Here is a 72,089-nt window from a genome sequence, read left to right as displayed (position 1 = left end):
AGACACTATTTTTTTAATAAGACTGTTTACTTTGCAACATAGGAATATTTATTAAGTTTCTGTTGCAATCATACAATCAAGCATATTCCTTGATTGAGCCAATCCAATGCTCACTACAGAATACTCACAATTCGAAAAACTCACAATTAGTTTTTTGACAGAAACTAAAGGTTTGGTTTTAGGACCAGGCTTTTGGACAATAGATGCAAGCAGCACTTTATGGGAATGTGACTGGAATGATGATATGACTGATGAGACTGTTTTACTGTTTTAATGATGGCTTATGTATTGTTAATTATGATTTTATGTCTAATTGTGGTTTTAATTTTGTAATTTGTTATGTAATGGCTTCGGAATGGGGCCCATTGCAAGCCGTTCTGAGTCCCCCCTTCGGGGGTTGAGAAGGACGGGATAGAAATGCGAGAAATAAATAAATAAATAAATTCACTTCAAGATTTCATTGTGATAATGTGGTATATCATATACTACAGTGATAGAAAACATTGGGGGATAAATCCAAAAGTTTCTTTGTTCTGGTGAAGAAATCTTTGTCTCACGGAAAACTCTGATTTACCTTGTTCTGAATGCAAAAATCACCAAGGACCCTTCCATTTCTAGCCTACAGCAACTGATATTCATTGACAGTCTACCACCTAAGTACTAGCCATGATTGATCCTGCTTTGCTTCCAAGATAAATCATGATCTGGTGCCTGTAGAAAATTTAGGTCTGCCACACCATTCTAATAACAAAATGCCCTCTCCCAACCTAAATTTAAAAATGTTTCCCTACAAAAAAAAAATATCTGGGAGAGAGCCAACTAGACCTTACGAGAAAGGGAGTTGAACATCTTGGGTGCGGTCATTGGAAACACTCAACAAGCTGTCTTGTCATGTTATTATGGCCAGTCTCAACTAGCATATCATCAGTTATAAGAGCTTTTTCTTTATATTCCTGGCTTTCAATAATACTAGGATCATCCCTCAAATCTGTGAAAGTTGTGTATCTCCGAAGCAGTCGGAATTTGAATTTCCTGTTCTAGAAGTTTTCTGATTTTGTGTTTACAAGTGTAAAGGATTACAGTCATAGGACATATTTACAACTTTTTCTCTCTCTGATTGCCTGTTATGCTAGGACAGTGTAGAGTTCATCTACACTGTTTAATAGCATTTTCACTGCCATGACGCAATGCTATGGAATCCTAGGAGTTGTAGTTTGGTGAGGCACCAGAAAAGGCTAAATATCTTCTTACAGTTTCCATGATTCCATAACACTGAGCCAGGGCAGTTGAAGTGATGTGAACTGCATTAACTCTATACATCCTGGGATGTGGTAACAGGCTTGGTGTTTGCTTGGATCAGTGCAGTTGTGTGCTTTCAAGCTATTACAACAATCCTTAGGCAAAACTAACTCAAGATTTTCTTGTTAATATTTGTTTGGGTAAGGGGTTACTTGTGTATTCCTCTGACACAGTTGTTTTCTATGACTGAGTGTGGATTTGAACCTGGTCTTCAGAGGTGTAATCCAGCGCTCAAACCTGTACACCTGTTCCTTGTCCGTCTGTTTGGGTACTGATTGGCTTCTTTGGAAATGGTCCAGAATTTTCTTGAAGCCTCAAATTGTCCTGTTTTGCTCTTTTAAAAAACAGCCTCAATACAAAATTGAAAGTAAAAGAAAAATGCTTTACTCCAGCAAACAAAATAAGCAAATGCAATTGAAAAAGAAAACAAGGAAGTCTTACTACAGACACCAATGAAAGTCTTTTGCAAAGTCCCAGCAAAATCAGGAAATAATAAAGGCACAGATCACGGAGTCACAAAGCAGGTTCTGACAGTAACAGAGTTGTTGTTAGCAGTGAAAAGCTAAGTTCTCCTGCTTCTGATTTATACCCCACGCAGGAGGGCTTAGGGCATCACCCAATTAGCTCATCAATCTTTTAGCAGCTAATCAAGCTGACCGCCTCCTGCTCTCTGACTCCCTCCATCTTTCCACAAAAGTAGGCACCTGCAAAACCTCATTGTCGGATTCTTCTTTCTCTCCCTCCAAGACCTGAGCACCTCGCTGCTCCTCTTCCTCTTCTGACAATGAGGAATCCTCAACACAAATACTGTTTCTTTTTATATATTTTCATGGATCCTTTATCTATCCTAAAACATTTCAGCTTATATCTCTGAAAGCCTCCATGGCTGTATCTATGAAACCATTCATACCCTTCTAAACTGAATACAACTCTCCAAGGTAATTGAAAATAAAGCTATAGGCATTTGTTGATTTCCTGATTGTAGTCATACTAGTCAACAAAGACATACTGAAAGTTTCAGAAAATGAAGCAAAACAATCTTTTGCCACAAATTCAAGGTGAAGCATGAAGTCAATTACCAAGCAGAGGAAGAACTTAATCCTAATAAATGGATTGGGTTCCAAGGCAAACATGTTTTAAGAACATGTGTACTTCTATTTGGATTGCAATCATTATCTATACTATATTTAACAACTGATGTCTGCTTGGAAATGCATCACATAACTAATGTTAAATCTTTACATTTCACATTTTCCCCTAATTATTAGATCATTACACTTAGTGTAAACCAATTTAGGTTTGTATTAGCAGTGACTGGTGATAGTCCCTGACCTTTGACCTTCAGGTTAATGAAAAGCTCCTGTGTGTAATTGCTGTGTCTTAAGATGGCACTTTGCTATGCAATCTTTATTGCTGTAAAAATGCTATTTAAAGTTTTGTTTTACATGAACAAGTTGAAGAACATTATTTCTGCAGTGAGTAATAATTATCTGCCTCCTGGCTGAAAATATATGCAGCGGATAAATTGTGTTCATCTAGTAGCCTTTGTTTGTGAGACAAGTTAATTAAAAGAGGAATGTCGAAAAATATGTCTGCCCACTGGGTGTTGATAGAGTAATATTATTTTTCAAGAAAATATTCTGCACAAACATCCTTTTGTTTTTATAGATAGGGATGAACATGAGGTAGATATTGTGCTTCTACCTAGTGAATTATAAAGAAAAGGGGAACGGAGATAAAAGAAATATCTCTCATATTCCACCTCTCTTCCCAAAACAAATGTTATGTTTCATCTTGGGAAACAAATAACTTTTTCAAATGAGTGGAAGGACAAAAGAACAAGGGGGTGGTAGTCACAAAGATGAATTACAACTTATTTGGCAAATCTTTTTCATCATTTATAATGTAGAGTGGGATAGGTGAAGTTGCCTACATTGGGACAAAATTGGTGGGATCATGAAAATGAAAGAGCTATGAGGTCAAGAAATGCTGAACCTGTCAGATAGGATGTTTGATTGATGAAGGAGATTCTGACAGTGAGAAACATAAGTAAGTAGATACGTTGGCTAAAAGGTTGAGCACAGTTTAAAAGTCTCAAACAGACTGTTGTATTGACCATTCCACCATTAGTGGTTTCATTTTATATTCTTGTCAGGAAGCCAAAAATGAAAAGGGAAAAGAGCTTCAATATCTCTTCTTGTATTCATAAGTAGAGATGTCTGACGGAATACTTTCTAGCAAGTAACTTTTATTTAATTCTGTTTCATTTGTTGTAAACAAGTACAAGGGGAAGCACAAATAAAATGTATAAAGGAAAAACAAAGACTCAGTTAAAACATTAATTGCACAGGAAGAGTACCAGTGACTAATACTGCAGGTGATGTTTTGATTGGGATACGACTCTGATTTTATTATTTATTTAAATTTAGATTTTGTCTTTTTCTTAACATGGGATACAAGGTGTCATACAACCTATTAAATGGAATACAGTTTAAAAACTTTAAGTACAAGAGTTAAAACAAATGAAATTAAATTTCCATTTAAAAACACATGTTAAAATGTACATTAAAAGCAGTATTTAAAACATGCAATAAAATAGAAGCAATATCCTTCATTAATAGCTCTATCTGCCACAATGTATTAAAAACCAAAAGCCTTCTTAAATAAAAATTAAATGTCAGCTGAAATATGGCAAGGAGGGGTCCAATTGGACCTCCTCAGAAAGAGAGCCCCTACAGCTTCAGAGCAGCCATGGAGAAGGCTCTCTGTGGAGTTGTAACCAGGAATTGCTATAATGTGGTGGAACCAAGCAAAGGTCTTACCCTGCAAATCTTAAAACTCTAGAAGGTTCATAAATGGAGACAGGGCATGTCTTGGAGTACTGTATAGCCTATTATAGCCAGCAAAGAGATAGGTAGTATTTACTAAAGGTATGCATTTTTTGTTTGCCTCATAATCGGATAAAATTTATTAAATTTTGTATTTACAAGGCAATATCTGATACGCGGGCATGGCCTAAGCCAAAAATTTCAAAATCAAAACTTATCCCATTCTTTTTTTGTTTGTTTTAGTTTTGTAAATCTCAGAAGGCTCCCAAAGTCAATTTCCTTTTCGGTGCAAGGAAGTAAAGCCAAGCCAAAAAGGCTGCCTTACTGCTTTACCTTGTATTTTCTCTAAATTACTGGAGTCTCGGTAAGCAGAAAAAAGAGGGAGCAGTGTTTTCTGGGAATAGCACAGAAGTTTGGAAAATGTAGTTTGAGAAGGGTTTCTGTTGGTTAATATGAGAGACGTTCAATGAGATAACTGTTGTGGCTTTTTTAAAACAATGTTTTCTACATTTTTAATCCCTAAAATCAGTAGATGTATGAATATTTCTGTAAGTTGTAAGTTCTGTTATTGTACAGAAAATTCAAGGATATAGCTCTCTTAGTTTTTTAAATGTTATTTATATAAAAAAATGAACATTCCCCAAAACTCTGTGGATAAGTGAAAAGTTCTGACATTTGGTGGCCTAGTAGTGGTAAGTGTGTTCTACTACTGTAGCAAGTTTCACCTTGCGTATACCTCCATGTCTGTGTTTTCCTGAGCTATTTATGCCATGGATTGGGGGCAAATGTCTATTTCGCCCCCATCCCCCACCAAGCCCCTTAAGACCTCCTTAATCCCCAACTGCCAATCAGCCAAAAATTGAGAGTTACCCAAATCAGATAAGTGTACCCCATCGTAACGGTAAAATTGTGTTTTGTCAAGCGTAATGTCCTTGTGATGTATATGAAATCCTCTACCCCTTGCCAGCGCAGTGTGCATGGCCCAGTTCACACACTTTCTGGCTTTTTCGAGTTTCCTGACATCACCGCCTCCTAGCCACCGAAGGCGTGGAATGATAGCTGACCAAGCGATGTGAACCCAAGACCATGCCTGCCATATCTTAAGAATGTCAGCGTGAGCTAAAACCCAGGTGCTGGCCAAAGGAAGAGTTCCAGGCGTATCTCTCTGCCCAGTGGGCGTAATTGTGCCCACAAAAGGGGATCCTCCATCTATGCACCGGCCTGGCAGGCTCTGAATGATAATAACAAATTCAAAACAGCACCGAGTGAATATAGTGCCTATAAGCTTCAGATTTTCACCTGCCAATTAATATTTATTTATTATTTATTTATTTACCTTACTTATATAAGGTAAAGCCAAAAAGATGGATCCATCTGTTTCAAAAATTGCGTCTTGTAATGGATCAAGAAACACTGAGTAGCCAGCGAGCCCCCCTTTCTCTTGGGTCCGCACACAAAACACCTGGCTCTCATCTTGATTTAGCCAGCTTCAGGACATCAACACCTGCATGCCACCCACGGCAAGGAAACATGTTGGTACAAACAGAAAGATGGATCCATCTATTTCAAAAATTGAGTCTTGTAACGGGACAAAAACACTGCCAGCGAGCCCCCTTTCTCTTGGGTCCGCACAAAAACACCTGGCTCTCCTCTTGATTTCGCCAGCTTCCGGACATCAAGTCCGCACAAAAAACACCTGGCTCTCCTCTTGATTTAGTCAGCTTCCGGACATCAAGTCTGCACAAAAAACACCTGGCTCTCCTCTTGATTTAGCCAGCTTCTGGACATCAGGTCCGCTTCCGGACATCAGGTCTGCACAAGAACACCTGGCTCTCCTCTTGATTTAGCCAGCTTCCGGACATCAGGTCCGCTTCCGGACATCAGGTCCGCACAAGAACACCTGGCTCTCCTCTAGATTTAGCCAGCTACCGGACATCAACATCAGCATACCGTCCCCGGCAAGGACTCATTGATGACCGGTACATCTGATAGGGATTCACCCCTTACTGTAAGAACAAAGGGATAAAACCATCCCACCCTCAGCCTCTCTTCATTCAAATTAGACAATGAACGAGGCCTGCAATGGTCATCATGGATATTACATTGGCTCAACCCTGTGGGCATAGCAACGGAACTATACCAAAAGTGATAGGACTTCCCTCAATGACCAATGCAACTGATCCTGAAACCAGTTAGTGGTAAGAAAAATGACATGAATATCGATCTTTGAATGAATTGAAGTTGTGACTCTCTCAGAGTTGCCTCACATTCTGCCCAGTCAAATAACTTTTTGGGTGCCCCGATGGATAAAAATATATCTCACGTTATGCGCATCAAGCCCATAGAGAAGGGCCTTAATGACCATTATCCAAACATTATTTGTTAGCTGACCTACATCGTGGTTAGCAAGCTGTCACCAAGAAAGAATTTCCGAATATAGATTAGGTGATGGCCCCAACTGTGCAGGTGGTCGTGTCACATCCCAGGTAGCAGCCCGCACTCGTAAGCTGAACATGAGATCTTTATCAACTGTCCTGCCCCTGGCTTGAAATGTCCAACCCAGGTGTTTTATTTTCAGGCGATGCGGTACACCATGTCCCATGTCCTTCTTATCATATGAAATCATGGGAATAGAATTATTGGTGACTCTATCAGTAGCCGAATTATCGACTGAATTGTAGATACGATTAGCCACAGTCTTTGGCACATAACGCCACAGCCTCCCGGGTGGACGAACTTAAGAGTTGAATATACATAATTAGTGGCTTAAATCTCTAGAACAGCCAGCTTTAAGTCCCCATTAGCCATTGAAATAGACTCTAATCGTAATGGCCCGGGAGCATCAGGGACCGACTAACATCTTTGGCAACTAGTCCTGTCTCAAATTAGGAGACCGTTGATTTAGGTAAGTCTAGGCATTGAGCAGGTCAGCTCTAATAGAGGTGTCAACCTGCCATACTGATGAGGTGACCCTGTGTGTAGAATGGGATTGCCAAAGGATGCATAGCAAACCGATCTGGCACAACAATTTTAAAAACCAACTTAATAGCTGATTAATCTGCGAAACTCACTTGGGGTGGCATCTTAGCTAAATCGAGCCTTCAATTACACTGACTGTAGGGAGGCAACCCAAGCAATGAATAGAGAGGCAAACGGGCATAAACCTGAACTCTGAGGACCATAAAGAAACCATTAACAAATAACAGGCTGCAGCAGCACAGTGTAGCCTTGAATCAGTCTCTCATTATATATTATATTATATTATATTATATTATATTATATTATATTATATTATTATAATATGCTATAATATTTCCCATTATTGGATGCATTATAGCATCCAAGCTGGCTATGACAGTTGTGACTTATGGTTGGCGATTTGATATGAAACCTGAAAACTTGTCCTCAAACAAGCGTGTATTATAAGTTAAGATATGTATAATATATTGTCTTTGAACCGCAAAAGCCATCCATCCCCGAAGAGGGGATATATATTATCAATTATTTGGTTCGTCGAAATGAAGTAGTGTTTATATCTACATATATATATTATAGCCTATCCCTATCACGCCGACCAGTACAAATCGATGGTGCGTGTAAGCACACCAAAGCAGGGTGGCTAACTGTTGTAAGTGTCACGGCCGTGTAAGGTTGGCCGGCCATGTCTCCCAGGACCAAGCTGCGGTCCCAGGAACCTGTGTCTGCGGGTTTGGTACCTGTAGCGTGGTTGGCTCATTGGCACACCCTGTGCTCATGGCGCTTGGCATCAGAGCAGCTGGGTGGGGTGCAGCAAGTGATTGATTATGGGGTGGCTCTGTGACCGCCGCGTGTCTGAGTTCGCCATCTCTGGACGGTGTGAAGGTATGCCCAGCCTCTAAAGCAGAAACACAGAAAGAAAATTCTAAACAATGGCGTCTTATATGCCTGCCAACGGGCCAGGAGACCGCTGGGAGTAGTATCACCATTTTTGTTGACGAGCCTCCACACCGGCCAAAAGAGGGCCAAGATCATGTGAGGTAATGTCCTCGTCGTGTGATGATGCAACAGCGAGAGACGGAAGGTGCTTTATTGCTGTTTTGTTCACCGGGCCCATATCCTTTGAACCCCCCTAACATTTTCCCTGGCCGACATCCTGTACAATCACCATTGCAGTCACATTTACCATCAAGCTTCGTTTTTGTCGGAGTGAGAAAACTTTTGATGGCAAAACAAGGTTTAGTTATAATGATGGATAATCCATCACTGTCTGGGTGAACCCCTAGATTTAATGATGAGCACCAATTATTATCTGAGGCCCATCATGGTTAGGATGAGGCCTGGCTCTTTTGTAGGGATTGGGCACCATCCTATTCTATCCAATTATATGCGCATAGAATCATAGAGTTGGAAGAGACCCCATGGGCCACCCAGTCCAACCTCCCTGTCAGGAAAATTGGCCATTATATTGAAACGTTTTTCTTAATATTATATATATATAAATATATACGCACACACACCTAAATATATCTATATAGTTTCCTCATTGAGGAGGCCATATGGCTCCCCAGCCTGGTCTTAGCATGCTCTTCCAATTGTCATGAGTATATATATATATATATATATATATATATATATATATACACACACACACACATGTGCACAAAACAGATATACATATAGATATATACATACAAAATCTCTCCCCCTGCCTGCTAAAGCTGCCATGCCCAGCCCTGTTAGGCTCTTTTTAAAAAAAATAAAAATAAAAAAATGGTGGCCGCACGGACCGGGGCCATTAGCTCACCCTCAGGCACTCCAAAATGGCGGAGACCGCCAAAATGGCAGCCGCCACGGCGCCGCAAACACGCTGCCGTCCTAGGGCAGCACCGCGCTGCCGCCACCGGCCTACTAATCAGGCAATGGAGGGGGAGGAATGGCACCCCCCTCCCAAAGCAGCTCAAGAAGGCGGCGAGCCCGCGAAAAATTGGCGCCCACCACCCAGCGCGGTTTTTTTATATATATATAACTAAAAAATGCCTTGCCGAGCTGCCGCGCTGCAGACCCGGCCATACATTGAGTAAGGGAGGGTGGGGGGAAGAGAGGCACCCCCCTCCCGAAGCCCCTGCCAAAAAAGGCCATAGGCCACCGTAATGGCGCCCGCCGCTCGACGGTGCGGCGAAACGCGTGCCAGGAGGCAGTGCGGCGGCGCATCGACCCGCGCCCGGCCGATGGGGGAGGTGAGTGAGCACCCCACCTCCCCTGCTAGCCCCCAAGACCGACCTGCGGAGGTCGGCCCAAACACGTCTTCTCCCCTCACAAGTCTTAAAGACTGAGGGAGGAGGCTGGCTCGAGAGCTCAGCCAGCCCCCGCCCTCCTTCCAGGAGGTTCCATAGGAACCTCCCATTTCTCTCCCTTCAGGGGGAGGGGCAAATCGCTCTCCCCACCAACTTCGTTGGTGTGGAGAGTCCCTTTTTGTGTAATTATTGTAATGAAATAGTAACAAAATTTCATTATTCTCATTATAGTGATGAATTTTTCACAAACTATACTTTAGAAACACTTGAGAAATGAAATCCCAGTAGCTCCCTCCCCCCCTCTAGCTTTGTAATGACTTTTGAACCATTTTTAATGGCTTGCACATCCCTAGTATATTTACCATTCCAACTTGCAATACTTTTCTGTTTTAAAAAAATGTAATGATAGCATAGTCATCTTATATACATGAGATGCACTTAGATTTTCAAACTTGGGTCTGAAGTTGAACAAATAAAATTTGATTTGCGCTTCCTTGCTTTTATGGGCTGGAAAATAATTGTCTAGCTATCTTTTTAAGTGAACCTGCTTAGAGAAAAATATATGGATATATATGATTAATATGATTCTAAATTCCATTTCAATGATCATAGAATCATAGTGTTGGAAGAGACCTCATGGGCCATCCAGTCCAACCCCCTGCCAAGAAGCAGGAATATTGCATTCAAAGCACCCCTGACAGGTGGCCATCCAGCCTCTGTTTAAAAGCCTCCAAAGAAGGAGCCTCCACCACACTCCAGGGCAGAGAGTTCCACTGCTGAACAGTTCTCACAGTCAGGAAGTTCTTCCTAATGTTCAGATGGAATCTCCTTTCTTGTAGTTTGAAGCCATTGTTCCGTGTCTTAGTCTCCAGGGAAGCAGAAAACAAGCTTGCTCCCTCATCCCTGTGACTTCCTCTCACATATTTATACATTGCTATCATGTCTCCTCTCAGCCTTCTCTTCTTCAGGCTAAACATGCCCAGCTCTTTAAGCTGCTCTTCATAGGGCTTGTTCTTCAGACCCTTGATCATTTTAGTCACCCTCCTCTGGACACATTCCAGTTTGTCAATATCTCTCTTGAATTGTGGTGCCCAGAATTGGACACAATATTCCAGGTGTGGTCTAACCAAAGTGGAATAGAGAGGTAGCATTACTTCCCTAGATCTAGACACTATGCTCCTATTGATGCAGGCCAAAATCCCATTGGCTCTTTTTGCCGCCACATCACATTGTTGGCTCATGTTTAACTTGCTGTCCACAAGGACTCCAAGATATTTTTCATATGTACTGCTCTCAAGCCAGGCATACCCCATTCTGTTTCTTTGCATTTCATTTTTCCTGCCAAAGTGGAGTATCTTGCATTTGTCACTGTTGAACTTCATTTTGTTAGTTTTGGCCCATCTCTCTAATCTGTCAAGATCATTTTGTATCCTGCTCCTGTCTTCTGGAGTATTGGCTATCCCTCCCAATTTGGTGTCATCTGCAAACTTGATGATCATGCCTTCTAACCCTTCATCTAAGTCATTAATAAAGATGTTGAACAGGATTGGGCCCAGGACGGAACCCTGCGGCACTCTGCTTGTCACTTCTTTCCAGGATGAAGAAGCAGCATTAGTGAGCACCCTCTGGGTTCGTCCATTTAACCAATTACAGATCCACCTCACTGTAGTTTTGCCTAGCCCACATTAAATACTGATTTGAAAATGTTTCCATTAATATAGCAATCTGGCTATAATATCCTTTCAATGTTCCTGGCTAAATTGCACAGGATAAAATATATAATCTTATAGAAAGCATGTATGTATGCATGCACGCACATATGGATACATATACAATTTATTTATTGATCAATGCAGTCTGAATCTGTGAATGCATTTTCCTTTAGTAATACAAAAGTACAAATAAATGTTGATGGTTAAAAATAACTGCTTAGTGAACAGAAGGCAACAACCATAGACAGATATTTAGGATGTCAAGTGAAATATAATGGAATGCCATAAAAAGATACATAAAATAGGTATGAATATAGTGTGCATAAGAGCCAAAGTAAAAATTACAAAGAACTTACAAATAGAAGTAAATCTATAGTTATTGTAGAAGTAATTTACAGTAGCATTTTGGTGGATAAATATAGCATTAGTTTTGTTCAGTGCATAAAAGAAAGAGAAAATGAGGATTTTTTTGTTTCTTCTCAAAAATTCCCAAGATGCATATATCAAACATGGAAGTTTCCCCTAAAGATGTTTTTGAAATCAACAATTTATTTATTTATGTATTCAGGATCTTTTGCTGGAGACCTTCAAGGCTCTGTGTAATTAAAATAATCATTCCCATTCACCTCTTTTAGCCTAAAGGAAGAAATAAAAAGGACTGGCCATTTATTAGACTAGGCAGCTATTTCTGCTTTTACGGAATAGCTGATGCACTGCTGCATCACCAAATATTATTAAAGTCAGATGTAGAACTGACAGTTGGAGGCACATTCCCATTGTTTAGGGTCCTCGGGTCTGCATTAAATCCTGGATTCACCTATATGGTGCTGCATTTTGTTTTCTATCAAGGCATAGGAGTGGTAAATTATAAATCATAGTATTCCAATGATTCCTTACTTGTCTTATTCAGGACACAAATCTCTGATTAATGCAGGACTGTATTTTCCCCTGAGTATTAAGCCTAATAGGACTACCAGAGTATTACATGCAATTATATGTTGTCATTTTTTCCCCTTTTAGTGTGTACTTGGTAATTTCAAAAGGCTTACTTGAAGTAAGAATTACCTTTTATGTAATTGTTCTAATGTCACTTTCAACAATGACAATCAAGAGGTAAAGCTTTCCTTTTTTCTAAGAGCCTGTGTGTTAGAAGGCTCATCTACAAGAAAAAAATTCAGGCTATAAAAAGTAAAAAGCAAGCAAACATAGAGGCCATACTAATGTTTTAAGGGAAAGTGACATCAAAACGTTTTTCATGTGGCATGTAAGAACTGGGAAGTCAGGGAATGGGATCCACCTATTTGTTTTGCTCCCATCTTCCATGAATTCACTGCAGTGTGGGAAAAGGTACAGATATTTTTCCTGCATGTAGATGGTTTGACCTGCCCCTCTTTGTTGTTTTTTCACTGGCAGACAAAGACTTTCTTGTCTTGGAAGGCCAAAATGGTGTGAACTGCAACCAAGGTTGCTTCCACGTAGGCCTAAAACATGAGCAAAACCAACATTTTAAATGCTAGTTTCTCATGGGTTGAAGGCCAAGCAACAGCCTCAGTATGCATTATTTATTTATTTACAGTATTTGTATATGGCCTGTAAAGAGGCCATCTCTTTGTAAGGACTTAATAAATTGATAACACAAGTAAAAGCTTGTAATGTTGATTTGGTCTTTCTTCAATGTCTGGCATGGTTTAACTTGAAAGTATTTGTATAGAGACTTGGCTTTGGAAAAAACTGTAACAAGTTTATTGAAGTATAGAAGAAGCTTGATGGTCTCAATGTATCTTAACTCTTAGAGGCACATATCTTCAGAGGTTACATTTTTAACACTCCATAAACCAACTCCATAAACCAAGAGGTCTGTTCCTTCCACTAAACAGGTTTCAAACTTATTTTCCTTCAAAATGTGTTTCTTTTTCTAACAGATTACTTCAGGTACAAGCTTATATTTTCCTTATGTTATTTCTGCTGCAGTAAAGATTCTTATTAGGGTTCTCTCCCCCTTTTACTCTTGCACTGACTAATAATATAAATAAGTCAACTTGACCTGTCTAAACTACACAGGCTAAAAGCCAAAACCTTCCTGATTCTCAATGCTAGTTTAAATACTTACCCTTTTAATCACCTATCTATTATTATATGTAACTGTAGATTAAAACTCACACTTCACCACACCTCCCCTCTCAGCCTTCCGGTGACTCAAGGCGGTTCACAAGGCAAAATTCAATGCCACCAAAAACACAGTTACAATATAAAAACTTTAACTGCTATTAATGGTTGTGCACACAACTATAGTGGAATAGTGGGGTCACGAGATAAAGTCTTATGTCCCAAACCTAAAACACAGAAAGGTTTGCCAGAAAGCTTTGCAAGCAACTTTCTCCTTCTGTGGAAGTACAACTATGAAGCAGATTTAACAAATATCTTGTTGCCTTTTCATGACAGTAAAAAACTGATACACATTCTATAAGTGCCTCCTCAGTTCCTTTTCATATTAGGGCATTCTTATATAAATAATATCTCTTATATACCCCTATGCATCCCATTTCAGGAGAAAGGTCAGAGTATAAATCTAGTAATAAAAATACATATGTTCTTTAAAGGGCCTTAATCTGCAGCCTGAAGTAGCTGCATCACTCTACCTAATGACAGGGCCATCCAATGACAGGAAGCTGCTGCTAGAACAACTGAAGCAAGAACAAATGTATTAGACAATTTGTCACATTACGACTTCTTTAGCCTCTTCTTTGTTTCCTCGCCAGAACTCCCCACCCCTGACAAATAATTCTGTTGCTATCGATGTGTCATTTAGTCTCTTTTCAACTGCTTTCTGTTGTTAACACACACAGTAAATGAAGGTATGTCTTCCCCATGGTGGATATCTTTGTATCACTTCTTTATGTGAACAAGCCTGCAAGAAAGAAAAGTAAGAGGCAAAGAAATTAGGTAAATGAAATAAAGTTCAAGGCTTCTTGAAGTCAGACTCCTTGGATTTGAAAAAAAACCCACTTTAGATTATCACAGTGCTAAAACAGTGTAACACTAGAAGAGATGGAAATAAAGATGTGGGCATGGCAGGAAAGAAGGGAAAGAGAAATTTTGAACAGTTTCTAAGGATAATGGAAACACATAGCTCATTCCTTACTTGCTTGCTTCTTTTTACTGCTGCTACTGCTATGTTATCAGTGTAGACCACCTTTCCTCCATCATAAGAATCACATGGTATCATTTTAGGGCTTTAGTTGAAAATGTGCATGTGCAAAGTATATATAGTAAATTCTACAATATGGCATTTTATATGAGGTCAGGAGATGAAGAAAAAAATCAAAACCTCTGAACAATGTTTTTTTTTTTTAAATTACATCACAGCACTATATGAATGTAGTGCAGTGCAGAAAGTAATATCACTAAAATGACATGAAATCACTATATTGAAAAAATATGTAACACTCATTTCTAATGTACAGGAACTAGCATTTCGTTGTAACACAACATTATTCAAATTAAGTCAACAAACACTTATCCAGGGACATGAAGAACAGCTATGAGTCTCCTTGTGCCTAAAAGGTGCCCCTAACTGCTCAGCACTCTTATGCTCAGCCTTTGTTTCTCCACATTATCACTAACTGTGACTCCTAAATCAAAGAGACTTACCCAAGCTGAATTCCCCATGCACCCTATCACATATCAATAAAGTGGGTTGAGAGGAAGTCTCTTCTTCCAACAGCCTTACCACACTAGAGCATGGACCCACTTTAAAACCTCCTGCAGCATTCTGGGGTTTGCTGTCTAGTGAGGTCCAGGACCTCTGGCTGAGCAGTTTAAATGCCCTTCCCTAAACTACAAGCCCCAGAATTCTACAGGAGGGAGAATCTGGATTTAAAGTGAATCCATGTTATAGTGTGATGAGGTTCCAACATTGCCAGAGATGCACTGAGGAGAACCTGGAATGACTCCACCATTAACAACAACAACCTTTATTTCTATCCTACCCTATCTACCTGAAAGGACGTGGGGCAGCGCAAAACACAATAAACAATATATACAAAGTATATGACAAATTAATAAGGAAAACCAATAAAACAAAATAACAATTAAACAATAAACAGTAAAACCTTAATTAAAAACATTTAAAACATAATGGTTCCAACAGATTAGACAAATTAATTAAAAGACAAAGTGCCCAAGTGTATCCACATAAACAAAGACCTCATCCACACTAAGGGAACACATTTTAATGGGTATACACATACACCCATTAAAATAATTTTCAAAAGCCTGCCTAAATAGCCAAGTCTTTAGATCCTTCTTGAAAGTCATGAAGATGGTTGCTTGTCAGATATCCCTTGGGAGGGTGTTCCAGAGCCGGGGGAGCACTACAGAGAAGGCCCTCTTCCTCGTCCCCACCAACCTTACTTGTGATGGAGGCGAGATCGAGAGGAGGGCCTTCCCAGCTGATCTTAACACCTGAACAGGTTCATAAAGGTTATGCTTTAATGGCCAGCATAAGGCATGACCAAGTGCTGCAACAACCAGAGAGGCTCACAGAGAGTACTGTCTGGCCCTGTCCCAGATTGCTAGCATCTGGGTGCATCTACCCTAATGAATTAATACAGTTTGAAACCACTGTATCTACCATGGCTCAATGCTTTGGAATCATGGTAATTACAGTTTTACAAGATCTTTATCCTTCTCTGATAAAAAGTGCTGGTTCTTAACCAAACTGCAAAGCTGCATTTACAATGTTAATTTGGAATTAGCTTTAGACTGATTGCAAACAGTTCAGAGATGTATATAAGAATTTCCATGCAGTCACTGATTAGTCTGTTCATGCTTTGCTGACTAGCTTGTTGTGATATATTCCTTAGTCTACACTTTCTTACTTCTTTTATTTGAGGCATATATCAAGCTCTGACATGATTTAGAGCAGAAAAGATTATTGATTGATCATTAGGGCAACATGCTGCTCATTAGATGATAGCCAGTGTGGAAGTAATAGGAACATGAGAAACTAATGATAAATGAAAGTATTAATAGTATAGCCCACATGAAGCTTGTCTAGCCTAGGGATAGTTGTGTTCACCTCATGAATCAATTAAATGTAGATTATAGATCTGGGTCTTCAAACTACTTCATCTCTACAGTGATAATACAGAACTGAAATAGGTGAAGATGATTTCAGTTGAGGAAAAATGGTTAATAAGGATACAAACTAGAGGTGTGCATAATAATTATACAGAAGGTGCAATTAGATAGAGAACAGATTTTACACATACACCCATTATTTTATTTTTTGCTTAGACACCCATATTTGTTTAATGCTTTAAAGTTCTTGTCATCCCTTGTTGACTTACTGACTTTGTATTGATAAATGATGATGGTGGTGGTGATGATGATACTTTATTTATAGACCACCCTCTCTCCCCAAGGGGACTCTGAGTGGTTGATGTCTGAAATCATTTTTTCATGGAGCCTGAGACTTTACCAGAGTCTCTTTAGTTTTCATTCAACAACATTTGGTTCTAACCAATTGCCTTCTAAAGTGAAAGCCGGTTTTTTTGCAAGTTCTTTATTTCCCTTAACAAGTTCTTTCTTTGCCTTAGGAACTTTCCTACACCCCACTTTCAACTGTAAAAAGCATTTAACACCATCCTTGAAAAAATATGTGGATGTCATTTCTATTCATGTGTTAGTATTCATGCATTTTGCTTACTTTGCTGTAATGCTTGTGTGAGTAGTAGGAGATTAGCTCTGTCTTTTAATTAGATCTGTGAAGAGTTACTCAGTGATTTAGTTCAGTCACTCATGGTACTAGAAAAGGATCGTGTTAAGGCTCCTATTTTTATTCCTGTTTGTTTCTTCTTTAATCCCCATGCTCATTTGGAGCACCAACGTTTTCTAAAGGATTTAGGTGGTTCACAATAGATTTTTTTATTTTTTTATACCTGTGGTTCACCACCAGTTCACCACCAGTGAAAACAAGGAGGAGTTTGATAGATACTAATTTAGCTTCCCTCTTTTTCCACAGTACCACTGAACAAGAACTGGATATTCACAACTGTCATATTTCTGAGTCTCCAAACATAGTCAGTTAGCTATTTGATGGGAGTTGTTTTGTTCTCCCCACTATATAGAAGAAGTATAATGGCAGATGCTTGTGTTTGGTACAGGACAACACTAGGCCACTTAAGCCTTCTCAAGCCTGGATGAGGCCTTTTGTTGGTTGCTGTATCTGTATTTGTTGGTTGCTTTATACATAGTATGATATTCCGAATAATCTTTTAGGAATAAATAGGATTTTTGCTGTGCCTTCCTGTGCCTTGATTGCCCATTGGAATTATTATTATTATTATTATTATTATTATTATTATTATTATTATTATGCCTTCTCATGATGCTATGTATAATTTTGTTTTTATTATTCATTGAATTGATTCAATTCATTATCTGGTTGACTGGCTTTTATTCTATGTTTGCTTGCTTATCACAATTGGCAGGATAGGGACATTTAATTTGGATTTGTTCTCTTCAGAGATTTCCAGAAGCACTACACATTGAAAGAATGTATCAATTTCCCTATCACGGCTGACTGGCTTGAGAGAAATGTGGAATGGGTTCATGTCCTAGGAGAACCCACTCTCACACAAGAGTGCTAACCAAAATCACGTGAGAAAATTATTTGGAGACCTCTGACCCCTTCAGGAATCAGACTAAGATGAACCATGGTTTCCAACACTGGAAACAAGACAGTTAGGTGGACTCAACCGGACTGGCTTCCCATAAGTAATTTCTGTCTTCAAAAATTACATTGGATGTAACACTAAATATCTCCAATATTGAATAAAGCTGTGGCTTTGACCTACCAATCCTATTGCCATTATTTGGATGGAAGAAAAATTCCTTTTGCTTATATGCCTTTCTCTCCTCCCCCATGCCTCATGATTAATTTAGCCTCAGCTAGTCAGTTATTATTACATTTTTATTGTTGATTTGATTTATACACCATAATTCTATATATGAGTGACTAATACCCTTGCTCCACATGAAAATGCACAGTCGAAATAATAAAGACACATTCAATACTGCAAGCATATTCGACTGTTGAACAGCTCTTTGAGTCAAGACCACCACCCCCCTCGGTGTTTAGGTGGAATCACTTTTGCTGTAGTTTGAATTCATCGTTCTGTGTCTTAATCTTTGAAGAAGAAGAAATAACCTTGATCACCCCTCCCTCAATATGAAAATATTTAAACATGGCTATTATGTTATGCTTTTGCACTTCTACTGTACAATCCACCCTGAATACTTAGGTACTCGGGGGGGGGGGGGGGGAGAGGAAGCTACTCCAGCCTGCCGGAAACTGACTGGCTACTATCACCCAGAAGACTTTTTCATTGGCTACCCCAAGACTGTGAATGACTTGCTGGAAGAGGTCTGACAGCTAAATGGGCTTCCGGAATTGGAAAACACCTTTTGCTTCCAGCAGGCCTACCCAGTCAGTTTTAATCATGTATTTTAAATTTGCATCTTATGTTTTAATCTTTGTTCTGTTCTTTGTTTAATATGTATTTTGTAGAAATACATTTTAATACATGTATTTTATAGAATGTTTAAAATGAATATGTGTTTTTAGCAATGTTTTACACTGCCTCAAGCCATGAGGAGAGGCGAATAAGAAAATTTATTATTATTATTTATTTATTTATTTATTTATTTATTTGAAACACAGCAAGATGAGTCCAGAGCAGACAAGATCACTGCTGGCTGTTGTATTGGATCACATGTCAGACACCTCCCAAGTGTCTTGGACTGTGTGATGTATTGGCAAATAATGTGTGCAGATCCCAGTAAGGTGGCCTTCTGCAGCTGGCAGCTGGTAATTTTGTCAGCGCCGATTGTGTTTAAGTGGAGGCCAAGGTCTTTAGGCACTGCTCCCAGTGTGCTGATCACCACTGGGACCACCTTGTCTGGCTTGTGCCAGAGTCTTTGCAGTTCGGTCTTTAAATCCTCATATCAAGAACCAGTTGTTTCTCTTCCAGTTGTTTCTCTTCAATCCTGCTGTCACCTGGGATTGCAACATCGACAATCCATACTTTGTTTTTATTATTATTATTATTATTATTATTATTATTATTATTATTAATATTATTTCACCTCTTAAGCTTCTCTTCTCTAGGTTGAATATATCCAACTTCTGAAGCCACTCTTCTTGGGTTTGGCTTCCAGATCTCTTACCATTTTGGCCCCACTTTTTCAGTCATGTTCCAGACATCAATATCCTTTCTTAGACTAGACAGGACTTTGAACTGATCCAGAATGGCTCTTGGACAGCACTTTTGGGTTCCTCACAGAGATCCTTCTAATAACTCTTTTCTATTTCTCCATATTATGTCTTCATTGGAACCTTAACTACAGATAGGTTTTAGGGTAATCTAATACTGTGGCACTTCCTCTATTTTTAATAGCAAACCATAGTTTTCTATGACCTACACAATCAAAGATATTGCTGTAATCAGTAAAGCGCAGACTGATTTTCTGGAATTTTTGGATTTTCTCATTTAGCTAATATTTGCAATATGTCTTCTAGTACAATATAATCTCTAATCTTAAAATGCCCTCAAACAATCTCTAAGCAATGTTTTTAAATAAAAAGTAAACATTAAAAGAAGTAAATTATATTTACCATCATGAGGAAATGTTATGCTGCCATAATTCTAAAGATGCATTGTGGGTAATTGTATTATGTGCTACTTCCAAACTTTGATGGAAAGAAATTCAAGATGTCTTAGATATCTGGGTTTGGACTGAGGGCCTCATTACATTAACAATATCATTTGCCACACATCACGGCGAATCTGGCGAGGCCCGTGGGGAGTTCATCACACCATGCCCTGCATCACACACCTTGTCCCTCACCCCATCCCCAACCAGCTTTCCCGACTTCTTGCCTACACATCATAAGAAAGCCTCTTGTGTTGCTGCCACAGTAGCTTAACATGCTGTCACTTCACTTGCACTATGGAACCCTGCCAAAAGTAGATCAATTTTGTGGGATCAGAGCCAGTAGGCTCCATTCCACAAGTGAAGCATTATACTACAGGCAATTTTGTCCATCTGATGAGGCCCTGACATGCTACTCCAAGAAGTAAAGTTATCTAGAATGTTAATTTATTCCTAGATCTCCTTATTTGAGTATTTCATATCTGGTTCTGCTTACACATCTGTATATTCTTACAGGTAATGCAATCTTAAAATTATAACATTCTGCAGACACCTATGCTTATTCTAAAAGTGGTAGGATAGCACTGAAAGGATTTCAAAAGATTATGACAGATTGTGTCTAGTTCTGAAGTTTGCCAGGGTTTTATTTTGCCCTGGCTTACCAGAGTCAGTTGAAAAAACTTATTGCTGGATTTAGACTACTGAATTGTCAAGGATGACTGAGGTTGGTAGATCATCAGTAGTACATCATCCTGGTGAGTGGGAGTCACTTCAGCAGCAGACTTTTTCTCCGTTCTCCAAGGATAATGAATGACATGCACTTACTTTTCTGTCACAAGAAAAAAATGACACCTCATATTGATTTCTTTTTCATCTAGAGAAGATAAAAGATTAAGAACCCTTCCTTTGGTGCATTCTGTAATAATCAAGAGACAAATTTTGCATACCATTTCTTTACTGACAATTATGTCTTAAACAATAATAAGTCTACCTTTCTATATAGTAATATAAATACAGTAACTTAACAGATTGTGTATTACAATACCAAAATTCTCCCTTTTTAATTTTATTTTTTTCCTCTATTCTTAATACAACACATGCAATTAAAAACCAATATTTACATTCCCATTTGATAGTTTTGCAACCACTGTTGCTGTAACCCTATATGAAAGTGCAATAGGTAAATGGAATCATTCCATGTAACAGCTGTTAACAGTATGTAAGCATCCCAGTACACTATGCTCCCAGTACACAATGACCCCTCCCCTTTTGAAGACATCTGCAGTCTCTGACATGGATGCGGAGGTGAAAAACGACATACTGTAGTCAATTTTGAAGCAGGGCTATATGGTCTCAATCCACAATCATGTGTTCTTTTGATAAAAACTTAATCTGACCATAATAACATAAGATCTAAGAAATTAGATGGAAGTTCAAACCAAGAGTAGGGATACTATATGACCAACAGGAGGACACATTATATGACCAGGACAAAATAATAAAGGATGTAAGTGTATATAGTGGAACTATATAAAATCCAAATATGTGATATGGAAAGATTAGATTCGGAGAAAACAGAACTGGAGGAAGAAAGATCAACAGTTTAAGATATGTAGGTAGCACCATATTATTTAAAGACAATAATAAAAACATGGAAGAATTATTGATGAATTACTGATGAAAATTAAGGAAGAAAGTGAAAAAGCTGGTTATAGCTGACTATTAAAACAAATGAACACAAAATGACAACAGATGATTTACTTAACTTTAAAATGGATGCAGACATTAAAATAAAGTTTTTCCATACTTTCATTCAATAATTTCAATATAGACTAGAGTAAAAAATATCTACAGAAACCTGGAACCTGGAAAGACAACTCTGAAGGAACTAAATTAGATTATCTAGTGTGTGGATAGATAGGTAGATATAAAGTTATCCATGCCACGATAGTTTCACTTTCTCTGTATGAATGTAATAGCTGGTCAATGAAGAAAGCTGACAGGTAGAAAACTTAAGAGTAAACTATGTTAACTGGCACCCCTGGGGATTGGTAGATAGATGCCAGATAAATGTATCTTCTAGTTGCTTGAGAGTTACTATTAAAATAGGTCTAACTAATATTATACTATACCATTCCATAAACTCTGTATTGACTTGGTATTAATATTGAAATATTGTAATTAAAAGAAAATAAAGACAAACTTAATGTAACACAGTTTTACTGTTTTACTGCATTATAAATATATATGTTACAATAGAGTCCTCAGTTAGTGAAACTTCTATTAGTTATGGTCCATTTATTTTAGTGGGTCTAAACTAATCCTTGAAGGCACACAACAAACAACAATATACATATATTACTCTTAGTCAATAGTATCTTTCCAGGCTATACAGGCAGATGGTTGATGATGTATGGGGTCGGGGGAGGATACTGTAAGTAGTTTGATATGTCTTAATCTCTGCTAAAGAATGGAATATTTTGGTCCAGAGGAACGAATTAGAGTAGTTCAGTAGAGGAGTCTAAATATCTTGCCAAAATTACAAAAGGATTAAATTGGAAAGAACTGTAGTATTTCAAGTGGAATACAACAGGAACAATTCTGTATTTTAGATACATTGATTTCCTCTGCCTTAGTATACTGGTGGTGGTGAGGAGATCAATTTGCTGTCCTTCATGGTGTGAGGCTAGATTTAATTGCATCTTGACATCATATGCCAATGGAGCTAAGTTATTTAAGGAAGCCACAGTTCTATCTCCTGGTGTTTGGAAATTGTCGATCCATCCTTCTTCCTCCTCTCATAGTGTAAGTCTTCTGGTCACTACAGAGCCATGATTGAACAATCAAAACAAGTACAGCAAAATTTGTAAACTGTTCCCAGGGAGGAGAGGGAGGGGAAAAAAATTACAGAGCCAGGTTGAATTTGTCCCTTACATTATGTCCTCTCCCCTACCCACAGGCTACCAACACTGTCAATGGGTTCACTTCACAATTGGCTCAGAGTAGTGTTGTCCATAAGACTTTCTGGCAGGGTTTGGAGGGTCACTGTCTGGCACACATTTGGTGAAGGATGGGAATTTGGAACTGTCTCCAAGTATCAAGAGATCAAGGTGAAAGAAGACATTTCTTGGGGCTGTTCTTGGGGCTGATATCTGGATCTTTGCCTTCTTCAGGGGGGCATACTACTTGATGGTTTACACTCTCTGATCAGACTTCTAGTTTTTTTGTAGCTGGCCTGGGAGCAATCCTGCATTAAGCGACTATAGTGTTCTGATCTAGGGGATGCTGGGGTTTGTAGTCTCAACAAAACCTACTACTCCAGTCACTCCCACGCTAGATTACTCTCTCCTTTTTAGTTTTGCTTATGAGCAAAAAACAATAAATAATTTAATAATTAATAAAGTTTATCCCATATTTTTGCCTAGTCTTATTATTCCTTGGTTGGCCAACAGATAATAAAGGTTTTTACATGAGCCAGTTTTAATGATCCTGTTAGCACAAGGCATTAACTTTTGCAGTAAAATGGAGATATAATTAACTGGTGGGAGTGATTAGGATGAGCTAGTTTGTACAAATGAAGTTGATAGAAATATAAAAATGTTAGTTGTTTTGGTTTTTCTAAAAAGTCATCATAATCTCAAGTAGAGAAGTTTAAGAACACATTCCCTCATTTCAGATTGACCCTGGCTGCACTAGAGTTTGCATTTAGTCAATTGTCCCAAGGCCATTTTAGGAAGACACATGAAGCATGAAAAATCACCTTTAATACAGTTCACCAGTTATAGATTTACCATTTATCTCAACTTACTGCTACAGTGTGAATGGCACTGATGGATATGGAACTTTTGTTGTTTTGAGTCAGATCTAACCCTCTGACAATGCTTTTATTTATGTCAGCAAAGCTGATGAATACTTCTGTTGAACATCTTAAGTTTCTCCCTCCCCTGCAACCTTTTCTAATAACATCATTAGGAGTTGCAAGTTCAAGGATTTGGTTTTCTATCTAAAACATTACATTGTTGGAAAATATATCAGAAAAATAAATTATGAGAGTATTAATCTTCTTTGCAAGACTGAACTGCAAGAATAAGACAGTGATTGATAGACAGATAGAAAGACAGCTATTAAGACAAAGGGGATTTTATGTGATGGTTGTGAAAGTAAAGATATGGTCTACTGTGAGAACTGCTTTTATCTGAAAACTGTGTGTAAAAAGGCACAGGCGTGTTTCTGTAATAGCCTAAAATTTTGTAATTCAAGTTGGGTTTTTTTACGTACTATACCAGCAGTGAAATATTCCAAACTATGAACAATTGCTTGTTAAATATTCAAGACAATGAACATACTATCTATGCGCTTTAAAGTACCATCAATGAAAAAATATAAAAGAAATACATTTCCAATTATTCATGAGAATTTTTGCAGTTCAGGGTTTATTCTGTGCAAAAATTGCACATGGTTGATTTGCACAGAAAGGCGTGTTTTCTGCTTAGCATTTTCTTTGCCCATAAAAATATGTATTGCTTTATTTTTATTGAAATTCTCGTTAAATAGATAGCTATACAGATAAAATATCATTTGCAAATTTTGAATCTTTGTTCCCTTTCTCTGTTGTACTATTTTTATTTTAACGTTTTTAGAGGTACATAGAATGACATTATGCTTTCAGGGGAAGGGAAGCCATAGAAGGAGTGAGTGGGCTACATGTCTGTAAAATTCAGCTTTTAATTTTTTTAAAATTTGGAACTTCTATGGTATAGCTTTCCGAGATGTGCCAAACTTCATTCAGTCTGATATGGGTAAAGGCAAAATTTATTTTAAAGTAGAAGGGGAAAACAACAAACAAAGAAATATTGGACATCTGGTTTTTGTTATGAGTAAATACTTCATTCTTCTGTTATACTGAAAATTCATGAAATATACATGTGTCATTTGAGCCTACAAGAGTATGGGTCTCAGTATCAAAAGGCTCTACTTTCTCTGTTATTGATATAAAAGATTGTCATCAATAACTACTTACTGTCATCTTGCCATTACTAAGGGTTACTGTAGGGAAGTGAATAAGCCACTGTGAATTGTATCGGAGTTGATTGATTAACTTGTTTGTGCAATAAATATTAGGAGAACAACCCAATGCTAGAATTTTCACACTCAGTATTAGCAAAGTCTGAGCAAGAAATAATGCTATTTTGCATATCCTTTTTTCCTTTTCAAGAAAACAACCATTGGGTCAGTATGTATGGAACAATGAAACTTTCATGAATATTCTATTAGCATTGTTCATAGTATTATACCATTTTGCTTAATGTAGATTCTGGCAGCTGTCTGATAACTGTTCAGGACAAGACAAAATGAAATCTTTCTAGGTACTCAAGTGCTGAGGATGAAGCCAAGGGACATCCTCACACAGGCTTATTTTCAGCAGCAGTGGGTTTTTGCAAGTTTGGCCATGGAGCCCAATGGCTTCCATCACACCCTGGAAATATTTCCCTTGAAATCAATGAAAGAGCTGGCTTCTTCATGCTTTCCCAGATGTGATGAGACCGGGGGGGGGGGGGGGAGTTGGGATTGTATGGGGCACGGGGCGACAGGTCCTCATGACTCCTGGGTGAGCACAATCAGGATCACAATGGTGATCCATGGCAATTCCAATGGCAGGTGTGACAAGATCCTAGAATAGAGGCAACAGTCCAACATAGAGAAACAGAAATTGAGCCCTATGGTTGAAGAGCTGATATTTAAATTTGAATAAGTCAATTAAACAGATAAATTAAGACAGGACCTTTAACCAAATCTCATCTTCATTTTTAGTTAAGATGATTTTTTATGGTTAGAATCTTAAGCAAGCCGATTGTCTTTTCCCCCTTCTCTCCTTACTGCAAAAATAGGTTTAATTCTTAATTACTCAATTAGCAATTAATTAATCCTACCTTTCTCCCAACACACAATCAATTTAATTAATTTAATTCATAGATGAATATATTTCTGCTATAGATATATTCACAAAATTTCTATTTCTTGAGAAATCTCAATTTTTCACAAAAATGTTCTATGTGCAGCTAAGGTAGTATGTTTTAGGTGGAATGTGTTTGCTAAAACCATTGTCTGTCCTGTGTCATCTCTTTGGCTATGGTCCTTTCTTTGGGGTCATGAGTTAATAAGAATTTAATTTTAAAGAGGCCTTTGAAAAGAAGATGTACAACAGCCAACAAATCTGTGAACAAACATTTGTTGCTCAGTAAAGTTAACCACACTTGAGTACTTTGGTTTACACGGTAAATATATAAGCCAAAAATGACACTTTGCTGGAATAGGCTCAATGGTCCCAGAAGAAAAATGCTTACTTGTTAGAAAATCAATTCCTGTATGTTGGTCTCCTCTGATCTAACTAGCACATAGTGCTATTTACTACACTTCACAACAGCCATAACAGATAGAGTTATATAGCAGATGTCCTGAGGATAAATGGCTTCAATTATTTTATTCTGCAGAACAATAAGAGTCATGTTGATGATGTTGCTGCAATGAGAACAATAGCACTATTTCCACTTGTTAGACAGCATCCGCTGTATTGAGGGAGCCTTAACACAGAGCTTGTTATAAATTGTGGAAATGTTAGCCACAGAGCTGGATACAGGTTTGTCTGAAATAGTTTTATATCTAAACAGTGAAGTATGGAGTTAAAGGTGGGACACATCCCTATAACAATTTTGACCTGTGTCCAAATTAAGCTTAATGCAATGTGTGTCTTGTGTGTTTGGCTATACATTTTCTTAAGAGTATATCCACATGGCACTAAAGAATAGACATTGATTTCCTTCTAGAACACATCTAGCATTCCACATACCTAGGAATCAAACCTATACTAGCCTTTTGTTTACCAATATGGTTTTGATTCCTGGGTGTCTACAGAGTGCTATAAATCCATCTAAATCTATATTATAGTTTTTGGTGATTCATAGAACTTGGGAAATGGAAAAGACGAAACAAAGAACCCTCCCTCTACCATCTTGTAGAAGAACTATAAACTATGGAAATATGCATAGACCATAGATAAAAAGCCTCCAGGCAGATAGCTTCAGTTGGGTTCTAAAAAAAATTGAGTGGTTGACTTTGCAAACAACACTAAACAATTCAAGGTGGTAAAACCAACTTGAAAAGAACTCCCAAAAAACTTATTTTGGTATCAAAATTGAAATATAGATTCTATTAAATGTAAAATAATGCAGCATTTCATGTTCTTGTTTATCCATATCTAATTGTTTCACTATTGTGTCAATTTACCTATTATGATTAATTATAGACTCTTGTTATAAGGCACTAGATCTGTCTGGCAAGAATGATAAATACCTTTCTTTAAACATCAAATTTGAAGATTTCACAGCATGGTAGTTCAAAATGGTTTCCTGTTTGACCTAAAATTTAAGGAGATAGACAAAGATCTTAGAATTTAGACACATAGTTGTATGAAAGTGTTTATATGCAGATTTGAATTTTTGCCAGAATTTTGTAAGCTGTCTTGAGTCCCCTGTGGGGTGAGAAAGGAGGGAAATAAATGAAGCAAAAATGCATAATAAATAAAGTGTTCATCCATTTTGTAAAACCCATGAAAAAGGATTGTGATAAGGATTACTGGCCCAAGGAATGGGAATAGAACATTTTCTCCTTTCTTGTTTGTTTGTGAGTCGCCCCAGGGCTGAGAACGGCGGTCAACAAATGAAGTAAATAAATAAATAAATGAAGTTTATTCACATCTTATTTGAATAAAAGTATGGAAAATGGAAACAGAGTATGGAAAATGGAAGCAGAAGTTGTTCCAAGCCTCTATTATTCCTTTTTTCCATTTCTCTTCTCTAATTTTTGAAATATCATAACTAGCATACAATATTCCATGACTACTGGCCATGCTCAATTCTTCTTGTGCTGTTTGTCAGCATTTATTTTTTACTATTTATTTTTAATTTAGAAAAAAATATATACTTGTTTGGTGTACAGTTCTCTCCCCTGCAACTTCTGAATGTAGTTATTTAGAACTATAGACCCAAGGCTTGACTTCTTCTGTCTGTGTAGAGCAGACGTGGTCAAATGCAGCTTTCTTTCTTTGACCTACAATTCCCATCATGCCATCAGCATAGACAGTGGTGAGGGGATTATAGGAGTTACAGTCCCAAATTTTCTTCAGGGACAATTCTTTCATCCTTGGTACAGATTAATTCAATGGGAATTATTTCTGAGTAGACATGTATAGAGTAGTATTGTAAGTGCTATGGATGTAACTGCCAAGTAGCTTATTAAACTTAAATGTGCCATAAATTTAAAGATGACCTAGTTCCCACTTCATTCCACTGTCTTTTCTTTATGCCTTTGTCCTTGGTAGAAGAACATAGTGCTTAATGTAAATCTTGTATATTTTTGAAAGCAGTCTGGTTTGATATGAATAGTATCTCAAGGTTGAGCAAAGGCTCAATGAAAAATTTGTTAAAGTGATAATAAACTTTGTATTTTTAAAGGAATCTTGTGAGCTCGCCCCTAAATCTGCAATAAATTAATAAATTCAATATGGCTACATTGTTGCATGGAATTTCTTCCCACTATTTCTATCCCTGATCAGAGAATTCTGTCTTTCAGACACTTTCCGAAACTTTTTTACATAATACGGATGTGGGGTTGAGTCATTATTTTCACAATCACTCTTAATTAATTGCAGTGGGCAACATTTTATTAACATTTTCTCCATTCTCCTTCTTAAAAGTGTTCCCAGCACAATGCACAACATCAACTTGATTGGCTGAGACATGAGTCTTCTCCAATTTAAATATGCACTTGACTCTGAGACTAAAAATAAACTTAGTTTTAATTACCAAAGACATACAATAAGGTGCAACATTTTGTTTATAAAGAGGAATGTGAAATCATGAGATTTTGTAGCAACAACTGAAAGCCCAGTGCTTGTGTATTCTAGATCTATGCTCAACTTCATGTGGTTTGAGATTAAAGATTTATATCCCTATACAAATAAATCAAATGCAGTGTGGAAGACAGAGACATGCTTAAAAAATTAAGTGGCATACTGAAGAACTTTCAATTTGGAAATTGGGAATGGGAATCTTTTTAAAGTATGTGGACACTTGTCTTTGCTACTTACTGGCATAATTACAAAAGGACACAACAGAGGCATGGTATTGTACATGTACTTTTTACAAACAGTGATAGAAACATTGCTGGCTGAAGTAATAAAAAAAGAACTCATATAAATTAAGACAAATGAAGGACAAGGACAGATCTCATTGTTCAATATTTTAAGCCTAGCTGTAGTATTGACAATTTTATGAGTTTGTTGATTGATGGCTACATATCAGATCAGAAATATTGGAAGAGTGCAGTCCAGGGAATAAACATTTTGACACATCCAACATTGAGAGCTTTAATCAAAGTATCTGCTCATATGGCAGGTTATTTGAGTTGTATAAAGTGAACAGACTCTTTGACACTTAACATTCATTTTTTATTTAATTTGAGGACATAATGTTCCAAAAGAGTGGTAAAATTGTTATTGGGCCAGGTCTTTGCTCTCTTTTTAAAATGAGTTTAGATATGTCAGCCATGCAATCAACTGTTTTTTACTTATTTATGTAAAAGGAATTAATAGTAAACTTTGAACATTAATGTCATTGAGCAAGTTTTCTTCTGTTATCCTTGATTAAATCAACTATTAGCTGATGGCCCATCTGAACTAGAATTATTCTCTTAATTAGGTTCTTTACCTTCAAAGTCAGACATTTTAAGCTTCTAGTGCTAAAACCTGCAATGATAGTTTATTGCACACAGGCTATATATATATATATGTGTGTGTGTGTGTGTGTGTGTGTGTGTGTGTGTGTGTATCAAATGGAATATTAAACTTTAACTTGAACTTGTGACTGAAAATGTAAAATATGAAATATATTTGAATTATAAATTTTAAAACAAGTGTTGGGTATATAAGATACAAATATGAAATGAATTACAAGGTTAGCGCAGTTCAAGTATCCATATAATGGGAATGATATGCCCCTCCAAATGTTCTTTGTTTGCTATTCTGAGCCCTTCTCTATGGTTCTTTGAGTTCTGCTTTCAGAGAATGATAGGGAATAAATAAATAAATATTGTGCTGAACACAGCTGTTGGGATTCACCTTCCAATGACATCTAGTAAGCTGCATGATTCCCTGCTTCAGATGTCCAAAGGTACTTTTGTCAATATCATCACCTCGGAACAGAAATAATTCTGACACATTGCCTATTCACAGTTATCACATTTGTTGGTTCTGTCATAGCAGTTGAATGTTCATGGGTTCAGGAAAGCATAGAGAAGGAAGGAACATCTACTTCAATTCCATGCCATTCAGAAATATACTGCTAAGTCACTCTTAAGAAATGGCCATCCAAACTCTTTTTAAATGGAACCAATGCTGGTGAGCCAACCACACTGTAAGACAACAACTCTTACTGTCATGTTTGTTTGAAAATGATTTTGAAACTTTAACTGCTGTATAATATAGTGGCCATATTGGTAACCAACATAGGCCTGCAGTGGGTAAGGGGAATTACAGCAATGGTAAATAACTTCACTAGCTTCTGATATGTTTTTGAACATTTTGTCATACATGTCTGGGAATGCTAGGGATTGCCCAGGATCCTTATTTGCATTAGAGGCTGAGGAAACGGGATAACAAAGACAGCGGGATACAGAATTCTAGAAGACATAGTAAAAAAACCCTCACAACTTTTCCAAGTCTAGTTCTTATAAAATTAAGCAGAATCTAGTTGTATTCTCTCATAATACAAGCTGGTGATAGGAATACTGCATGTCTTTCCCACACATTGTGCTGAAATGAGAAGTCATTTAGCCCTCCAACTCTTCTGCTATTTCTCATAATTAACACTAATAGTTTAAACACCATTGGAAGTCAATTTCAGGCCCCAGATTGAAATTCTGAATGAAACACATAGAGAAAGTTTTCAAGGTGTTTTTCATTTCCCCCCTTTTCAATTCCATGCATCTTCAGACCAGTGACTCAGAACAGCAAACAAACTGAAGAAGAGCAAGACTGACAGGACTGCCATTTTACTGTCATAAATTTGATCCCCTAAGGCACTTTATGCTGAGAAAACAATAAGTTAAATTTTGATCTCCTCAGCTGCTCCAGCATAAAGTTGGTGTACCGTGGCAGAATAGATAGACTTTAAATCCTAAGCAAAAATCCATTCATTAGCATTTCTGCACATTTGTGATTGTATATACATTTACTTTATACTTATTTGGTAAGGTTTGGCTCATATAGTTTTTCCATTGTGAGCGCAGCCACAATTTAAGTTTAAATATTAGATATAAGAAGATTTAATTCCATAAAGAGATAATTTCAGGTCCTAGTTATAAAAGAAATAATTAAAGAGAAGGTATTAGCATCTCATAATCTCAGTCAAAATGGATTTAATGGATGATGATAGACAAATTAAATACACTTTGCTCAAAATATCTGTGTTATATGTTGAGCAAGGTGAATCAATGACAGAGAAAAAATGGCTTCCACCTTTCAATTCTAAATACACCTTTCAATTCTAAATACATAGCAAGTCTGTTAAGTTATTTTGCAACTCAGTGACCAACTTTATTGTTACTTTGCTACTTTAGGCAATAGTTTTGTCATTGGCACCTCTAACATTTAACATGAAGGTCAAACTATGTCTTTTACTATTGGTGCTTTCTCAAGTGGTGAAATATGTCTTTAACAATTCATGATTATCTTTGTGTACAATCACTACAATTATATATTTAAAAGTACGTGTTTTGCAGTTAAGTGGCTTGGCTTCCATTAACAAATATAATTTATATTTCAGTGTAAATATTCTGTGGGACACAGAAGGGGATAGTATTGCGTGTTTGTTCGAGAAAACCTGGATGTTCAAGTCTTTCCATCACTGTCCCTGAATGTTCCACATTCATCATCTTCCCCCCACCTAATTCATATTAGATTATTTTTATGACAGTTAAGAAGAAAACAAAATCAACTGAAAATTTTTTTTTCATTTGTTATAACTTTCCAAACCATGCACCTATCTTGCTGAATTTTAAAGGGTTTTTTTTAACCAAAAAGATGGTCCATTTAATCCAGCAGTGACTGGCTCGACAGCTCTGAGAAGTTCACAAAGAGGACAGTACGGAAATTGCCATCTCTGGAACTGTTAATCAGAAATAGATGTAAGATGGTTAGAAGTAATTTTGTAAAGTGCAGTGTAGGGGTTTAGAGTATATGAACCTTGTCATATAATTTTGTAAGCTTCAGTCCAGAAAAGTCTGTTATACACACACACAAAAGCATCCCTAAACCTTTCCATCTCTTCCTATTAATAGAGACTGTAAACTCACCCCAAAGTTTTGTTTTTTTTTAAATAGAAAGCTCCTTTCAAAGGAAAATAAGCGATGAAGTGATGTTGCTCATAAAAAGTTAACAACTTTGTATTCTGACTCTTAGATCATTCCTTGTGTTGTGTCTTTGAAACTGTAAGACTGGTTGCAAACCTGAAGGAAGGGTTTGTCTTATTAGTTATCCTTCCTGAGAGAATTTTTGACTGAATATTATGATTTCTTTTTTTAAAAAAAACAAACAAACATTGTTACTGATGTTGATTACACTATGTAATACAATTTTTGTTCCTAGGTTATAAATGTCATTTCCTAATTGGTTCTATCATAAAAACATGGGTAAAGTTTACTAAAGTGCAAAAACTTTGTTTTTGTGGGACTTCCTGTGGCACATTTTGCTATAGTTTTTCAATGAACTTCCCATAGAGTGACAACCAATTCAACATAGTTTGCGGCAGCCACAAAAATGAAGTTTCTGGAGTATAACAAGTACTTTCAAAGTATTATTTATTTACTGTACCTATACTCCTTCCTTCTCACGTCCAAAGGGGGGACTCAGGGCGACTTATAAGCTATGGCAACAATTCAATGCCAGTAAGTATTGCACAGTTAAACAGGAATAACACTTTCAAATCAGGATGTTACATAGTGTTATCATTAAGCAATGAAGAGGAGGTGAAAGAATGTTACCTTGTTTTTTTCTTCTTTAAAAATTACAAAAATTGTCTTCCAAAATTTAAAAACACATCAGCAGTAACTTATCATAAAACACAGTGAAATGCAGTGGTAAATTTAAAAAGAATACCACATTAAATTTAGTGGAATATTTATATATTTAAAATTAGCCAATTATCTCTTGTTGTTGGTCAGATATCCATGGCGATGAGGGTGAATAAACATAATAAAGCCTTATAAATTGTACACTTCCTCATATCTTTGCAATAAAAATCATATGTATTTTTTTGTAAATTAGATAGTGTGTGAAAGAACTAATTTGAAAGCCCTTTCTTTAAGAAAACCCCAAAAACCGCAATTAAAAAATATGAGAAAAATATAAAGAAAAAAACCCAAACTTCCTTTTAGTTTTTTCCCATACTTTAAGTGTAAAAATTAGAAAAGAACATGATGTTTTTCACCTCTTTTCAGCAGTTACACATATTACATATTTATTCATTCTTCACTCCCTAATATCCATACATCTTCCCCTTTTATTCAAAATGAATTCTTTCTCATAATTAAATTCAAAACTTACCTAGTCACTTACTTTTCCCCCACAAAATGTCCATAACTGGTGTTCAGTCTTTCAGAAATTTCACTGGTGATCTGTTTCTAAGAAAACAAGGCAATCTGTTAATTTCTTCTAAATCCATCTGTGTCACCAGCCACTTTTATGTAGCAAATAATTTTAGATTTTACATTCTATGATCTTTGCATGTAATATGACATTCTTCCATCTTTTTGTGTAACAGTCTTGTTGCTGCATAGGTCTTTTCTACGTTTTCATTCATCAATACCAAAGGACTAAATTCTGATTTTAATTTAATATAATGTTTTAAAATCAACAAGACCAATATATCTGTATCCCAGGTTTTTGGTTTTTTGTTTTTTGCTTTTCAAGTGTTTATTACATATTACATTCTTTTTGTTCACATTTCCAGCATGCATTAAAAATGTCTATTCTGGACACTTTAAAAAAATAACTTTGAGGTCATAACCAATATGTAAGTTTCATTCCCTCAGGCCAGGTGTGTCAAACTCATTTTCAACCATATCAGCCTTATGGTTGCCTTCAAAGGGTTGTTGAATCCATGGCTACAGAGGGCCAGCTATCTATTTCTATATCTATATCATCTATCTATCTATCTATCTATCTATCTATCTATCTATCTATCTATCTATCTATCTATCTATTACATAGTGGTCAGTGCCCTTTAATTTTTACCCAATTTGAATCCCCATATGTCATTGAATGAATTATCATCACGTTTGATCATCTGCCATGTAATTGGAGATAAAGGGAAAGGTTGAAGAACATTTTAAAGTCAGACATATCCTAAGCATTATATCTAAATTCAGTCCCCACTATCCTGACTAAACTCCCATCAATTCAAGTCATCATGTCTAATAATGAGCAATACAGGGCTTGTAGTTCATCCTCTGAAGGGTCATATAAAATGTCATAACAGGCCAAATTCAGCCTATGGGCCTTGAGTTTGACACATGTGCCTTAGATTAAAGGTTTTTCTCCTGGTCCATCTGTATAACATAATAAAAAATCTTAGTCCATTTATTGCATATTTTATCTTGTTTTTCTTCCCTTTCCATTCTCAACAAAAGAAGGCATGTCTTAGTGTTCACATATTTGTCATCCATATACAGTTGCCTTGCAAATTCTGACTTACTTTGTTCAAAGCCATACATTATTTTATCGATTTTAAATCATTACATTAATTGTAAAAAATGTATAATGAGATTAACTTTTTTTCAAAAACAAAACCTGCATGAGTCAAAAGTAAAATATTCACTAAATAACAGCAGAAATCATGCTGTGATTGTTCTTTGGACTCCAAATAGCTTTCTGCTAGCACAGAAGCGGATCTCAGTGTACATATAATTAATTGACCAGGTGTAGCATTCGACTGTGATAAACAACATTCACCTTTAGATGACCCAAAAGACTCCTAGCCAGTTGAAAGCCAGGTGTTCCATGTGTTATATATATTATATTATGATTAACCCTTGCAGAGAACAATGCACTTAATAAAAGCACAAAAGAAAACACATAACCCTTGCCATAGATGTATATAAAACCTCTTGCTACGTAGGTACAAGTTTAAATAAAGTGATCCATATTTCAATCCAAGATTTGTTGTGTCATTATTTAATCAATTAGTCAGCAAATTATGCATATGTCACTGAAACATAAGTGTACATTAGTCTTCTTTGCCAGCAGAAGTATTGTGATGTAGTACCTAATAATGAATTTAAGCTTATGAGTTTTGAATAAAAATTACCTTAAGACTGCTCTTGCTTTTGCATGCCTTTTATGAAACTGGCAAACGAGTTGAAGAGAACACTTTAGGGCCAGGCATGTAGCCGGGGGGGGGGGGGGGGCTTGGGGGTCTTGGGGGCTTGGGGGGCTTTAGCCCCCCCCCCCCAATTCTCATTGTGGTCTGCAAAAAGGCTTTACTGGTACATTATTTAAACTGTTATGTTTATTCATATCATGATCTGATCACCATGCTCAATATATCCCATATGTATGGGGGTATTGGGGTAACAATACAAAAGGTCTGCTAGGGTAGACCCTCTTTCACTCAGACTCAGCCCCCCCCCCCCGAATCAAAATCAAAATAGCTTCAGATTTTATAGGACACCAGCAGAAGAACAGCATTCTGTTTGCAGCTGTAAATTCATTTTTTTTCTAAAGTTTAACTTTTTAAACCAAAAAAGACAGAAGTAGCATTGATTTTTAACTCACTTTAGATCTTTAGTGCATTGGAAGACTATTAATTAAGCAATTTTAACAAGGAAAAATGAACAGCAATTAAAAGTAATATTTATGAAATCTCATGTGATTTACATTTGAATTCAGTTCATGCTCATCTAGCAGAGATATTGAAGGCCACACAGTGTTTTTCTTCCCTCAATATGAGTCCACATTAGTCATGAGTCATTGTTTTACATTGTTGGCAGGGTTCAGCTACATGGCATTAGTCATTTTTTTAAAAAGTGTATACACTGAAATGTGTAATGTAAAGGACAAACTTCTGCTCTGCAAGGAAGGCGACGTTGCAGGCAAACCTACATTGTCAGGAGAAAAATAATATTACCAAAGAGAAGAATGCTGCTAATAAAACAGCAAACAGAATGTGGTAAGGGGTAAGTTGGTTAAAATATGGGAGGACAAGAACTTGCATTAACAATGCAATACAAAATTGAACAACTAGGAAATAGTTGCCTTTGTTTCAATCTGAAATAATGCTGTAGTTTTGATTCCTTTTTAAAACAAAACCTTTAAATATTATTTCTACAGGGAAATAAATTCAGAAATAGTAAATGGAAGTGTGCAATTTTGTCAAGTGAGATATTGGAACACAAATAGATCTACAAGGATCATCCATGAATTCAGGTGTTTCATGATTTCATATTCATTTGATAGATATATTAGCCACAAATCAGCTGTGAGTAGTGGTCACTTGTGGGAGATCATCCTGACAGTGTGTGTGCGCGCACACGCACGTACATGCCCACACACACACACACATCAGAAAGCTCTGGTACGTATATAGCAAGACACCCAAATTATAAGAAATCTTATGATTGCAATTCTGTATATACATACCTGACAGTAACCTTTATTGAACACATTGGTGTTTACTTCTGACTACACAGGTTAAAGTTTTAAAATATTTTGAGCTTTACCAGAGTCTTTCCAGATAGTTATAATAATATCTTTTAGCTTTAGCTTTCATTTTACTTAGAAATGAATAATGAGTTAAGAGTAGATGTTGCTGTTTAAACTGTTCTAGTTAAGTAGGAGTCCTATCAAAAGAAGACACTAGGTTCTGGCTGATTACCCCATGTAACAATTTGTCCTGGATTATAAATGTCATTTTCTAATTAATTATATCATAAAACCATGGAAAAACTTTTTAAAACTGCAAAAACTTTGTTTATGCGGCACACCCTGCTGCACATTTTGGTATAGTTTTTCAATAAATATCTCATAGAGTCTCAACCAATTCAACATAGTTTGTGGCAGACAAAAAAATGAAGTTTTTGGAGTAGAACAATTACTTTTAAAGCAAGCCTCACACAAATAAACAGGAAGTAACACTTTCACGCCAGGGACAGAAAATTGTTCAAATTTCCTTACATAGTGTTATTTTCCTGCTAACTTGTACCAAATAAGAAAAAAAATTAAAGTCTGGCTATTTTACCATTTACTTACTGAGGAAGGTTTATAGCTATACTGAAATTCTGGGAAATTTTGTCAACATTCATCCTTTGGGGAAGCAAAAAGAGAATAGTGAATATTCTTTACATGCCTTTATTCTTGGAAACTGAGAAATTATTACCAAGTTATCACAGCATTCCAATACTTTATTAGCAATATTTGTATATGTAACATGTGCCTACATGTAAGCTCACAGCAGCTGCTCCCAATAACGACACAGACTCAAGGCCTGGACTCAAGGCCAGGAAACCAGTTCCTAACACCCATATCTTCAGACTGTAGCTACCTTTCCACGCAAGCAGGGCCTCATAGGCACTTGAGAACACCTTGTTGGCTTCCAACCCTTCAGAGGGCAGAGCTTGCTACAATGGGAAATGTTTTCTTAGAATTCCAAGTTGTACCTTAATCTCCCAAAATAAGACTTTAAAAAGAAAAGAAAAAGACATCAAAGTTGAAGTTCAAAGTATATCTGAATAGATTTGTATGGATGACAAAAGACCCAATCTGGGGCATTCCATCTTAGACGCTTTGAGTCCCTTCGTGGGAGAAAAATGGGATATAAATAATAAAAGATGTATTAATTTATTTATTTATTCCAAAGTGTCAAATGACCCAATTTGAACCATCCCAAAGTGCAACCCGTAAGATGCACATGAACAACAAACAAGAAGCAACAGGAATAGTAGTGAATGGGTTTGATCTTTGATTGATTACATCCACAATAGAAAAGAAGAAAGAATGAACACTGGCTGGAAATAGTGTGGCTCTTAGTATTCCCAGAGCACATGACAGTCTTTAACTATTACAGTGATGATGATGATGATCATGATGATGATTATAATGATGATAATGATGATGATGATGATAATAATAATAATAATAATAATAATAATAATAATAATGTGCTGGAATATGTAGCATAGGTAAAAGGTAAAGGTTTTCCCCTGACATTAAGTCCAGTCGGGTCCAACTCTGGGGTGGGGTGCTCATCTCCATTTCTAAGCCAAAGAGCCGGCGTTGTCCATAGACACCTCTGTCATGTGGCCGAATTGAATAATTGAAATGTATTTGCAGGCGTAGCTGCTAAGGAGAAGTCAGTGTTACCCTTATTTGGCCTGGAAGCGAAGGAAGGAAGGTGGGAATTTATCTATCTTAATGAGAACCAACCCATAGTCATTTACCCATTTAGAGACAGCCAGTCTTTTATCACTACTCGACAGCTTTTTCAATAGCATCCAGACATGTACTTCCTTCAGAAATGGGGCTGCTGTTCAGAAAAAAAGATAATCATTCTACAACATCTCCTTTTCTCATTATTTGTATATAACTGAACTGTTCTTTAATAAAGATAACAAGTCACCTAAGTGTGTGTGTGAGTGTGTGTGTGTGTGGGGGGGGGGGGGTTGGACTTGCCTATATTTCTGGGCTCACACTGAGGGATATACGGAATTTGCTTCCTGTGTTAGCAATTCACCTTAAAGAGTGTTTTGAGACTTCTAAAGGTTAGTTTTATGAATATTCCATTTCACCATTATCCTTGAGAGCCGAGCCCGTTAGAAGGTAATGAAGATAATACATAGTTGGAACATGAAGCACGGAATTCTAATAGAGAATGTTATAAAAGAGACCTTCATTAAAGAAGCAAGAGACAACAGAAAGGTTCTAAAAGAGCAGCTACATGAAAAGTAAAAAGTAGTTAAGTCATACTGAAGCTTATTATAAAGGAGGCATTGTTTGCTACAGCAATCATGGATAAATAGGCAGAGAAAGGTCTCAGCAATTTTGTCTGCAAAATTCACTGTAGAGAAGTGAGTCACGCTGGAAATCTGACTCAGCCAGCTTGGAGTCAGTCCTAATGCTGGCATTTCTTTTTCCTGAGTATGATTATCAGGTAATAGTGCTTTGTGGTAGTTATCATGCAAATAAGCACTGCTTCTTTGCTTCTAAGCCCTCTTTTTCTATTGGGCCACAAAAGCTTTTAAATGTACATTAGGTTTTCTTTTTTTCTCTCCCTTAATCAATTCAGTGAATGATTTCAATCTACAGAGTACAGAGAAACACCTGCTTGAATGAATCTTAGTGATGGATGTAGAAAGGAAAACAAGAGAGCAGCATTCAAGAAATAAGGAACACCAAATTCACCAATGTGGATTAACTAGCCTTTAACTCTATGGTGTATGCATGAAAAGGACAATCCCTACCTTTATAGACACACAGATAAGATTTCACACATCTTTCCTATGATATGACGGGAGGGAAACAGATAATAATTGATGTGATAAATTCCATGCTACAACTGTCCATAATTTGTTATAGTTGGAGATACATTCTGGCTCTAAATGTCTGAATTAATCCAATGAACCACAGAACAAAACGGTTTAAGTGCAATGACACAGCATTGTTTCAGTACCTTCAACTTTTTGCTTCTTCTTGTAACTTTCCCTGGCTCTTCCATGTGGTGATTTAAAGGCCTGCCATTTTTGTGAATGCCACTGGCTAATTCCCTGTATGCGGCAGACAATCATGTATAAATATACAGAGATAATTCTGATCATTTATCTTTTGACAAATAGTAGCCCAAAGTGTCATTAAGATACTAAATATTACTTCCGATGTAATTTATTACAATGTGTTTGATTTACTGCATTAGGTTTATGAATAAGGACCTTCTTCCAATTCAAAGTCTCTTCTACTGAATTCATTCTGAAAGCAGCTACACTGGATGCAATTAAATTAATCAAACTAGATGAAAGCAAAATCATTGGGTCCTTCTCATTGTGGCGTTTGTCATTAAACACCAGAAGTTAAATATGGCTTTATGAAAAGTAATAGCATGGCGTTGAGAAAAATTGAAGAGTTATAGTAAAATATTGCAGTATTTGTACACTTGGAGAGAGGCCTTGGAATTATTGCTGACCTCTAAGTAACAGAGAAAAGGACTCATCAGTCAACCTTGAATGAGATCCCTGATGTAATTGATGGAACTGCCTGGAATGGCTTCGATCATTAGGATTCCAATGACTAAATTAAAATAAAATGAAGGATGCATGCCATGGCATTAAAGCAGTGAAAATGCATTCCTTCCCAGTGACAGATAGAAAAGATATTTTTCAAGGAAGTGTTTTACTAAAAGTGTTGCAGCACTCTAGTTCCCAAGGAAAATGAAGAATAATGTAAAAATTGGACAAGATGAAACTAGCTGCTTCATTCCAGATATTGACTACATGAGTCACTTTCAATAAATCTACCTTTTATTGTACCTGAGGCAGTAGTTTGCTAACGTTATGAAGGCTGTACAAAATGTTCTGTTTGGTTAAATCATTTCAGAGTATCACAAAACTTTTAAATATACGGGTTTTTTTTAATTTTTAGAAGAAATTTGAATCATTATTTGTGTCTACTATTCTTTCTTTTTTTTTTTTACTGTTCCATACTATTTTGATTTAATAGCTGTTACTTTGATATAAAGACAGATAATTAACTCTCTGGAATATAGGTTTCCTTAACTTTCATATAGTGTAAGTTATGATATGAATTCCTGAAGTAGTGATTAAACAGGCACACCATAAACTATGCTTCAAGCACTTGTTGCCATCTACAAACAGACAACTGCCTTTTTTTGTTTTGTTTCCACAAGTACCATCCCCAGCAATGCTGCTGCTAATGTTGTTCAGTAGGCCTGGGTAACAACGGAAAAATTTGTTTCTAAAATCGATTCGTTTTTTGGGGGGTTTTGCGTTTCGTTATTTAAAATAATTACAAAATTTTCCTTTTAAAAAGTTCGATATTTACGAAATTTTGTAAATGTGGAAAAATTTACAAAACATTAACGAATCGATTTCCGAAAACAATAACCGCGAAATACGCTAAACAACCTCCAAAAACTTCTGAAGCTTCCCTCTCCCTCTGTTGTTGACTGTTGGTGTAATATTATAATTTTTTTTCACTAATTAAACAAAAAACTTGCCCCAGACATGCGGAAATAATAACGAAACAACCTCAGAACAATAACGAAACGAATACAATAACGAAATACGAAGCATTTACAAAACGTGTTTAAAAATTCGTTTTTTAAAAAATTGCTCCAGAATGGTTCGTTATCGTTTTGTAATTGAAAAAATTAACGAATTATTAACGAATTACGAATTAACGAAACGAAACCGCCCAGCCCTATTGTTCAGCTATTATTCAGAATCCCTCCTCTTAAACTGAGCTGCAGTATAAAATAGCTGAATTGTACCTGGCATTGATTCAGGCATTTACCTGATGCCCCAAAAGGGATTCTTGAAGATTCTTTTCCCCCACTTCTGCCTTTTTTTAACTTACCAGAAGTTATTACAGGCTATGTCTTCCATTTTCCTGTTTGTTTTTAATCTCAGTTTTCCTGATTTTTCACCTGTTTTTATTACATAAAAATAGCCTGGGATTAAGGGGATAAAACATCAGCTGCAAAATGGTTGGAATAAATATGTTGTTAATTTCTATTATATAGGCTTGGACTAATATGAGACAGTGATCCATTTTACCTACTGTTGGATAAGTACTATAAGTCATTCCAGTTTGTGCACATAATATATTGTTTTCTGTGCAAATCAATAGACTTGGGTAACAACGGAAAAAATTGTTTCTAAACTCATGTCGTTTTTAGGGATCCATCGCGTTTCGTTTTTTTAAAGAATTCCGAAATTTTCCTTTTAAAAATTTTGAAATTTACAAAATTTCGTATAATTACGAATCGATTCGTTAATGGCGGACGCAATTGCGCAATATGCTAAAAAAACCTCCAAATGGGACAGGGGGAACTTCTGAAGCTTCCCTCTCCCTCTGTTGTTGACTGTTGGTGTGATAAAACAAACAACAACTATAAAACTTGCACCAGACATGCGAAAATAATTACAAAATAATTACAAAATAATTTCGAAATAATTACGAAATAATTACAAAATAATTACGAAATAAATTGAAAAAATTGTTTCGAATCTAAGTTACTCCTCACACTATTCCTGCATGGCTCAATATTGGATCGTAAGCTGATTTAAATATGAATTAATAACGAATTACGAAATTAACGAACAAAACCGCCCAAGCCTACAAATCAACATTGTGGATTTTACACAAAACAAAGCCCCAGTCAGTCTTCTTCTCTGCATGAATTAATATCTCCAATTTGAAGTAGCATTTCCCATGCAGAAAATGCTGGGTTGTTTTTTTTTTTTTGTGCAACAAAGCATGTGTGAATGTTTCACTAAGTCTCCCACTATGAAGATCCTCATTAGTCTTTAATTCTTCTCATAAGTGTTTCTTGACCCTTGAAAACCATGATCTTTGACCCTTTTCTAAATAATTTTAAATATATTTTCATTTCAACAGAAAAAGTACAACAATAACAACAAGACTTTATTACGGACAATTGTCATGCGTTAGCATGAATAGCATGCAAATTGACTCTAGCCCAGTTAACTGTGTGTGTGATGAATTGGCTCATAAAAGAAAAACACACGAGACTTCGGCTTAAAGTAGAAAAGAAAAATATTGTAGTATTGGCAGCATACAAAAACAAAGTAGCAGGATTGCTGTTTCCACAAAAGTAACATGAAACAATATCTTCTGAGAGATATCATTACTCAGCTGTGATAAGCAGGAATCCTTGTCCTCTTCTCATGGTTGTGTCTTTGCAGGACATCTGCAGCATAGTCCCTGGCTTACACAAAGCAGAACGGCACAGAGGCATAGATGCACAATAGCATAAACGCACAATGGCAAAGAACTAAACACACAGTAGCTATCTTTATACACATGAAAATAACACTCTCAATTAACTCTTCAATTAACTGAAACAGCTGTAGCACAAACAGCCTTGAACCTTACAGCAACTTAAAGTTATAGCACAAACAACATTGATCCTTACAACAACTTAGATAAAGTACGTTGCAACCTCTTAGTAGCAACAACAATGACCAGCACAAACACCTTGGGAAGAGGAAACACAGTTCCCTAGTGAGACAGTCATAAAAAAAGGTTTGAAAACTTTTAAAACAAAATTCTGTTTAAAGACACAGCAAGCATAGCAGATATGGGACCAAGGGGAGGGGGGCTAAAACACTAAAACACTAGGGGAGCACTAGAGGGAGAGGGAATGGCACATTACAAGTCCTAGCAGCACCTCATCTGCAATAGGTTACTCCAGCTGCACTCCCATCAGGGAGTTGCCCTGCGGGGTTGATCATCTTCTATTGAATTTTAAGTGCTGCAGTGTAGAACCTGGCAACACTGTAAGTTATTGTAGTGCTAGAGTCCAAGAGCAGCAAGGTGGTATGAAATTTACCAGTGCGCCCTGAGTATTTAAGAAGCTATGGTGCAATGAGATTAGTTCTGATGACTTTGTAAAACATACATTGAAGGAGCACATGTCTGGTTGTTTCTGTGAGTCTGGACTCACAGGTGCATAATCTCTTCTTGAAGGGGGTCTTCCAATACCTCCCCTCCAATACAGCCGATTGTAGAGCATGGCATCTTGCCAGGATAAAAGCCCTTCCGTGTCAAGAGAGAAAGTAGTTATCTCAAAAGCAGAGTTATAATTAGTATTTACAAACAGTGAAAAACAACCAGTCACTATCACCCACAGTTACAACAGAGAAATACAGTAGGCGTAGTCTTAATTGATGCAACGTATGAAGTATGTACATACAATACTAAATGCCACTTCCCAAGATAACTTTTGAACTTTATTGTGTGACATAGGCAAACTGACAGTCCCTATTGTGTGATTTCATATGCATCCCACTGCTGGTCTGCCTCCTTCTCATGAGTCTCCTGCCCCTAGCTATTAACAAATAAACTCTGTTGATAGCTCAATGTTCCTGCAGTGTTCCTATTAGCAAGCTTAATGCAATGGGTCCTTTCTGCTTCTGTGATGGGATGCTCACAGTAAAAAGTAACATCAGGGGGTTAGTTTCTCGTCCTCTGCCCCCAAAGCTGCCTGTTTTTTTATATTTTATATTTGTATTTTTCTAAATGCTATAATGGCAAAATTGTACTAAAAATAAAAAGAACATCAGTAGTGTGGGAAAAAGGGGTTATGACCATGTGGGGATGAATGATCATGGTACCACAGCTTGGCAAATCAGTGCAATTTCGCAATATTGAAGTACTCAACCCGATGTGTATCCTCTATCAATGATAGTATGACTGTAATGAAATAGCAGGCACGTGTGATAAAGTCCTTTGTAGCATGTGCTTTTCAAACATGGAATAGAATACATACTTCCAAATGCAGAATGCCAGAATGAACAAACTCAAACTAACTGCAGACTAATTCACCAAGGAAGAAGGTGAGCTAGACTGAAAAAATAGAATAGTGAACATATGCTATTCCTAGTAGGCCTGTGCGATCAATGAAAAAACTGTTTCAATACTCATTGATAAATTGGAGGGGGGATAATTTCTAAAATGTTTCTAAAATATCATTAGGGGTCCATACCATAACTATAATGATATAACAAAATTTTCGTTACTTTTTCGTTAAGTAATTGTGGAAGTAGAGAAGCTTCTGGGACTCCTTTCTTTATCACTTTTAGAGCTATTGGGATGGGCCAGAGAGAAGACAGAAGGGAGCAGAAGATACTTCCATCTTGCCTTCTGCCTATATCATCACTTAAGAGGCCCCTCCCCCTTTTGGCACCAATGGCTGCTCTGGCCAGAGCGAAGACAGAAGGGAGCAGAAGACACTTCCATCTTGTCTTCTGCCTATATCATCACTTAAGAGGCCCCTCCCCCTTTTGGCACCAACGGCTGCTCTGGCCAGAGAGAAGACAGAGGGGAGCAAAAGACATTTCCGTCTTGTCTTTACTAAGAATATAATATAGTATATTATATATACATATAATATTTATAATATTATAATGTAATACAATATAATACTAGTAATAATAATTCAATATTATAGTTATAATTATATATGTAATTACACGTAATATTACTAATAATATTACAATATAATGGTATAGTGCAATATAGTAATATATACTGATATTGTACTATGCTAATAATATAATATAGTGTATGAAAATATATATTGTAAGCCTCTCAGAGTCCCCTTCGGGGTGAGAAGGGCGGCATATAAATGCCGTAAATAAATAAATAAATTAATAAGCTTGCTACCATGGTAGAACACATTTACCACTCTCACCCCCCCCCCCCCCAAAAAAAAATCCAAGTTTTAGAACGTTTCACTCATCCACTGATTTTTGGAAATTTAAAAACATTTTTATGATTTTTTTTAAAAAAAACTACAAGAGCTATCTCCTTAAATTTCTATTTTCAATTATACAACCTAACTACGGCATCATTCTCCCAAGTTTCAGAAATATTTGCACATTACCTCCAGGTCGGCAGCACCTTGGATTTTCCCTCTCCAAGTTGGAGATGTTACTTTTATTTATTTATTTATTTATTTGCTTTACTTCTATACCGCCTTTCTCAGCCGAAATGGTGACTCAAGGCGGTTTACACAGTAAAGATTAACACAATAACATCAAAAGGCAATTAAAAACACAGTTATACAAAACCTATCAAGTCAAAAACAATCATTATCATTATCACTTTTAAAATGCATGTGCTGCATTGCCTCCAGGTCAGCAGCGCAAGAGAATATAAAAAGTCCCCACCCAAAACTACATTTCCCAGAATTCTGCTTTCTTCAGAATACTGGAGTTGCCTGCATTAAAGCCTCAATGTGAGTGTAGTCAATGCTTGTCTCTCTCTGGGCCGGCCATGTGTCAGAAGGGCTTTTTCCTTGCCCCGCCATCCAGTCAGGTGTCCCTCCCTCCCCCTTGCCATCCCCTTTGAGGAAAAAGGGGGCTTCTCCTTAAACACTGGGTTTAGGTCAGTGTTTTGAAACTTAAGGTTTTTTTGCATGGGCACCCCTTTTGTTTCTCAATATCACTTCATATGTACAAATCTTATGAAATAGACACAACAAAAGTGTTACAAAGTTTTGCACAGCCCTAATGCCTAGATTTTCTGAGAGATATGGTGGGGTGGGGTTAAGTAAAGAGGTTCTAAGGTTGATACCTCTAACACTTGTAAGGATATATATTAATCTAGACATCATGGAGCGTGGATGATGTCTAGATTAATATATACCCTGACACTTCTTTAGAGCCATTCAGTAACATTCTTTTGGAATTACAAAATGTTTTAGATGACTGTCAGCAACAAAAGTTAATTCAGTAATACTGTACCAGAGTTCTATGCATGCATACTTTAATAAAAGTCTTAGGAAGTACCATAGGAGTTACTCACACATTAGTATTTGCAACTTTGCTCTTTTCTGTTATCAGTATGAAGATCTAAATTACATTCACTGCTGTTTTTATTGTTGTTTTCTGGGCTTGGGGGAAATCTACTACATAACCCTTGGAAACTTTAGTATATGACCTGAACATACTGATAGAACTGCTTGAAATAACAAAAAATACAAATATGTCTTCACACTGTAAATACTAATCAATATTAGTAAACCAAAAACAAAGAAACTACTCAGAGAAAGCTATTCTGGACCCTATGAGAAAAATTGTATATTTATAGGGAGAAATTCCATGTGAGCCCTCATGTTTACTCACCAAAGCCCACATAAACTTTCATTAAAAGTAAGTGCTACTACAACATGGTTTTTTTTGCCTTTTACCTTTTGACCTACATGTTAATACATTGTTCCACAATCTAAATATTACTTTAATGAAACACCTTCCACATTTCTAAAAAATAAAGCTCCTTCCATAGTGATCTTATAGTGTAGCAGTATATAAACTATATATAAACTGTACCTTAACTGCAAACCCTTTTTAAAAAACACTGAGTTTTACTGTATTAGTTTACACTCTCGTTGAGGTAGTCTATTTCATATTTATCATACTTCACTTTTAAGAGAATGTGTAAATGCAAATGTAACATCTCTGCTTGCAAAACCACATAATATATGGATCTGGTATTATTCTGTTCAGAAACATGAGATAGTTTTGAATTTTTCAAGCACAGTCATCAAAAGGAGGGTCCTGAATAACAACCAGTCCTAAACACCTGCATGTTTTAGCAGAAAGCCCTCTCCTATCCAATCATGATGATGGAAACAAGTTTGAGGCATTCATAAACAATATTACATTGAGAAACTGAAGGTTCTTCCATCAGCAATTATGGGCATTGGGCAGAAATGCTCACCAATTAAATCCTAACTCCTAAACACACATACACATGCACACATATGGGGAAAAGAGACATTTCTAAACTTGCAACAAAGAGTACAGGCAATTCAAATGAATCTACTGTTATATCAGAGGTATTATATAAAATAAGACATTTCTTTAACACAAAGATGTTAATAGCAATGACATGCACTTGTATAAAGACTGTCTTTCTGATTTACAAAATTTCATAAGCTATAATTATGATGGGGAAGAGAAAGGAATTTCATTAACCCATTCCTATGGAATATTTTTTTAAAAGAAAGGATTAAAAACATTTTAAAAGGATATTATGAGGAGGAGATATATTACCTTAATGGCTACAATATTTACTAGAGATGCACATTTTTTCATTAGTCCTCATATGTCATATCAAGTTTGTTAAATTCATACTTACAAGGCAATATCTGACGTGAGCATGGCCAGTGCCAAAAACTTAAGAATCAAAACTTACCCAATACTCTTTGTTTGAATTTTTTAAATCTCAGAAACCTCCCAAAGTCCGTTTTATTTTCAGGACAAGCAAGCAAAGCAAAGCCCAAAAGGCTGCTTTTCCTTTTCAAAATAAGGGCCTCTCACCATTAGAAGAAAAGCAGAGAGCAATGTTCACAGGGAAAGAAAGTACAGAACTCTGGAAAATGTAGCTTGAGAAGTGAGGAGCCCTATGGCAGAGAAGGCAAAAGGCCCTGTCTACATTTCTCAGAATCCTGCTTGCAAAAGAAAGTCCCAATGAGGAGAGAGGAGACATTTGTCCCTCAGTAGTAGCAGTCAGCCAGAGTTTCAATAACTTGTTGAATCTGCAGAAAGGAGGACTGACTGATACTTCACTACAAGTAAGTAAATCAGTGCTGGGCTGCGAAGCAATCCCTAAATGGATGACCCTTGGGGGTCCCCTCCAACTTGATAAGGGAAAAATATTAATTACTTTAGAAGCTGAATGGCCATCTGTCAAGGGAGTTTTGATGGTGCCCTTCTGCCTGGAAGAAAGGAGGTGGACTAGATGGCCCTTGGGGGTTGCCTCCAACTCTAGGATTCTATGAAAGTGTAGAATTGGTTTATATTGGTTTTGATTGGTTAATATATGAAAGGCATTCAATGAGATAGCTGTTGTGGCTTTAAAAAAAAAGGTTTTATCATTCTTAAAAAAAATCCCTAAAATTCCCTAAAAATGTATTAATATTTCTGAAAGTTTAGAGGAACGATCCCCCTGTTATCTTGTGTCATTGTATAGAAAATTCAAGGAGATAGCTCTTGTAGTTTTTTTAAAAAAATGTTGTTTATAAAGACTTTGAAAATTCCCCAAAAAATCCATGGATAAGTGAAACATTCTGAATCTTTATGGGCTTAGAGTGACAAATATGCTCTACCATTGTAGCAGGTTTCACCCCAATAGCTGTAAAAACGAGGGAGAAAGGAGCCCCTGAATTTTCCCCAATTATAGTAATTAATTGAGGAACAGTAATTAATTAATTCATTATAATAAGTAACAAATTTTGTTATGAAAAAGTAATGAAATTTTGTTATTCTCATTATGGCAATGAAATCTTCACTAACTATACTTTTTAAGCAATTTAGAAATAAAACACCAGCGCCCCTAATTTTGTAATGACTTTTGAAACATTTTTGTATTCATTGCACATGCCTAATATTTAATTATATGCCTATGCCAAAATATGGTCACCTGGAATGCTGACCATACATGTGCAGTTGGGTTCAAATTACAGTTGGTTCAAATTACAGGAAAGGAGATTCCACCTTAACATTAGGAAGAACTTCCTGGCCATATGAGTTGTTCAGCAGTGGAGCTCTCTGCCTCAGAGTGTAGTGGAAGCTTCTTCTTTGGAAGCTTTTAAACAGATGGTCATCTGTCAGGGGTACTTTTATTGTGCTTTTCCTACATGGCAAGGGGTGGACTAGATGGCCTATACAGTCTCTTCCAATTCTATTATTCTATGATTCGAAGATTCTATGAATTTCATTATTCTACTGGGTAAAAATCAGGGAAATAATGCAAAATAAATAGTTTATCAGCTGGAGGAATTTGTTCTCGGCACCATGTAATTACAAATTTAACCAACATTCCTAATGAGGACAACCTGTGCTTATAAACCAATGTTGTGACCATGGATTATATACCATAATTCAGCTGCCAAAGTTGGCAAAAAAACCCCGGTAAGCAATCATACTATTGCATTGAAGACAAGCAGAAGCAAGCTGGATTTAATTTAAACAGCCCTGCTTCTTCTGTCCAACGAAATAAATGATATGTCCCTATCAGTTATCAGTGCCAGCCCAGCCTCAGCCAAAAGCAGTTGTCAGAGTGGATTGGGGAGTAAGGGTGGAGAAGTAGTGAGATTGCTGAAATTGAAGGGTAAACATAAAAAAATAATTGTAGGTTTTCTTGCTCTTAAAGAGAAATTCTCATTACATCAAAATAAAGTTAAAAAAAAGGTTGTCATTGACTTGGCTCTGCAAAAGAGGTAGAATGTTGTCATAGAATCATATAATTCAAAGAAACCACAGTGGCTATCCAGTCCAACCCCCTGCTATACAGTAATATAAAATCAAAGCACTCCCATAAGAAACTTTGTGTTATTCTGTGTGTGGACATAATATGCAAAGAACATTAAGCCTGATAATTATCATGGAATAAAAGCAGCAATTCAAAATCAGGCACCATCAGTTATTGTATGAAAGGTCATTGTTTCCCCAGCAAAGATCTAATAAGTATCTACTATAGTGTTTCGCTGAGGAATGACCAATAGTCAACATGGATAGTCTAGAGTTTGTTCCCAAATGTCATCTCTGATTTTTTCTACTGTACATGAGTACAGAAGATCTCAGAGAACTGAAAGGAAATGCCAATGACTGGAGTGGTGGAAAACATGACTTGCAAACTCATCAGATGGACCGCTAGAATCACCACATATTGTGGCAAATTCGGCAGTGCCTGGTGTGGGGAACCCATCACTCCACACTCTGCATATTACAACTAACTTGTTGCGTCATCCCATGGGCAAAAGTGTCGCCCATCTTGCCCCTCCTCCAGTTAATCGCCATTGAACCCAGGATTCTTCCAGTGTTGCCACTGCAGTGGTATGCATATTTCCTCTACAGTTTTATGACAGAGCCCTGTCAGAAGTAATTCAACATTATGAGATGGGAACCAGAAGACTCCATTGTAAAACTGTAGAGGAAAAGCGCATGCCACCAAAAGTCAAACTGTCCAATGAAGTCATTATATACAACAGGACATAATAGAGAACATCTTCATTTCACTTGCAGCAAGGAAAGCAGCTGAATGATTTAGGATATTGATGAGTCTAACTCAGCATTGAATGTTTGCCATTTGTATGTTATGCTCTACCCTGAGTCTCCTTCGGGATGAGAAGGGCAGAATATAAATGTATTAAATAAATAAATAAACTCTGACTGAATCCTCCTGAATCCAATTCTAGAGCCTTCAGCAGTTCACTGTGGTGTTTTTAATTATAATTTCACAGACAAAACCTCTCAGATAAAAGCCAATTTAGTCGTAATTGTTATAGCAGGAGTTGATAATGAGATGTCCAGCAATTCTGTGAGTAGGATTATACTGGTTTAGTTTCAATTGGTGAGTTACATAGATTTATTTATATATATATATTTTTGGTAATTTATATCTCATCCTATCTCGACCTCTGCAGAGGGACTCAGGGCGGCTGACAACCAAAGCATAAATATATATCTTAGGTAAAAACAGTATAAAACATAAAAACATCATAAAAACAGTAAAACATTTTAGCAGATGTGGACAAACTGCTAGGATAGAAAAGAAAAACAACTAATCTTCTTGATCCCCGTACTTCTTGATTGGTCATCCAGGGATACAGCTACATGCTCAACTACAAGGTATTGTTAATGCATCTCTCAGGGAGGGAAGTTTTCTATCTTTTTAAAAAATGAAGCAGTAGCATAACCATTTCTTTAAAAAGCCCTCTCTGGACTCAAAAATGATATACCAGTATAAAAACTTCTGTTTTGGGGCAAAATGATCAAAAAGACAATTGCCTCCCAACTCCAGACAGTCTTATCTAGACTCATTTTGAACTGGCTTCAGAGTAGCATAAGGTCTTCAGATCATTATGGTCACTTTAATGGATGGTTGCGATATAAGCATTGACAGGGGCAATGCGTCCCTTCTGGTGGTTTTGGCCCTTTCAGTGGCATTCATTACCATTAATCAACATATTATTCTGGAACATCTCTGGGGTTTGTGAATTGGAGGCATTATATTTCAGCGTTTCAGGTCTGATCTCTTAGATTTCAAATGATGATGCATAAGAACAGTTGCTCCTCCAAGAAAAGAACTATTGCATGTCGTACCACATGGTGACATTCATCCCCAATGCTATTCAACATCTACATGAAACTGTTGGAATAGATGATCTGGAAGCACTAGAAGGAATGCCATCAATATGCTGATGACCCCCACATCTATTTTTCTATGCCTTGAAAACAGCCTCAGATAAGGATAAAGTGTCTCCTTTGTCTGAATGGCTGGAGGAGGCAATGAGTTGGATGAGGAAAAGCAAACTGAACCTGAATCCAGATAAGATGAGGGTGCTTACTGTCAAGGGGTCTAATCTGGGTTTGGAGGGATATCAAGATCCCTCCAAAAACAGTCGTGGATGGGTTATACTTCTGAAAGATTGTTTTTGCCACCTGAGAATACTTCTAGATCCATCACTCAAAGATTACAGATCAGATACTTGTGACAACAAAGAGTGCCTATTACCAGCTTTTAAACCAGCAGATGCAGCATCTAAAATAGATGGATGTCTGCTATAAATTTCTGAAATTAGTACAAAAGTAGCCCAACATGCAGCTGCATGTTGGGCTACTTTTGTACTAATTTCAGAAATTTCAGTTAGTTCAAAGCATGGCAGTCAGATTGTTCATTGGTATATCTAGGAATGATCATACTGCAGCATTATTAAAATCAATCTACTGGCTGCCAGTGAGTTTCTGGGCAAGGTACAAAGAGTTGGTATCTCTTTGTTGGTAACCTGGGCCTAACTCTGCATAAGTTTGGCCCAGGTTACTTTGCATATCACCTCCTTCCATATAACCCTCCTTGTACACTCAGATCCTCAGGAAGACATGTACTAGGTTAGCAACTGTCCACCCAGAGGACTTTTAATTCAGCCATCTAGACTGTGGCATGACCTGCCAGAAGAGATTTCTCAGCAGAATACACTCAATTTAAAACAGCATTAAGATAAAAATGTTTATTAAGATTATTTTGATGTTAACACTTTCAAATGATCAATTTCATAATATGGACTGATTATTTTAAATATGTATTGGTTGTATGTGTTAATTTAAACTGATATGTGTTTTACCTGATTTATGTGTTTTTAATGGATAGCATATATTGTATTTTAATATGTTGTCATTTCTCACCTCAGTCCATGGGAAGCAATGGGTAAAAAAAAAAAGAACAGGAGGAGGCAAATCCCAGGATTCTACTGGATGTTGCTATGCAATGGAACTCTAGGTTTATAACTGTGTATTGTGAAGGGACCTTGATGGTTCACCACATAGAGCAGTAATAAAGATCTCAAGGTTCCTATTTGGTTTCTGAATGGCTAATTATTTAGACATAGCACCTTTTCTATAAAGTGCCTTTAATTTATAAAAGTGTCATGATCCATTCTGATATTCCTTTGCTATTGTGTTGATCCAAAGTACAATACAAAAGATGCTGGCTCTGCTTGGCATAGCAACCCACAAGGAATAATGTTTGAACTATCATACAGTTGTGTCGACAATGAGTTTGAATATATAGCAGCACAGCCATGGATAGGTGCTCTTCGGCAAGCTTCTTTATGGACTAGAGCTTCAATGGATGAACCTGTCTCTAGGAAAGGAAAGAAAGTTTCTCAGCAAAAGTCAAATCAATAAGGAGTTATTAATATGGATTGTAGAGCCAATTTTATTCTTCCTCTGCTAGCATTGTATGAGTATTAGATATCAATTTCATTTCAAGGTTAGTGCAGGAAGAAGTGGAGAAGGATAAGCCTATCAGCTTTCCTCATCCTGCTCTACTGAATGAAGGGATCAACTTGCTTAGAAGTCAAATGACTTTATCCTATCAGAAAGGCAACAGAGAGTAAGGAAGATGCTGCCACATGATAGAGTGAGGCATACTGAAAACCCTGAAGTTACCATTTAATGGTCAAATTCAAAAAGATATATCTTGAAGTTCTTTCTCTAAATAATATAATATCAGGGGATATAGATTAGGACATAAAAACTGGGTATTGTTCAGATTTTTGTATATTGTATTTTTTCATTAATACAAATTAATAGTGTCTTATAAAAATGATGTCAAGGTTATGGCAGACTTTAACTGAGGTTGAATTTTGGAGCACTTGATGCATTTTTAAAAAGCGTAATCCTCTACATGTCTACATGTAAGTCTCATTAAATTCTATGGAAATCACTTCAGCACAGTCTATGGAATTTGGAATTGCAATTTGTTCTGAAAAAAATAATTGCATGAATTACTAAGGTACCTAGTAGGAAAACGTATATTGCTTGTAGTTTAATTGCTCTTGGTGTATCATCAGTTTTGTTGATGTGGTGAAGGAAAGAAACTAGGGCATTACATTATTACATTTTGCACTGTTTTCTCTATTTATGTATTTTTACTTTTTCATTACTTCCATAGAAACACACACACACACCATTACAACATGTCCAGTGAAAAGAGAGTGGAAGGTTTCTGCTTGTTTTCTGCTTCCCTGGAGACTAGGACACGAAACAATGGCTTCAAACTACAAGAAAGGAGATTCCATCTGAACATGAGGAAGAACTTCCTGACTGTGAGAGCCGTTCAGCAGTGGAACTCTCTGCCCCGGAATGTGGTGGAGGCTCCTTCTTTGGAAGCTTTTAAACAGAGGCTGGATGGCCATCTGTCAGGGGTGATTTGAATGCAATATTCCTGCTTCTTGGCAGGGGGTTGGACTGGATGGCCCACGAGGTCTCTTCCAACTCTTTGATTCTTTGATTCTATGATTCTAAGAATAGGTAGAGGTTCCTCTGTATTTATATATGTTTTTGTCTCTTTCCCTTATACTTTCTTACCTTATAGATAAACCTTGTGTATTGAAGTTACAATGTTAAACCTCCCAGTATCATAGATTATATCAGAGTTAATATACAATCTGTGCAATTCTACAACCTTTTATAATTTAACTGTTCAGTGCATATTTCTTTTGGTTTGATATCCTTCTGTTCAAATACTTGCTGGATTTAACGTGATGATTTCACATATTCTACTAGACCTTTGCATAGTTTCTCTGAACACTCACATGGGTAGTGACCAAATAAGGATATGTTTGCTGCTTGTGATCTGTATCTCCACATACTGAGATCAAGTACATACAATAGAGCATAAGATACCAAAGAATAAAGTGAAAGCAGGTATACTTTATTTTGATATTCAGATAAGTCTTTGGAAATATTTTTCTTAGTGTATGAATGTTTTAAAAAGGCATTCATATGACATTCTTTGGAATATGTTCTTTAAAAAAAAAAAAGTACGAGCAATGCTAAGATGTCCTTTACTGTTAAGAATGGTTTATCTATCTTCTCGATGTTCTTATCTATACTTTAGTTTGAGGGCTCCAAGATTCTAAACCTCGGATATTTGCAGATAACTATTATGTGTATGGTGCTGCAGATGTTATTGGTTCCTTGCTGTACCACATATGCCACAGCATGACTCCTGAACATGCCAAAAAGGAGAACATTTAATCTGTACTGAATATCCATGCAGTCAACATCTGTCATATTTAAGAGATGGAAGGGAAGTATGTCTTCATATATTATATATTTTTTAGAATGGACTATAGCAATATGTAGTAATGGTCACCAATACAGACATTCTTATAAGCAGTTGGACAAAATAAAGTTGTCAATGGTTGACAATACAGTATAACCTCCATAACCACAGGTCTTATATCTATGGTTTCATTTAGCCTTGTCCAAAAGAATATGTCCAATTTGGGCATTTACTAGGTTCTCTAGCATAAGTCTATGCATGACTCTAGCATGACTCTATGGCAGGGGTTCCTAAAGTGTGTTCTGTGGAGCCCTTGGGGCTCCGTGAATGATTGTGAGGGGTTCAGTATCAGGTGGCATCATGTCTCCTCTTCCTCCTCTTCCTCCTCTTCCTCCTCTTCCTCCTCTTCCTCCTCTTCCTCCTCCTCCTCCTCCTCCTCCTCCTCCTTTCTGGGTCAATGTAAGGATGCATGGTGCCAGCACCATGCTGTTTCCCTCCTCTTCCTCTCCCTTCCCCATGTCTGTAACACAGGCTGCTGGATGTATAGTGTATCCAATGAGTGGAGGCCCTGTGGCTGTCCCTTGGAGCAGATTGGTTGGCAGGATCAAGTTGCTATGCAAAAAGAAAAAAAAAGAAAAGCTGATTGCTCCGAGCTCAGAAACCTCCAACAAAGACCACAGAAGTGGAGCTGGGATGAGGAGCTAGCAAGCCATGTGACACAGTTAAGCAGTGAATGTGTTTGAAAGGTGGAAGAGGGAGAAAAGGAGAGAGAGGAGAATTGAAAGAAAACTGAGCTGGACTGTCGTTACCCATGGGAACAATAATAATTTTTAGTGCTCTGGGCAGTAAAAAAAGACTTGGTGAGGAGGGAGATTTTAGGAAATCTCAGACAATCTCTGCTACAAGGAGCAGGCACATTGCTCACTTCATATGTACGTAACATTATAACATTCTTCACTCTTGTTATATCATTTTGTAGATTTAAATAATGAATAATATTGTCTCCAGTTCTTTTTTATTCTTGTTTCCTATATATATATATATATATATATATATATATATATACACACTTTTTTTATTCATACTTCCGTATTCATATCAGGTGTAATATTTCTCAGATAGAACTAAACACTATACATGTATTGGAGCCCCACAAGAAACTTTTGCTTCAAAAAATCTCAGTGGCTGAAAACATTTGGGAACCCATTCTTTATGGTATTCTTGGGCTGGGAGCCCTTCATTGCAGTAGGATTCACTATTATCCATAGTAACATGTATCAGATATGGGGGTACCATTAGATACAGTAAGTGATCATTAGAGAAATGAGCATCTAAAATTATGGTTATATACAGATATTTATTCCAGTACCAGAGACAATATGCCACTGCTCTGGTCAATGTTGTGTTTACATTCTAGGCTGAACACCATGAAAATAGGATACTTGATTAAATATGGTTTATATTCTTATATTTATTTTATGAAGTAGCTCATAACACAGAAGCATTTGCACTCCTATATTATAATTGTCTGCTTCTTGTCTTGAGAAGGCTTCTTGTCTTCATCACTAATACTAGTATACCTGATTGCAAATCATGTATAGCTCCCAAAATGTGGAAAGCACATTCTTAATTATTGCATGATTTTATGAAATGGAGGGGAAAGGAAAAAGCAAGTGGTTTCTGAAGATGAACTAGTGGAATGGTCCATCTTCACTTTATTTAAACCATATTCATTTTTCTTTATATTATAAAGGAGCTTAGCACTGGGCTGTTTATGATGGTTGACTAAATTTGTACAAATAATTCATAAAAATCAATTATCCATAAAATACTCATTACTATCAAAAATTTAAGAATGGTAAGTACTGTATTTTCTGGAGTTTATGACTACTTCTTAACCCAGGAAAATCTTCTCGAAAGTGGGGGTCTTCTTATACCCCAGGTGTTATCTTATATGGCGGATGCTGAAACTTCCAAACCAGACTGGAGAATCTGCAATTGCCACATATGGTGTGGGAGCTCAAAAATGACCGCTGTATGTGGTGACCATATGAAAGCTGCAAGGGTGGTGCTGAACAAGTACAGTAGAAGAAAATCCACTCACCAGGATTCCTGGAAAGAAGTGATTTAACGAGGTTCCGATGATGAGGTGAGGGGGTGCATCACCGGGAAGCGGCAAGTGAAGTGCGAAGCAAGCTGGAGGCATCTGGGACACCCAGGGTATGGGGAAAAGAGATAGAGCAGTACTGTGTCCAGAAAAGCATGCCTCTTTCACCTGTCTGGCCTGCCCTTGCTTTCTATTACTCTACCTCCTTCTCTGCCTCTCAGATCTCACTCCTGAGGACTGTAGGGAAGCAGCGCAGGCATGCATGTGCAAGATCTGAGAAGCAGAGAAGGAGGAACGGTAATAGGAAAATTACCATAATGAAATTAAATCTGATTTTTAAATTTTTTATTTGGTGTGTGTTGGAAGAGAGGTAGTCTTATATCGTGAGTATATCCCAAACTCTATATTTTAACTGGAAATGTTGGGGGTCGTCTTATACACTCAATCATCTTATATGCCAGAAAATACAGTATTTATTTTGTATTTCAGAGTTAAATAGCTAATTATGGGGGTCCTGGGTAGGGTGCACATAAGCAGTGGATTTCACCAATAGAATTTCCGTTACCAATTATTATTTTTCTGATATGCTGAAACTGTCTGAATGTGCACAATTCCATTAATTAAGGATGTGAATGAATTAAAATATGTAGGAACACAACACAAATGAAAATTACATATTTTCTTCTGTCCTGGTACGTTATATTTTTTCTATGCTGTGCAGTTCTCAAGTTTCAGTGACTTGAGGTACAAAAGTCATATACATTTTATTTCTTAATTTACCATATTATTTACTCACGTAGAAGTCACTATTATGTATGTTGGAGGCAAGTTTTCAGGTCAGATTTATAGATTTTATAGATAAATCAAGGGTCATTCCATGGAGAGAGGAAAGTACCAGCACTGCCTAAGGGAGCCAGACACCTCTGCCTTCTGCAAGCAATGGCACTGCAACAGATAGTAGAGGAAGTTGATGTTTCTTTTAGGTTCTACTGGGATGGATTATGCTTTTGCATTTTCTTACTCTACTCAGAAAAGTGACACCCCTCCCCCGCTTTAATAAGATTTAAGGTACAAGGGGAATTTGCACAATTAAAACTTGTGCGCCAGCTGCACCCGTACCTTGAGAGGTCAGACTTTGCCATGGCAGTCCATGCCCTTGTCACATCCAGACTGAATTGCTGTAATGTGCTTTAGACATGGCTGCCTTTGAACACCGTTTGGAAGCTTCAACTGGTTCAAAGATCTGTGGCAAGGCTGTTCACTGGAGCGTGATCAACCCCCTTGTTACCAGTTTGCTTTCAGGTGAAATTCAAGGGGTTGGTTTTAACTTTTAAAGTCTAAACGGTTCAGGCCCAACCTATCTATCAGACCACATCTCCTGATACGGGCTTTCCCAAACTTTACAAACTGCCAGATAGGCTCTACTCCGGGTCTCACCCCTGTCTGAGGTGTGCCTGGTGGGATGAGAGAGAGGGTATTCTCAACAGTGGCCCCTCAGCTCTAGAATGCCCCCCCCCAAAGACATCAGAATGGCTCCCTCCCTGCTATTCTTCAGAAAAAGCTTCTCTAGAAGGAAAGTTTTACAAACAACATTTTGTATAAAATGACACAAGATAACAGGGGATCATCTCCCAAGTTTTAGAAATATTCATACATCTACTGATTTTTGAGATTTTTTGACAAATATGTTGTGTGTTTTTTAATTTAAAAAAGCCACAACAGCAATCTCATTGAATGTCTCTCATAGAATTTCAGTTTAGGAATTTCTTCCCAGCACTGCTTTATTCACTTATATTGAAATATTAGTTGTCCTCTTTGCAGAATCAACAATTTATTGGAACTCTGGCTGCTGCTAGGAGGGAAAAATATCTCCTCTATTGTAATTTGAGCTTTCTGATGCTGAGCAGAATTCTGGTAAAAGTAGTTTAGGGTGGGGCCTCTTGAATTATGTGCCATAGGGCTCCTTGCCTTCCCAAACTACATTTCCCAGAATTCTGTGCTCTCTAGATCTCTTTCCCAGCTGACTCAGTTTGTCCCACCCTACTGTTTTACTGTCCTCATGGTGAAAGGCTATTAATTTAAAGAGGAATGGAAGTCTTATTGGTTTTCCCTTGTTTACACTGAAAATGAAACTGACTTTGATAGGCTTCCAAACATTACAGAATTCAAAGGAAAACATCTTGAGTTTTGATTCTTAAGTTTTTGCATGGGTGCCCCCCATGCTTTTTAATATATGTTAGTATATGAAATTTTGTACACCCCTAGTTTTTATTGTTAGTTAGTTGAAAAAAAATCTGTGCTCAACAAATAAAAATCAGTTTGGTGATACATTTTATAAAAACCTGGAAAATGTTGCAATTATGGACCACTTTTGTAATATTTTAGTGGTTCTAATAAACAATATCACTCAACTGTATTTTGCCATTGTTTCAGAGATAGAAAAACTGATTTTCCAGTACCATATCTCAATGGATCATGTTTACTGGAAAATCTCCCCAGTGGTCATAGATTTCTTTGAGTATTAAAACTGTCAAAACCACTGTGTACACCCAGAACATCATTTTGCATTTCTAGGGCAAACCATTGTACAACACTCAGATTCATTTTCAAGAGCAGCAGCAAATACACTAAACACAGCACAGTGTGTTATCCCACTTGACAACTGAGATGTAAGAATGAAAGGATGAGCTCCTATTTCAGATGCTACAGCTGTTCTCAAGAGTCTTGGAGAAGCCTCTCAGATTCTATGTTTATGTCAAGAGAAACCTTTGTGGATTCCAGAATCTTTGGCTGCAATCCTACATACAAGTCATTGTCTTTGGGTAGTGATTTAAGCAGCCTAGTGGTGAGTAATATAATTTAGCTTTCTCTGGCTGCCGACTGCTTTCTTTCCACAATCATTATGCTTCTGCTTCCTAATACTACAAGCATTTGTATCCTTTGTAACACCAACCTTCCTTCTATAAAAACCCCCAGTTGTTATCAACTGATAAGAAATTATGCAAATATCATAACATCATGCACATTATACAAAACTTAGTCTTAAACAACTAAAAAGAGATCTTACTATTTGGCATGAAACCTGCTGATATTCTGGGAGAAGAGCACACAAGGGGGTTTAATGTAATAATTGTATTATTTGAACCTTTTTTAAAAGGCTAATTTGAAAGATGTAGTCATCTTTATCAAATGAAGAAAGTAAGGATGAAATCCAATTCTTCCTAATGCAGGAAATAGATAATGTCATTTGATATTGTTGAATGCTTTCTTGGCATCTAGTAGAAGGATCACAGCTGGAGCTTTTAGCTTCATGAATTGGTGTATTAAACTAAAAATTACCCTGTATTACTAGTTGTAAATCTTTTGTTTTCAAAACCATCACATATTTGAATATTGGAGAGCAATACTTTGAAGAAATGACTCCATTTTAATCTCTTATTTCTACAATTTTTCATTAATCAAGAGAATTGACTATCCCAGCTCAGTGAACAGCAGGTATTTGTGGGGGTTAAATGACTCTCATTAGTGTTTCTCTTTCAGAAATCAGCAGTCTTGTCATTAAAATTAAAAAGGGCCAAGAAATGGTCCTATCTGAGAGGAGATGCAGTTTAAAATCATATACTGTTACAATTCTCATGCAAGGAAACAATGGTGTATTACTTTATGATTTCAATTTCAAAATAACTCAGCTAACATTTCACTACTTTCCAACAACTCCCTCTACCATTCATATGGTTATCAATTATCTTGGCTTTAGGTAACATCTGTTCTCTTACCTTTGTCCCCCAACAACCATAATTAAAACTACACTTGCCTGCTCATCCCCATACCCACAAGTTTTGTATTTTTATGGTTATTCACAAACCCTGTCTGCAAAGGTCTATTCTTAGGCACGCCACTCCAATCACCCAAAGAAAAACGCTTTTAGTGCATCTACACTATAGAATTAATGCAGTTTGACACTACTTGCCTTTAGCTCACACAGTCACATACATTTTGATAAAATGCCTTCTAAACCTGAAACATGTTATATCATATGCTACCAATTTTGTGTGGATAATCACATATCCAAAGCCTTACTGATAATTATGCTGGCCTACTAAAACGAAATACTTACAGTGTGAAGATTTTGTAATGTTTTTAGTCCACATGTTCTAAATGATTTACTTATGTTTGATCATTTAGTTTATTTTTCCAAGCATTGCTAAAGTGAAATCTAGAGAGGGATCTTATATCTGTAATTGTTGTCTAGAACCTTCCCTGATTTTAAATCTGGCTGGCATATTTTCCTCCAGGGCATGTTTAACACATGTTCACTAATGAAAACACACAAAATGTAGTTTATAATTATGAACCTAAAAAACCAAAAACAACACTTTGTGTGCTCTGCCAGGCATAATCTCCCATTCTTTCCTACCTTTACTGCCTCCATAAAACCCTCCTCCATTCTACCTTCATACAAAGACATGATAGCAGAAACAAATATTATTTTTTCAGATCCACTATAGAATGAAGCACTACTTTTATTCACCATCTTCATTTCCTTAGAGTGTCTCTTGGCCCTCTTGAAACACAATTATTTCAGGTAGATCTTGGAAAAGTTTCATATATATTTTGGACAACTCTTAGAATCTTCTATCCCAAATGGCTATGACCACATTTGTTGGGAGGGGGGGAGGTCACTTGGAATTCTGGTCTAAATATGTAACCATTTGTATCTCTAGTTTTTTGTAGCTCTTCTTCTAGTTCTTTGTATCTCCATCTATGGTATTAAAACCTTTTAAAAATCATTAAAAGATTATATGGAGAGTCAGCAAAATCACATAGCATTAAAAATTCTCATAGAGAATTCATGAAAGCTTGATTGAATAGGAAAGCTTACACCTGACACCAAAGAAGAGCAAAGAAGGGGCTGTCCTATCCTCTCTAGGGGGAAAATTCCAAAGTTTGAGAGCAGCCTCTGAAAAGGCCCTCTCTCTTGTTCCTACCAAACAAGACTGGTAAGGTGGTGAGAGAAAACGAAGGGCCTCTCCCAAAGACCTGAATACCTCAACAACTTCATTAAGGAAGATATGGCCCTTCAAATAGCCTGGATCTGAGCCTGATAAGGCAATGTATGGTTGTACCATTCCCTTGCATGTCCTAGGGATGTGTAATTCAGTTAAACCCTGTTCCATTTTTGGTGACCCAAATTTGGTGGCTCCCCAATCTTTTTTTTTTTTGAGAGCTTCTCAAATTCAAGCAGGCAAAAATCTGTTTTCGATCTGGCACCTGAAAGATAATTTTTTTATCTAGGAAGATCTGCCCATTGGTAGCAATGGGGGGGGGGGGCTCTCCAGCTCCCTTTTCCATCATTTTTAGGGCTATTGGGATGAAAATAGCCACACTTGGAAGACACATTTGCCACGTCAGCCCCTCAAGTCATCCCCTGATTTTTAGAAAATCCTTTAAGTTTCTAAAAATAAAATCTTTTAAAAAAACAAACCAAAACTCTAACCTGTTTTTGGCTGTACTGGTGACACATCTTTCACACAGAAGATACACTGTTGGGTTGTTCTGCCAGTGTATATGAGGTGTTCCATAATGGCCAAAGTATGTTTCATGTTTTGACGGCAAAGCATGGGTTTTGCAACTGTAACTGTTGACTTTTCAACATTTAATTATTCTGTAAATAACTATTTAGTTAACCATAGTTAACGTCAGCATGGTGTTGTAATGAAATGGAAGGGCAAGCATAGATCCTTGGAGGCTTAAAAAGGGAGTAAACTTGGGTATTTATTAGAAACAATAGTCCTCCTTTTGCAGAGGAATTTGAAGAATTTATGTTATAGGATAATTATCAGTTAAATATGGACATTATGTTTTGCAATTTAAACCAGCCATATACTATATTTATGTTGGCTATACAAATAGTCCAAATAATGCTGAAATGTGTTCAGCAACATGTTCTACAACCTGATCACATTTTCACATGGCTTGATTTAAAACTTGAACTTTTGGAAGTACGAACAGCAGAAGCTAAATGGGCATGAATTCTATTCAAAATGTCCATCTGCTACTGTAAGACTTACTTGAATTGTAACATAGCAACCTGCATTTCCTCTTGCAACTGGAATCCCTGGGTTACTGTTGTTTGCTCTATGAGTGTGTTACCCTTCATAGAAACAGAGTAAATCCTACAGCGGTCATGCCAAAGCTTTGCTACAGTTCATTGTATACTGTGCTCAACTGAAAGCAATTTTGCAGATGGTTGTTATGGCATAGAATATGTGCCTAAATATAGACATGGTTTGGATCATCCCTGCAGTTTATTATTTTCCTATAAACATTTTGCTGCAAGGAGATAAATGCTAAAATAAGATAAAAATAAAACAAGGAAAATATTATAAAATATTATCTCAGAACAGAAATGGAAGCATAGATTCAAAAGCTGGAACAACTTACTTGTGTCATTCAGATTATTTTTACATTGAATGATTTATGACAGTTACTAAATTTCTCTCATATATATATATATATATATATATATATATATATATGAGAGAGACAGTGTAATGTATTGTAGTACATTTTATTTATGAAAGTTAAGGATTTTTTTAAAAAATAAACAATAACTAATAGATATATTTATCTTCTGTTTTCTCTCAAGTGAGCTAGGGGCATTCATTCTCCTCACTTTAGTTTTTACAATAACCTAACGGTGAATGTATTGGTTTTATATGTTTTTAAAGATCTTATTGTATGTACTTTTAAATTTTGTTTTAAATGTGGTTTTAAGTGTATATTTTTGAGGCATCAAATGACTGCCTGGTTGTAAGCTGCCTTGAGTCACCTTCAGGTTCAAAAAAAGGCAGGATAGAAATATTGTAAATAAATAATACAACACTGAGAGGTATTTGTTGTTGTTGTTATTATTATTATTATTATTATTATTATTATTATTATTATTTCTTTCCAGTTTATCTTTCCAACAAAGTTCCCATAGTGGTTAACACAAGAAGAGTAAAATATACCATTTGAAACCCATAATCTAGATCCAACGGTCAATTGATAAGAAAAGGAAAGCTTTCAAAATATGGCAAAGAGGTACCAGCTGTACTGTGAAGAAAAGATCTATGTTAGTGCAAAATCTGAGGTTCAAAGATAACTGAAGAACATCTGGTGAACAAAAAGTGTTTCAAGAAATCCAACACTTTGTAGTTGTCCATGATGTACAGTGATTCTTTAAAACCACAAAGCCTGTCTATGGTCCAACAAATCATGACATACGCTCTCTATATTCATCAGATAGAACCAAACTTCTGAAGGATAAAAAAGCAATTGCACTACATTGGAAAGAGCACCACAATAACCTCCTTAACTGCAGCTCCAATGTGGTTGAAGAGGTTCTCTCACCAATCTCACAACAACAAACCAGGGACGAGCTTGCAGAACGGCATAGTTTGGAGAAAATCGGCAAAGCCATCAGCAAAATAAACAATAAGTAAGCAAGCGGACCTGATGAGATCCCTGCTGAAATTTTGAAAGAGGGTGGACCTGAGCTGACACAACATCTCCACCAGCTCATTGAAAAAATGTGAGTGACCAAGAAAATCCCAGCAGACTTCAAGGAGGGGGGAAAAACAGAATGTGGAAACTGTTGAGATATCTCCCTTTCAAACTCCATTGGGAAAATCCTTGCAAAAATCCTTGCAAACTGCCTTCTACCAATTTTAGAAGACATCCTCTCAAATCCCACAATGGCTTCCACCCCTCCAGAGGAACAGTGGATATGATCTTCACTGCATGACAGCTCCAAGAAAAATGCAGGGAACAAAATCAACCTCTGAACATGACATTCATTGACCTTGCAAAGGCATTTGACGCAGTGAACTGCAGTGCTCTCTGGAACATCCTCCTAAAAATTAGATACATGATAAATTCATGAATATCTTGCAGCTCTTCCATGATGACAAGATGGCAAGATGGCAAGAGTCTTTGACAGCAATGGCTCCGAAAGTGACCCATTTAAGGTGAAATCAGATTGACTGTGTTATTGCCCCACCTTATTCTCCATCTTCATTGCTATGATACTGAACTTGTTGATGGGAATCTCCCCACTGATGTGAAAATTACCTATCAGACAGATGGCAAGCTATTAAACCTCACCACACTGAAAGCCAAAACCAAGGTCACAACAATGTCTGTTATATAACTGCAATATGCTAATGATAATGTATCTGCTCATTCAGAAGAAGACCTACAAGCCATCCTAAACGTCTTTGCAGAAGCATACAAAAATCATTGAACACTGCCCCCAGTGGCACAATGGGTTAAACTCTTGGGCAGGACTGAAGACTGACAGGTCAGAGGTTCGAATCTGGGGAGAGTGTGAATTAGTTCCCTCTGTCAGCTCCAGCTCCCCCAACAGGAACATGAGAAAAGCCTCCCTCAAGGATGATAAAACATCACAACATCTGGGCATCCCTTGAGCAATGTCCTTGCAGATGGCCAATTCTCTCACATCAGAAGTGACTTGCAGTTTCTCAAGATGCTCCTGACATGAAAAATATTGAAGACCAAGAAAACCAAAGTGCAGGCACCAGCCAATTCCTTTGCAATGCCAGAAATACAGCTAAATGGTTCAATGTTAGAAAATGTCCATTTTCGCTAACTTGGCAGCTACCTGTCCAAAAAAGTCAACATCAACACCAAAATACAACACCATCTGAGCCCTGCAAGTGCAGCATTTCTTTCAGTGAAACATAGTGGGTTTGAGGATCTGGACATTCATAGGTATACAAAGATGCTTGTAATTTTCCTCCTAACCCTGTTATATGCCTGTGAAATGTGGACCATCTACAAATATCACTTTCAACTTCTGGGATAATTCCATCAGTGTTTTCTCTGAAAATCCTGCATATTTCTTGGAGAGACAGGCACACAGATGTCAGCATTCTGGAAGAAACAAAGATGACCAGCAATGTAGCAATGATACTCTGCCTCTGCCAAAGCTGTTACTATACTATCAACTCAAAAACAGAAAATAGAATGTTGGTGGATAGCAAAAGAGATTTAGAGGTGTGCTTAAAGCTAACATTTAAAACTGTGGAATAGACACTGAGATCTGGGGTGCCCTTGTCCTCGAGCATTCTAACTGGAGGTCAGCTGTTACCAACAGTGCTGTGGAATTCAAAGAGGCACTCAAGGACTCTGTGGGCAGCCCACCTCATTCCAGCCTGTTGCTTCCCTTTCTTCCCTTCCCCATATACTCCTTTGCAGCATGCTGTCCCTCTGCTGCTGCTGCTGTTGTCATTACATAGGCTGGATGGCCATCTGTTGGGGGTGCTTTGTGTTTTCCCTGCATGACAAAATGGGGTTGGGCTGGATGGCCTCAGGGGTTTCTGATGATGATGATGATTATTATTATTATGGCTACTACTACTACAAAGGCTGAATGTTTATATTTTGGAGGTGCTTTGATTGTGTTTTTCTTTCATGGCAGAAGTGAGTTGGACTGGATGGCCCCGGGGGTCCGTCACTGAAATATTGTTAAATTTATGTTGGTTAAAATCGTTCTTCATTTTAAATATTGTATTGTTCTTTCCTCTATATCAAGGGCTGCCAGAGATATTAGAAGAAAAAAACTTATTGATATCGATAGCAGTTTGGCAATGGAAACAATTGCCCAGAGAAGTCAACAATTTTAAACAGCTACCTGCTGGAAATGCTTTATCTGGGGAACATGTATTGAGCCAAGGGTTGGATTTGATGGTCCATGAGGCCCCTTACACTATATGTTTCCATGAAAATGGGACCAAATATGTTCTGCCTTTTCTATGGGAAATCAGACTGCTTGCATACTGCATGTTAAAACAACAACAACAACAACAACAACAACAACAACAACAATGGGCAGTTGGAGTGCAAGGGGAGGAAGAGAATAAATTTAATTACTGAAAATACCCAGATATTCATTAAATTAAATTAACGAGACCAATTAACAAGAAAGGAGTATGGAAGATTAACCAAATGAAAGGAAATTAAAAGACTCAAAGACCAACTTAGATAACAACCACTTACCCCTCATCAGACCTCTTTCATGATTTGCTATTAACACAGGATGAAGAGACACCAGCAGGAAGTAACTGATTATACAACTTCAATCGCCGCAATAATCCCACCCTGTGAGCACTATGTTTGGGGAGTGATAGTGAGATTTTTGCTCCACATTGCACAACTGAGCTGTTAATGAGGAAAGTCCAGCTCCCTTCTTCTTCCACTTAAGATATTTTTAAACAATCGTTTTCTTTATATTATTTTCTATCTCCCCTCTAGGACAACCAAATGAAGGGACCCGCTCAGGTAGTCTCACAGTTACCACCAAATTAGGGCATTTATTGCTTATATCCAACTTCTGCCTACCAAATATGGGTTTTTCATCCTTCATGAGAAGACTATCTCCTTTATCCGACAAGTGGCAATCACCAGTAACATCAACTCTGAGGATTCCTCTCAGGCAATCCCATAACTGTAATGCACAACTGTGGCCAAACATAGAGGTCTTCACTCTCCATGAAATGTGAAACCTTCCACTGCTCGCTGCAAATTCTGACTGATGGTTTTTCATGTTTGCTCCCCCCACCCCCAGCTCTCCTGGTGTGTCATTTCTACTCGCCGGGAGAGCTCAATGGGATACTAATGAAGACCATGTAAGTATTTCTAAGGGATCTAGAGGCTTGCGGGGAGGGTCTCCCCATGTTCCCTCTGGTATGCTTTCTGGGGTGGGTATGGACACCTCTCTCAAAACATCCACGTTTTTTAAACACGGATGATTTTGGGATAAAAGGCTGTCTAGATCTTCACTACAACAAGCCATTTTTTTTCCAAAATACAATTATCACTGGAATAGAAAGTGAGGTGAAATTTTCTGAACAGGGGCACAAACAACAAAACATACTACAGGGGAGTTATTCTTCCCTATGCTATTCAAAGCTCCAGTTTGAACTGGATTATATGAGTCTCCACTGCCAGATAATCTGAGACAAAATGATAATCTGGAACAAGCAGATAATCTGGGACTAGATCCTGAGATATAGGGTAGTGTAGAAGAAGCCTTTGTGTGAGTCAGTCTGATTTGCTTCCTCATTTGGATACAGCTGCATTACTTGCACAGCCCTAATAAGAATTTCTCAGGCTCACTTTCATTACATTTCTCTGAATCTCCCTTGTATTTTCAAGATGTATCGTGACTTTGTTTTCAGTTCTATATGAACTATTTTTGTAATCCACAACTTTTTTCACGCTTTTTTCTTAATGCATACCTTTTTATATATTTCCCTCATTAATTAAACCATGTTTGTGAACATTGTTTAAAACCATACCTTTATGGTTGATTGCATTTGTCTGCATCTAATGCAGGAAAAAAATAGAGAAATGGCCCTTGCACTTTTCTTCTGCTGAAAGGAATCTGAAATATCTGCAGCCTTTCAGTGGGTGTCAGGGAATATGAATTAGACAAAATATTGTGATCATTATTTTTTTTAAAAAAAAAACAGTTCATGGGGAATATTTGTATTCCTCCTTTCATCTGTCAGTGTCAGGTTTAACTGGTATTTATTTATTTTATTTATTTACCTTATTTATATCTCACCTTTCTCTACCCCAAGGAGGACTCAAGGCGGGCTTACAACATGCAATACCCAACTAAAAACGTGGTTTAAAACTAAAAGCACAATTAAAATATATTTCAATGAATCACATCATGGTAGAAGTTATCCAAGAATTTAAAGTGGAGAGGTACTTTTATTTTAATCTGCTATGTACCCTTTTGTATTGGAAGATTCTTGTAACTAAACCTGGGACCTTCTCTAGACAAAGCATTAGATCCATCACTTGACTTGTGGTCCATCCTTCAAACAATTCAGATATCTTTCAATGCAAAAAAAGGGCAACACACTGAAATGTTGCCTCTGTTACATAGCTTAGAGATACCTTGTTCTGTGGATTGGAAGCTATGCTATTTTACCCTTTCCACTTAAAACATTAGTGAGCAAATCATTTTTATATCCCATTTCTTCCAATGATTTGTAAATATTGCCAATGTCCAGGCAAAACATAAAAACTGGAAATGCTTGAATCTTGCTGGATTGTTAAAATATCAGGATGCATTTGTGTAGGAAAATGCTTTAAAATTTTAAAAATAGACAAAACTTCAAACTGATATTGAGGGTTGTGTGAAGTGGATAGTCAGAGGAACCTTAGCAAATTTTGTAATCGGAATGTACTTTGAGGCTTACAACACATTTAATTTCCTCCTAAATGACATTTGCAGTTGGCACATAGTCTTTAAATCAGATATGCCACTTAAACATAGAATCATAGAATTATAGAATCAAAGAGTTGGAAGAGACCTCATGGGCCATCCAGTCCAACCCCCTGCCAAGAAGCAGGAACATTGCACTCAAATCACCCCTGACAGATGGCCATCCAGCCTCTGTTTAAAAGCTTCCAAAGAAGGAGCCTCCACCACACTCCAGGGCAGAGAGTTCCACTGCTGAACGGCTCTCACAGTCAGGAAGTTCTTCCTCGTGTTCAGATGGAATCTCCTCTCTTGTAGTTTGAAGCCATTGTTCCACGTCCTAGTCTCCAGGGAAGCAGAAAACAAGCTTGCTGCCTCCTCCCTGTGGCTTCCTCTCACATATTTATACATGGCTATCATATCTCCTCTCAGACTTCCCTTCTTCAGGATAAACATGCCCAGCTCTTTAAGCCGCTCCTCATAGGGCTTGTTCTCCAGACCCTTGATCATTTTAGTCGCCCTCCTCTGGACACATTCGAGCTTGGCAATATCTCTCTTGAATTGTGGTGCCCAAAATTGGACACAATATTCCAGGTGTGGTCTAACCAAAGCAGAATAGAGGGGTAGCATTACTTCCCTAGATCTAGACACTAGGGCTGGGCGGTTTCGTTTCGTTAATTTGTAATTCGTTAAAAGTTCGTTATTTTTTTTGTTAACAAAGCGATAACGAACCATTCTGGAGCAACTTAAAAACGAAATGAATTTTTCAATTCGTTTCGTAAATGCTTCGTATTTCGTTATGTATTCGTTTCGTTATTGGTTTGAGGTCGTTTTGTTATTATTTCCGCATGTCTGGGGCAAGTTTTATAGTTGTTTTTTGTTTAATTAGTGAAAAAAAATTATAATATCACACCAACAGTCAACAACAGAGGGAGAGGGAAGCTTCAGAAGTTTTTTTAGCGTATTGTGCGATCGCGGCCGCCATTAACGAATCGATTCGTTATTGTTTCGTTATTGTTTTGTAATTTTTTTTTACCATTTACGAAATTTCATAAATATCGAACTTTTTTAAAGGAAAATTTTGGAATTCTTTTAAATATCAAAACGCAAAAAAACCCAAAAAACGAATCGATTTTAGAAACAAATTTTTCTGTTATTACCCAGGCCTACTAGACACTATGCTCCTATTAATGCAGGCCAAAATCCCATAGGCTTTTTTTGCCACCACATCACATTGTTGGCTCATGTTTAACTTGTTGTCCACGAGGACTCCAAGATCTTTTTCACATGTACTGCTCTCACATCCTCCATTCTATATCTTTGCATTTCGTTTTTCCTGCCAAACTGGAGTATCTTGCATTTGTCAGTTAAACTTCATTTTGTTAGTTTTGTCCCATCTCTCTAATCTGTCAAGATCGTTTTGAATCCTGCTCCTGTCCTCTGGCGTATTGGCTATCCCAATTTGGTGTCGTCTGCAAACTTGATGATCCTGCCTTCTAACCCTTCATCTAAATCACTAATAAAGATGTTGAACAGGACCGGGCCCAGGATGGAAACCTGCGGCACTCCACTCGTCACTTCTTTCCAAGATGAAGAGGAAGCATTGGTGAGCACCCTCTGGGTTCGTCCATTTAACCAATTACAGATCCACCTCACCGTAGTTTTGCCTAGCCCACATTGGACTAGTTTCCTTGCCAGAAGTTCATGGGGGACCTTGTCGAAGGCCTTACTGAAATCCAGGTACGCTACATCCACGGCATTCCCCGCATCTTCCCAGCTTGTAATTCTATCGAAAAAAGAGATCAGATTAGTCTGGCATGACTTGTGTTTGATAAATCCATGTTGACTATTAGCGATGACCGCATTTGTTTCTAAGTGTTTGCAGACCACTTCCTTAACAATCTTTTCCAGAATCTTGCCTGGTATCGACGTGAGGCTGACCGGATGGTAGTTGTTTGGGTCATCCTTTTTTCCCTTCTTGAAGATTGGGACCACATTGGTCCTTCTCCAATCTGCTGGAACTTCTCCTGTTCTGCAAGAACTCTCAAAGATGGTTCCCAATGGTTCCGAAATGACTTCCGCTAGTTCCTTCAATACTCTTGGGTGTAGTTGATCTGGTCCTGGTGACTTGAACTCATTTAGAGTAGCCAGGTATTCCTGGATGACTTGTTTCCCAATTTGGGGTTGGATGTCCTTTAATCCCTCATCCACTCCATCTTGCTGAGGTTGAAAGGTGATTTCCTTTTTGTGAGAAGACCGAGGCAAAGAAGGTATTAAGTAGTTCTGCCTTTTCCCTATCCCCTGTCAGCATTGCCCCATCTTCTCCTCAAAGAGGCCCTATCGCCTCCTTGTTTTTCCTTTTTCTACTGACATAAGAAAAGAAGCCCTTTTTATTGTTTTTAATGTTCCTGGCAAGCCTGAGCTCATTTTGTGCT

The 72,089-nt window shown here is 37.2% G+C and overlaps 1 long non-coding RNA gene across 1 annotated transcript; it reads right to left on the bottom strand.

The window, feature by feature from the left end:
- Positions 1 to 13,710: 13,710 nt before the first annotated feature.
- On the bottom strand, positions 13,711 to 33,560 carry LOC132766427 (uncharacterized). The gene is made up of 3 exons (XR_009630469.2): positions 33,488 to 33,560; positions 27,181 to 27,245; positions 13,711 to 14,020 (listed from the first exon to the last, which is right to left on the bottom strand). It is a non-coding gene; the product is annotated as an uncharacterized lncRNA (long non-coding RNA).
- Between the last annotated feature and the right edge of the window lie 38,529 nt (positions 33,561 to 72,089).

Source organism: Anolis sagrei, chromosome 2, assembly GCF_037176765.1.
Source record: "Anolis sagrei isolate rAnoSag1 chromosome 2, rAnoSag1.mat, whole genome shotgun sequence".
NCBI classification, from domain to species: Eukaryota; Metazoa; Chordata; class Lepidosauria; order Squamata; family Dactyloidae; genus Anolis; species Anolis sagrei.
The sequence above is the reverse complement of the archived record's forward strand: the minus strand, read 5'-3'. Positions and strand labels throughout refer to the sequence as shown.